The 72,089-nt window shown below is 40.7% G+C and overlaps 1 protein-coding gene and 1 long non-coding RNA gene across 4 annotated transcripts; both read left to right on the plus strand.

Annotated features, from left to right (window-relative positions):
* The first annotated feature begins 22,734 nt into the window (after nt 1-22,734).
* On the plus strand, nt 22,735-47,068 carry LOC120106988. The gene is made up of 3 exons (XR_005508988.1): nt 22,735-22,755; nt 22,881-23,031; nt 46,999-47,068. It is a non-coding gene; the product is annotated as an uncharacterized LOC120106988 (long non-coding RNA).
* A 5,205-nt stretch (nt 47,069-52,273) lies between these two features.
* On the plus strand, nt 52,274-65,570 carry LOC103722903 (biotin carboxyl carrier protein of acetyl-CoA carboxylase-like). 3 transcript variants are annotated; one of them, XM_008813629.4, is made up of 9 exons: nt 52,274-52,342; nt 54,524-54,757; nt 57,671-57,750; nt 58,305-58,364; nt 58,482-58,706; nt 58,882-58,944; nt 64,776-64,844; nt 64,946-64,991; nt 65,077-65,570. In XM_008813629.4, exons 1-9 carry the CDS (start codon nt 52,333-52,335, stop codon nt 65,145-65,147), a joined length of 858 nt encoding a protein of 285 aa, XP_008811851.2. In that variant the 5' UTR covers nt 52,274-52,332; the 3' UTR covers nt 65,148-65,570. The 3 variants fall into 3 exon arrangements, with proteins under 3 accessions (XP_008811851.2, XP_008811852.2, XP_008811853.2); XM_008813630.4 differs by having other exon boundaries at nt 57,674-57,750; XM_008813631.4 differs by having other exon boundaries at nt 57,677-57,750.
* Nucleotides 65,571-72,089: the final 6,519 nt, after the last annotated feature.

A 72,089-nucleotide genomic window follows, 5' to 3' on the forward strand; every position in this document is an offset into this window, starting at 1 on the left:
CTCAAAGAATTGAGGGATGACATTTTGAGAGAACTTAGGAGTACTACAAGCACACCCTCTACTGATCTGACCCCCTCCACTGCAGTTGTTTCTATGATGATTGCTGAAGTGAAGGAGGAGTTATCTAGTCTGAGAAGTTTTATTCAGGGTCAATACATGAGATTCTCAGACATTCAGGAAGCTACAAAGCAGATGCAAGATTCAGTCATCCGAGCTGCTGAGCCTAAATCAAGGAGCTGAAAGGGTAGCAAACGCTGTCATAGATAAGCTTGATGCAATCATCGACAGCGTAACCCAACTGACCCAAACCCAAGCTAGGACTACTTCAGAAATTATTGCGCAATTGGAAAATATCTCTGAGGAAGTTCGTCTGCTTATGGAGTGTTAGCGCAGAAATATTGGAGCTTCGTCTTCCTCTAGACGTCCACCTTCCTAGACTTGTATTTTCTTGAAAATCATATGAAGTCCTTTGGACTTTCAATACTATACTCATTTTTGTAATACTTACAATAAATTGAAAAGTCTTATCTTTATTTAAGAATTTGTGTATGCTTTCTGTGTTTTGAGTACTATGTACTTCTTTGTCTCATCTTGTATGTTTTGACTCTTTGATACTTCACCTTTTTGCTATGATGACAAAAAGGAGGAGAATATATGATATATTGTAAATAAAGGAAATCACTAAACAAGAAAATCTTTAAGCAAAATGTATTTTGTTCTTAGTGAATTCGATACCTCGAGGCTAATTATCCCTCTGTTGGAGCTCCTCAAGGAGTAATCTCCAGAATCTATTTAGGGAATATTCAGAGATTAGTTGAATCATATTCAAGAATAAATCGTCAGATTTTTCCTTCTATAATTAAGAACTTAAGCTCAAGTTTAAAACATTAAAAGAAAATTCAGAAAACTTGAACAAAATACAAACAAAATTGAATGCACATGCTGGGGAGAATTTGAAATTCTAAGAAAGCAAATTCATTAAAGATATTTAAGCCAAACAATTGATTGCATGATTTGAAGGCTTATATAATTCCAAATGAAAGGGGGAGCTTTAATTTCAGAGTTTACTGACTCATACCTTTCAATTTTGGATACACTAAATGGCTAGACATTTGAATTCATTCAAAACTTTACTATGAATTCTTCTTGAATGAGCAATTCACTTTACAAATACTCAATATTTTGTCATCATCAAAAAGGGGAGATTGTGGAGTGATGAGTATTCCCTAATTGATTTTGATGAGCTCAAAGCATTGGAGTATGTCTTATGTTATTCTAATGAATTCAATCTAGTGTTTCAGGTAAATCTTTATGAATTTCTGTCTAAGTGTCTTGAGCTTTGGTTCAAAATAGTTTGGTTAAGTATTGAACTCTATTTGAACCAAAGTCTGCATCACGAGTCGACTTCTGGAGTATGTCTTATGTTATTCTAATGAATTCAATCTAGTGTTTCAGGTAAATCTTTATGAATTTCTGTCTAAATGTCTTGAGCTTTGGTTCAAAATAGTTTGGTTAAGTATTGAACTCTATTTGAACCAAAGTCTGCATCACGAGTCGACTCCTGAACCTTGCGAGTCGACTCCTGCACACTTCAAGTTTCTGGTTCAAGCTCGAGTCGACTCCGATGTTGGGAATTGTATCCTAAGAGTCAATTGTCAGTGCACTGATGATTAAATTTTGTAAATGAATTGACAAATTAATAAAATGTTATTTGGCATTGTTCATCATTTCATTGTACATCTTCAAATGAACTCTTATATGATGAAGTCCATAGGACTTGTTTTATGATAAAGGAGAATTTATCTTCAAGTCCTTAAAACTGTTCGCGATCAAATGATATGCTGTTACTAGGATGACAGCATTATCGAGATTAGGTCGTTGTGTGACATATACGTTGGTTGTCCTCTTAACCAAGGAGTGTGGAGACACTGATATGTCACACAGGTGAAGTGTAAGAGTACATTTCACTGAACATGACCAATTCCGGAACGCTCTACTGTAAGAGATGTTCCGAGTGGATATGGATATAAGTTTGGCCCTCTGACCTGAGACCGCGACCTATGACTAGCAAGCAACTTACTGTACTTTGGTACCGGACTATGAATTTCTAATTCAGTGACGGAAGATCACTGGGTATAGTCAAGTACTTGCATAGTCAGTTGTGAGTCAAGATGGAATTGATCCCTCCTGAAAATAGGAGATAATGCCTTGTGTTCAATTTAGCAAAACCTTGGCCAGGGTAATCCTTGTGAGAAGTCACAGGATTTCTAAAGTTGAATCACATCATGGATGCACTTATTATAGAGTTGACAGAACTCTGAAGTCATCCTGGTATTTAGGAGTCATAGGATAAATTATATGGTAACCATAGTCCAAGGGTTCTTGAATGTTGCTTTGCGATCATTCGTCCTATCCGGACGTCGGGTACTATTGCTAGATGGTCATTTCGATTAGTACAAAAGTTGTTCTTGTGCTGCCGGCTTAGGTTCGAACCTATGGGGTCACACGTATAGAAGTTTCTAGATTGATCAAATAGCTGATTAATGATTAAGAATCATTCAGGTAATTTGGTCAATTCGATTGACAAAATTATCCTAAGCAAAAGTTGCATTAAAATAATTATTGAATTATTGGAGGGTTAATTAGTAATTAGATTACTAATAAATTCAATTTGATTGAATTATTGGACTTTAATTAAGCCAAATTGAATTAGATTCAATTTGGGCTAAATTAGGGTTTGACTTAATTCGATCGGGTTCGACCCGAGCCGATTGGGCATAACCTAATTGATCGGACTTGATCCAATTGGATTGGGATTGACTCTAGTCAATTAAGAGTCATTATTATGAAGAATTAAGTGGAATTAATTGCAATTGGATTGCAATTGGGCTGATTTAATGAGCCAAATTAAATTAGGTTCGATCCAAATTAATTTGGGTTCATGATTGGGTCAATTTGATTAAACCAAGATTTGTGCGGATTTTAAAGACCACATGTCGTCGTAGGATGAATATGACTTAAGTCATGTTCACACTATGCGGACTTTAAAGTCCACATGGCGTCGTAGGATGCATGCTCCCAAATCAATTAATTCTCCTAATGAGATTAGGAATCCTAATGTGATTAGAAAATTAATCAATTAATTAAGTGGACACATGTCATGCATCTATGAGCACAAAGATTGGACACTTGGCATTAATCCAAGGGTGGGTTATAGTCCATACTCCTAATAAGATTAGGAGAAGCCCTAAACCCAATCTATAAAAGGGTAGCAAGAGAGACATTACGAATCAATTCTCTCCTCTTCCTCTCCACACCAAGGGTTAACAAGGATTGCTGATTTTCTAATTCTATGATTAATCATGCTTATAGTTATTTTTACATAAATAGTTTAAATGTTCCTGTAATTTATTTTTGAGATATGATCTCCCTTGCATGCTTGGAATTAAAGAGTTTAATTCTATCTTTCCGCATTTTTCTGAAAATTTTTAAAATTACATGCATGCAAAATCGGCTTTTTTCTTTCATCCGGAACTCTCCGAGTCGACTCCGACTGGTAACAGACAGAAAGACAGAATGATGAATTTTAGATCCTGTTAGCGAGTCGACTCCAAAAGACTTCGAGTCGACTCCGATGCTTGGAGTCGACTTAGATGGTCCCGAGTCGACTCCAAAGGGTAACAGACAGAAAGACAGAATGATGGTTATAAAGACGCATGAAGAAGAGAAGAGGGAAGGAGGAGGAAGAAGAAGAAGAACAAGAAGGAGGCTAGGGTTTTTTCATTCAATTATCAATTACCTCATACATAAGAGGGGTGGTCTTAATATAAACCTTACATCTTGACCAAATCAAGTAATCAATTGATCAAATCAATCAATTGATATCGATTAAATTTGGATCCTTACATCAACTAATCCCTTACCAAAATTGGTCCACTAAATTACCCAATATTAACCCAATTGACTAGCCTAATAAAACAACTGACCAAATTGACTTGACTAAGACAAAAGCAAATAATGCAATAAAAGAAAATGACTTGGACTCAAATAAACCCAATCCGCATTTGACTCAATCCGGGGGCTCAGGATCATCTGAATGAAGGGCTTTGATGTCCCCATCAACTCTCCCAGGTGAGAAAAATTCGACCCCGTCGAGTACAGGTTTGCCCGGCTATCGTACTGCTCCAGAAGATCGAGGTCAAGGCACTGCAACTTAGCTCTGAAATCCACGTCATGTCAGACTTTGGTCGACCTTTCCACCGAACAAGGTAATGTTGGTAACCACCGTTCCTGGTTGAAATAACCTCTCATCCAATATATGTTCTATTTGTTCTCTGCGTGCATGAAATTTGGGAGGTGGTGGCTCAACAGCAGGTAATAGTTCAGGGTGTTCAACATGGGCAGGTATATCAATAAAGGGGTCAAAAGGCATGAATGTTATTTTTTTGTATGGGACTAAATCTTCAATATTAAATATCGCACTAATCGCATAGTCATCCGGAAGATCCACAATATATGTATTCGAACTGATTTTTTTTAAAACTTTGAATGGTTCCGCACTACAAGCTTGCAATTTTTTGAACGTTTCCGAAGAAAGTCGTTCAAGTTTAATTCTTATCATGACGTAACCTCTTTACTTAACTTTTTATAACGTCTGTGTAAATCAGCAAGAATTCATATTTTAAGTTATTAAAGTGACTAAAATTGCTATTTTTTGATGCAATGAATGTGGATGTGATGCAAATGATGTGCAGACTAAAGACTCTATTACTGATGAGACATGAAAAATAGGTCTATAGATTGTCTAGGTTTGTAATCATGTACTACTTCGAATGGACTCATGCCTATGGACTTGTTAACCGAACTATTATATGCAGACTCAACTGTCGGTATAACATTAAATTTTAGGTCCTAGCATATGCATTCGGTCAGAGCCTATGATGTGGAAGGTTGGACAGAGATGCTCCGGAAACTAGATCAATTGCGTGTTGGATATCATGCATTGGAGAAAGTGCATACGGAAGGTCATCAAGGACTATAGAATGAAACTCCTCTAGAAAGGGAACTACTACAGAAAAATGTTCAAGGTTGGACTCCGCATTAGTATCTTTAGCCATAAGTGCCAACTAGGTGACTGACTCTCAATATCTTTCACTACTTCTTCCATAGTAGTGATGTGAAGTGGCTTGGTTGTACTTAGATCAATAGTCTCCTTTGGAAATTATTTTGGACAAAGTCTAATTCTGTGGGTTCATCTTCAAAGTCTTCTTCATAGTCTTATATATTTGGTTCATAGACTTCTTCGACATATATTCGATCTCTTGGCTCCTAATTTCTGGTTCAGTAATCAGGTAGGTCTTAATGGAACATTGGGATGCTATGTGGCCGAATTGTTGACACCTAGAGCATTGGTTTGGTGCTAGAAAAATGGGGAAGGATTATAGGTGGTGCGATCAAACTGATTTTAGTTGGCTATAATAGGGGTTGCGGTTTACGGATCCTAGAATTTTGCATGAGCTTACAGATCTCTTGTTTGAATTCCTCGTGTCTAGCCCGCATGGCGTCGAGCTGTTCTATGAGAGATCTATAAACGTCGGAATTCATGGTAGCTACAGAGGTTTTAGGTTGATTAAAATAGTACTTTCTATCACTATGGGTTGGCATGCAATGACGACACTAGGTGATGGTGTGAAATGCAGTGTCACTACTGAGACCCTAATAAATATGATGTGAAATGCAGGACAATCTACTAATGCAATCTATTATGATTTTAGAGATCAGCAAGTTTTCACAAGAATAACTTAAAGTTTAAATGTTGCTGATTTTTACTTCGGTTATTCAGAATTAAGGATTAAGATTATTCAATTTAAGAAATTAGATTGCAATCAAGTAGTATAGTTGTTCTGATCCTAAATTAATATGATCGAAGAATGTTGAGAAACGTCCAGTTGCTAGAGTGTGCTAATTTAATATCTAGATTTTAAAAGGGCGAATAGGATGGGTTTAAAAGTAGGGTTTCTATATTCTGAATTTTGACAGCAAAAGTTTGTTTCAAAAAGATAGCTATCATGCAAGAGAACTATAATATAATTAAATGAACAAGCCAGAAAAAGTAGAAACCTATCATCTGTCATGAAGTAGTCGACCAGAATGGTACGCTTGAGGGCTGGAGCGACGATCAGGAGCAAGGTGCAGCTGATGGGCTTGCAAAGGAAGGAGGGAGGGGTGGTGTGCCCCCTGGAGAAGAAAAGGCCCACTGAAAGGGGCTCTGCAGTGGCGCGGCCTGCTGATTTGGGCTCGTGAGAGAGAGTCGGGGCGGGCTCTTGCTGTGTGGGCCTGGGGTCGGCTCGTGTGGGCTTTAGAAGGAGGGGGGGAGGCGCGTGGGATCGGCCCGATAGGAAGGGGGTTTAAGGGTGCTATGTGGTGTGGGCTGTGAAGTCAAGGGGGAAAGAGGGAGGTGGCGAGCTGTGATTGAGGGTCGGTGGTGAACGGCGGAGGGGCGCGGCGGTGGTGCGACATGGCGATGGCGCGAAAGTAGTGGAGCGGCACTGCGTCAGGTGGAGCGACAGTGGCGAGAATGGCGAAAATGGCGGCGTTGGTGAACGAAGCTCGGTGGAGGCGGAGCCCGGCGGAGGCGATGCTAAGGTGGTGGAGCGGTGCTGCGGTCGGCCGCGGAGAAGGAGGCGCACGGCTTGGCGGCACTGCGGCGACGGAGGGGTGGCGGGGACGGCTGGCCGGTGTGGCGGCGCTGCTCGTCAGGTGGGCGGTGATTGGGCAGCTGCGACGTGGTGATGATGCAGCTCTACAATGGTGGCGACACGGTTCACGGCACGGGCGGAGGTTGAAGATGAATAGTTATAGAGGTAAGGGTTTTTTTTCCTTTTCTTTTTTTTGTCTTTTTTTTCCACATGCAAGGCACGTGCTACTCTTTTCTTTTCTTTTCTTTTCTTTTTTGGTTGGAGCCGGACTCGGGCTAGCAGGTAACGGGTTAATGGGTTTGACTCTTACTCGTTAATGCTGGTCTTCAACCTCTCGACGGATTCGGAAGGGCGTGCCTTCCTCGGTGGTGCTTGCCGGCAGAGTGGAGATCCCGGCTGCAGCTCTACCGGTGACGGGGGCGGTCGACCTCGGGCAAGCGGTCATGGGCACGGACGGCAACTGGTCATGGGCAAGGGCCGCAATCTCCTATGAATATCAGGCACGATGGAGCTTTCGGGGGTTGCGGCGACGACTCGGGTGCAGAGGACAGCAATGTGGAGTGCGGCGGAGGGAGTCGTCATATGGGAGCTGATTAGCCGAACCTTTCTGGGTTCGTGATAGAGAGGAGAAGCGGTGGCGGGATGCGGTGGAGGAGGACCTCGGAGGTCGAGGCGCATGGCGGCGGCGTGAGGAGGAGGCAGGGGTGGGTGAGAGCACAGTGACAGGGAAGGGCAAATCATGAAGGGGCTATTCCTTTTTTTTTTTGTCTTGGTGTTCCTTCCTGTGAGGTCTGAAATCCAACGGCACAGGGAGGCACGGGAAGGGGTCTCTTTCCGACCCACGGCAGCCCAGAAAAGAGAAAGGTTTGGCAACAGAGGCAAAACTAGAAGCTCTGATACCAAGATGATGTAGCACAACTACAGAGAAAGAGGAGAAGGAGGAAGAAGAAGGAAGGAAGAAGGAAGAAGAGGTTATAGAGATGCAGGAAGAAGAGAAAAGAGAAAGGACGAAGAAAAAGAAGAACAAGAAGGAGTTAGGATTTTTTCATTCAATCATCAATTGCCTCATACATGAGAGAGGTGGTCTTTATATAGACCTTACATCTTGACCAAATCAAGTAATCAATTGATCAAATCAATCAATTGACACCGATTAAATTTGGACCCTTACATCAGTTAATCCCTTACCAAAATTGGTCCACTAAATTAACCCAATTGACTAGTTAATAACAAAACAACTGACCAAATTGATTTGACTAAGAGAAAAGCAAATAATGCAATAAAAAAAAATGACTTGGACTCAAATGAAACCCAATCTGAGTCTGACTCAATCCGGAGGCTCAGGATAATCTGATTGAAGGGCTCTGATGTCCCCATCAATTTTATGGGAGGAGGCCTCTACTGTTGTTTCCCGAGGGGCCCCTACTCTGTTAGCCGGAGACTTCAACTGTATTGTGGGGCAGGCTGAGAAGGGGGGGTAGTGAGTATACTGATAAGGTGGAGAGGAGGAGTTCAAGAAATTTTCGTCTAGAAATGGTTTGGTGGATCTTGGCTTCACGGGGGCATAGTTCACTTGGTGTAACAACAGGGATGGCCACGCTAGGATGTGGGAGAGGATCGACAGAGTCATTGCTTCGCCTTGCTAGATTCAACATTTTCCAACCTTCTAGGTGCACCATCTAGCTCGGATTGCTTCTGATCATTCCCAGTTAACCAGTTACACCATTGCCCGTCCTTTCGGTTTGAGAGACTGTGGCTGGAGTACCCACACTCCTGGGAGGTAGTGCGACAGGCTTGGGCTATGCTAGTTCGGGGTGATGCCATGCAACGGGTTTTCCGTAGGTTTGAGCTCACGAGGCACAGACTATGTAGATGGAACCGAGAGATGGTGGGGGATATTTTTCGGAGACTGGAGGAGGTGGAGGCTTCTATTTTGGAGTTACAGAGGAGGGAGGACAGTTTGGGGAGATTTATCGGATGCCGAGATGGGCTCTCTTCGGCAGAGGCTTGCGGAGCATCAGTCTCTTTTGAGGCAGAAGTCCAGGGTCTAGTGGCATCAGGAGGAGGACAGAAACATTCGCTTCTTCCACAGGTCTACTATTATCAGGCGGCAGAGGAGCACGATCAGGATCCCTGCAGGATGATTCAGGGTTTCGGGTGGAGGAGGAGGGCTCGATCTGACGCCTCCTATTCGATTTCTTCCATTCGAGATGGTTCGAGTTGGAGGAGGTAGATAGCGGAGTTGCCTTACCGCGCTCGGATACTGTGGTGGGGCCGTCGGAGAATGCTATGCTGGTGGAGGGGGTGTCGAACACAGAGATCAGAAGGGCTGTATGGGCCTTGGGGAGGACAAAGCCCCTGGGCCTGATGGGTTTTCCTCTTTTTCTTCAGGAGATACTGGGGGCATTGTTGAAAGAGCAATGGTGGAGGCAGTCTAGCTCTTCTTTAGCTCAGCAGTCATGGCAGAAGACTGGAAGGCCACCTTTGTCTCCCTGATTCCGAAGCGATGCGATGCGCCTGAGCTCAGCCACTACAGACCCATCAGTCTTTGCACCACCCTTTACAAGGTGGTGGCAAAGATTTTGGTAGGAAGGATGCAGCCTCTTCTCCCCGTCTGGTTTGCCCGAAGTAGGGGAAGTTTATCGTGGTCGGAACATTATCGACAATATCATGATATCCCAAAAGATAATGTAAAATTTGCAGCGTGCTCCACGGCGACGGTGCTACATGGTAGTGAAGCTCGACCTGGAGCGAGCTTACGACAGAGTCTGATGGTCTTTCTTGCGCAGTGCGTTGGTGAGTTTTGGATTCCATGAGACTTGGATCTTCTGGGTCTTGGGGTGTGTGCTGGGGCTGTCCTTCTCCATTTTAGTCAACGACACGCCATTGCTTTTCTTCTAGTCGTCCGTCAGGCTGTGCCAGGGTTGTCCCTTATCTTCGTATCTTTTTATTATCTACGCTAATGTCATGTCTCATGCCCTACGACAGGCGTGTGGGGAGTAGGTGCTGGAGGCTTATGTTCCGACACCTGGTGCCCCACCGATCACCCATCTCTTTTTTGTAGATGATTGCCTTCTCCTGGCTAGGCCAGACCCAGGGATTCCATTGTTCTTCGGAGGGTCCTGGAGGATTACTGTTGAGCTTCGGGTTAGAAGGTGAATCTGCTGAAATCTACCATTACCTTTAGCCCGAAGACTGAGCTGCGGGTGCGACAGGAGATTAGAGGTTTTCTTGGCACGCGAGACTAGGTTGGATCATGGAGCTATTTGGGTGTCCCTATCACTGGGAGGAGGTTACGGATCTCGGACTATTAGAATGTGGTGCACCGAGTGCAGCAGAGGTTGGGGCTAGAGGGTGACTTCGCTCTCCATGATAGGTAGAGTCACCCTTGTAAGGTCTGTTCTCTGTTCTATGGCTGTCTACCTGATGTCGAACATCGCTATCCCCAAGGCAGTGTTGACGAGAATTGAGAGGTTGGCTTAGGACTTTATCTGGGGATCACAGGGTGGTAGAGGGGGGGATACATCTGTTAGGATTTCATGCATGTCGCAGAAAAATCAAAAAAATTTCAGATCGCAGCGGAAGGCATGCGCGAATCCCGTTTATCGTATGAACGTATTTTTAAAACTTCGTTTGTAGATAGATTAGGGTTAATTCTTTTAAACTATTTTAAATCATTATGAAGATCATATCTTCACCTTGTGCGGGTAGATAGTCTCCTCAAATCTAATATTCGTGGATTTGTTGAAGGTTCGATGGAAGCCGCACACGTGTCCGGCCTCTACGGGTATCCACACGAAGTAGTGAACCGATCGAAGCTTTCGTATCTCCCCGGGGTGCTAGCTCCCTTACAGAGATAACTTTGATGGCTGATATCCTATCTTTTGAATCAACTCTTGATTGCCTTGAGAAGAGGAAGAAGGAAGTGCCTAGGAAGAAGATCTAAAGGCCCTTTCACAGCCTTTTCTTTTTTCCTTGCGTTGGAATCAAATGGAGGGAAGAAGGAGGCCACGCCAAGCTTCCTTTTCTCCTTGTTTGCTTGCGGCTCAAAGGAGGAAGAGGGGAGGAGGGGTTCATGGCTGAAAAGGGAGGAAAATCATCTATATTTTGCAGCCCCTTGAAGCCCTCCTTTTTGATGGCAAGTGGATAGAGATGAGCTCCTAAATTTTAGGAGCTCATCTCTATCTCCTTTTAATTCAAAATAGGAGGGGCATACGCCCTCCTTCTTTCCTCACGCCATCAGCCAAGGGAGGGGCGTACGCCCTCCCTCTTATCCCCTTTGGTTGGCCCCACTTAATCAAATTAAGTGGGGATTGGGTTAGGACTAGTTCTAGGTCCAATCCTATTCAAAATAGGATTAAGTGCGCCCATTTCAATTTCCTCCAAATCCTAATCTAATTAGGATTCAATTGAACCATGACTCTATTGAACTCTTCAATCCTAATCCAATTAGGAGTCATTGGATTAATTAGATTAAAATTAATTAGGACTTAAAAACTCCTAATCTAATTAGGACTTATTAAATTTCAGCCCTAAACCAATTAGGACTTTAGAAATCCTACTCCAAGTAGGATTCTAATTTAGTTTGAAATCCTAATCCAATTAGGACTCTAAGAATCCTACTCCAAGTAGGACTCGTGATCAAGTCCAATTAATTGAATCCAATTAATTAAATTAAATTGCAATCCAATTGCAATTGTTCCTTCTTCAACTCACTAACTCTTAGCGGGTTAACCAATTATCAATCAAATTAATTATTTGTGATTCCTAATCATAATTCAACCATCGGATCGGTCATACCTCTAATGTATGTGATCCCATAGATTCTATTCTGTCTGGTAGTGAGATATTTGCGATCCTATCACAATATCATTGAAAACTCCTTTCAATGGGTTGAAACAATTCTAACTCAACTCACTAGGGATCATCGCCATCAAGATGGTCCCTGTGGGTCTCACCATCCACTAGTGATACCTAGCAGCATGTAGTGGCTACCTAGCAGAATGGAAATGATGAACCTCTAGGTGCAGTTTTCGTATGATACAGTTCTTCTATCATGGATCCCTACAGAACGGAGGTCATGGATAACTCGTCAAACCCCCCCGTCGTCGTCCTAGATTTACTCGATTGAGTTCGAGAGTGGAAAACTCTTCTCTACTGTATATACTGCCCTAGCCAAAGTCTTAGAACTCAGTCTTATAAATCACATAGGATCACTCCTCATCTATCAAGGTCGATAGATTCCATGTAAGTGCATACCCTACTCCTACAGTGAACTACTGCAGCCAATCTACACTACAAGGACCCATATGACTAGAGACCATGTATATGTACAGTCAAACTACAATAATCTCACTGTGAGTAGCCGAAGCATTGCAGGTTAAAGGACCAGTCATACTATTGCAACATCAAGCAAGTCACTGATGAGTGGATAGACATCCAAGTGACTTCTTGTCTTGGTCACGCTCAGTACCCTTGTTCTCTAACAAGCACCTGCACTATCACTTCAGTGTCTCTACACTGTGGACTCGAGTCTCGTCCATCCATAAGAAAAGCGATCTATGCACTGATCTCATCGGATCGATCACCGTCCTTGTGATGATCCATTGATCAGAAGCATTTAGAAATTAATCACCAATGATACATGGCTCAAATTTTCAACTCTTGAGAATATGTATCATCATCTTATTAATTTCTTGGACGATTCATAGACACATAAACAATATGAATGAAAAATGCCCATTTATTATTCAATAATAATAAAGTCAAGTACAAAATTATGTTCCGAATTAATAATATGTCAGCCAGATTGACTTCTAGGGCATACATCTAACAATCTCCCATTTGCACTAAAGCCAATAAGTCATATATCTAAGTTCATCTTCTCAAGGTGGGCTTCAGTCTTCTGCTGACTTAGCTGCTTAGTGAGCGGAGTCTACTCTCTGCACCTCGACATATTTCTTCTCGAGGTAATCGCGTATGAGGTGAAAGCGCGGCTATATATGCTTGGACTTCTGATAAGACCTTGGCTCCTTAGCGAGAGCTATGGCGCCATTATTACGCAATAGAGTATTATGGCATCTGATGGCATTACATCTAGCTCTGCAATGAATTTCTTGAACCGGAAAGCTTCCTTTGCAGCTTCAGAGGCGGCGATATACTCAGCTTCCATGGTAGAATCAGCATATCGGTTGTTTGGAACTCTTCCAATTTACCGTACCACCATTGTACAAGAACATAATCCAGATGTAGACTTTCTATCATCAATATCAATCATAAAGTTGAATCTGTGTATCCTTCTACCTTTAACTCTGATGCTCCTCCAAAGACCAAGAACAAATCTTTAGTTCTTCTCAAGTACTTAAGAATGTTCTTCACAGCTGTCCAGTACTCTTCGCCTGGATTCGACTGATATCTGCTAGTGACACTCACAGCAAGGGCTATATCAGGTCGTGTACACAGCATGGTATACATGAGGCTCCTTATTGCAGAAGCATAAGGGATCCTGCTCATGCGTTGAATCTCTTCAGATGTGTTGGAGCACATCTTCTTGGAGAGATAATTCCATGCCTAAGGGGTAACATACCCCTTTTTGAGTTTTCCATGCTGAACCTCTTCAGTACCTCCTCTATGTACATCTTCTGTGAAAGGCCAAGCATCCTCTTAGATCTATCTCTATAGACCTTAATCTCCAAATATAGGATGCTTCCCCAAGGTCTTTCATGGAGAACTCTTTTGACAACCAGACCTTGACCGAGGTTAGCATGGGAATATCATTCCCAATTAAGAGGATGTCGTCCATGTACAATACGAGGAACATGACAGCACTCCCACTAACCTTCTTATAAACACACGGTTCCTCTTTTTTTGATGAAATCAAACGATTTGATAGCATCATTGAAACGAATGTTCCAACTCTGAGATGCTTGCTTTAGTCCATAGATGGACCTTTGCAGCTTGCAGACCTTTGATCTCCATCACTGGAAGTGAAATCCAACGGCTGCTCCATATAGATATCTTCATCAAGACATCCATTCAGAAAAGCAGTTTTCACATCCATTTGCCATATTTCATAATCATGAAATGCTGCAATGGCAAGCAATGTTCGAATGGATTTTAGTATGGCTACAGGTGAAAAGTCTCCTGATAATCAATGCCTTCGTGCTACTATACCCTTTCGCCACTAGCCTTGCTTTATAGGTCTTTACCTTTCCATCCGAACCTATCTTCTTTTGTAGATCCATTTACATCCAATAGGTACAATACCTTCCGGTGGATCCACTAAGGTCCAGACTTGGTTGGAATACATGGAGTCTATCTCTGACTTTATGGCTTCCGGTCATTTCTCGGAATCGATATCTGATATCGCCTTGTTGTAGGTATTGGGATCCTGTACGTGTTCCCTATCTTCCATGAGGAACATTTTCTCAGTATCCTCTATAAGCATACCTAAGTATCTATCGGAGGATGGGAGACCCTACTAGATCTACGAGGTGGAGGAGAAACTTCATGTACTGGCTCTATGTGAATAGGTTCTGTAGGTTTCATGACTCGTTGCTCTTCAGAGACTCTCTCTTCAAGCTCAATTTTTCTCCTACTGCCTCTATCAAGGATAAACTATTTTTCCAAGAGGGCGTATCGGCTCACAAACACATTGTGATCCTCTGAGACGTAAAAATTATATCCTAATGACTCTTTAGGATATCCAATAAACGAGCACTTATGGTCCTAGCCTCTAACTTGTCCGCCTGTAGTCGCTTAACGTGGGCCGGACACCCCAAATCTTGAGATGATCAAGACTCGGCTTCTTAATGCCATATCTCATACGGTATGGTAGGAATAGATTTAGAGGGAACTCTATTCAATAAGTAAACTGCGGTAAGTAAGGCATCTCCCCAAAGAAACATAGGTAAATCAGTGAAGCTCATCATGGATCAATATATCCAATAGAGTCCGATTCCTCCTCTCTGACACCCCGTTGAGTTGAGGTGTACCCGGAGGCGTCCATTGTGAGACTATGCCATTTTCCTTGAGATAGTCCCGGTATTTTTCACTAAGGTATTCTCCTCCTCGATCTGATCGAAGAGCCTTAAGAGGTTTTTCAGTTTGTTTTTCTACTTCATTTCTGAACTCTTTGAACTTTTCAAAAAATTCATATTTGTGTCTCATAAGATACACATACCCATATCATGAATATCATTCGTAAAGATAATGAAGTACGAATAACAGCCCCTGGCTAGCACATCGAATGGGCCACACACATTAGTGTGAACCAGGGTAAGTATTTCAGTGGTCCTCTCCCCATGTCCTACAAAGGGTAGTCTAGCCATCTTTCCTTAAGACAGGACTCGCAAACTGGATATGACTCGGAAGTCAATGAGCTGAGAAGCCCATCTTTTCATTTTGTTCATTCTGTCCTCTCCAATATGGCCAAACCTGAGGTGTCACAAATACTTTGGTTTATCTCATCTCTGGATCTTTTGGATCCTATGGCACTCACTACTTGCTCAGACACATTCACAGACACATCGAATGTAAGTGATAGAGACTGTCAATCATGAAACCACGTGCAACTAATTTATTTCTGAAATAAATAGAACAACAGTCTTTGTCAAATGTAAAAATATGACCATCCTGTGCTAAACTCGAAACAGAAATCAAATTTCTGCTAGCAGCAGGGACATAATAACATTTCTAAGCAATAAACTAAAACAGACGGTAGTCGCAGAGGATAGGTGCCCCTTCAGAAGCAACTCTTGCCCCGTTGCCAACCCGAAGGTTACTGCACCTTCCACCAGCCTCCTACTTCCTTTTAGACCCTGCATAGTAGTGCACAAATGAGCACTAGAACCAAAATCTATAATCCAACTAGAAGTAGAAGAAACCGTAAGGTTAGTTTCAATTACGAGCAAGTCTAACATACCTTCTGAAGGTGTCTGCCTTTTTGTTCTTCAGGCTCTCGAGGTATGAAGGGCAGTTCCTTTTCCAGTGGCCATCGACATTGCAGTGGAAACATTTTTCTTTATCATTAGCCTTTTTCTTTTCAACTTCCTTCTTGGCTTTTGTTTTCTTCTGCTTCTTTGCAGGCTTCTTTTTCTTCCAAGTAGACTTTCTCTTGGAACCAGAAGTCATCTCAGCAGTAAGAATAGAGCCCCTTGAACCTTTCAAGGCCCCCAGCAGTTACCAACATGTTCAACAATTCAGTCTTAGTGCATTCAATCTTATTCATATGATAGTTTACTATAAACTGCCCAAATAAATCAGAAAGGGATTGCAGGATCAGATCTATTTGCAATTTCTTGTGCATGGTCATATCGAGCTTCTCAAGCTCTTCTAGGTCCTTGATCATAATCAGACCGTGATCATGGACAGATTGCCCCTCGCGCATCTTTGCCTTGAAGAGCCTCTTGGACACTTCAAAGCGTGATGTGCGGCTCTGCTCACCATACAACTCTTGCAGGTGTGCCAGTATCTCCCTAGCAATCTTTATTCTCATGCTGGCATTGGAGTTCATTAGTCATGGATGCCATGATATAGCACTTGATCCTAATGTCATCATCCGTCCATTTTCATGCGTCTCACGCTGATCATCGGTCGGACGTGATGGTAACCTAGGGATATCATTCTTGAGTACATATCCTATTTTCTCGCAACTCAGAATAATTTTGAGATTTCTAAGCCAGTCTTTGTAATTGGTTCCGGTCAGTCGGTTGGTCTCAAGTATACGGATCAAAGGATTCGAAGCTGACATTGTGATCTGTAGAGAGTAAAGATTCTAGTTAGACTTTGTACTGATCTTAATTTGTTCTAGGAACTTTTAAAACAAATGTGCTCCCACTATTTTTCGAATCCCTCATACTCCCCTGATGGAGAAACGAAAACCCTATGCGACTAGGTTTCTAGTGGGTACTGCGGTCTCACCGATTTACATGCCGCCTCACCTAACAGTTATTGGTGACATATAAATGGATGAGTGTACAACTCTTGTACAATGCTTCTCAAGCAAATTGCAGTAGTACTTGGTCTCTAAGTCGTGAAGATCTCACCTAACAGTTATTGGCCCATTACTTAGTTAAGTCAGACCCACGTATAACCGCAGAAATAAAGTCGTCATTGGTCCTCACCTAACAGTTATTGGCGCCCAACCCCATCTTTACCCAACATCTCATGTCTAATAGAAAGGTCCAGTCCCCGATGCAACTTGCCCACTGTGTCCAGCCGAGACAAATCAACATCGGAAAGACCTTAGCAACTCTACTACGGTGGAAGACTATGGACTTAATATTGCATAATCATATCTTAGTGTTTGCAACCTTGAGCTCTTCATAAGAGGTAATCAAGCAATTGGCCAGGTAAGCAGGTGGAGGCTCCCCTTACTCGGAGAGTAAGGTTCTAATTAAGTAATACCTTTTAGGCTTGCCGAGACACCAATTAGATCAATTAATCTAATATGACTAGCTCATATTGGTTCACTCTCGACTGATTAAGGAGGTTTGTATTTAGGTCTCTCTCGATCGACTATTCACATCTCATGCAAATATTTATCTACCCGCATAGACATAAGCATAAACATCCAGGCATAATATCAACAAATAAATATAACTGGTGATGATCATGGATCCAGGATGGGGTCATTTTACAAGCACATGCATGTCAATTGGTTAGATCGTCTTCGACTCTTGACTCGATCTTAATGATCCCTAGGTCCAATTGTGATCAACTCCTTGATCCATCTTCAATCAACCTTTGATCTCGATCTGCGCATGTTGAGCTTGTTGATGTACGTATCGATCAACCATCGACATGCAACATACATCACAGATTACATCCCAGATTGCTTTAAAAAATTAAATAAAATAAAATAAATTACTACCCTTTTTCATGAGACACGTAGGTCTCTAATACATGAATTTAAGATGCATGCAGGCATCTAAAATTAAAATTACATGCCATCACATAGCATCACAGAATATTTCAGCACATTCAAGGGTCCATCCATGATCATCACCATACGCATCTCATGCATAAATATTATTTTCAGATCTGTAATTTAACTGATTATTTCATCTCATGACTTGCTGATCATGCAAGATATGATTTAAACATTTGTATTCAGATTATCAAAGCAATAGAATCATTAATCTAAGCATCCAAAATCAGCATGCAGAAAAATAAGCAAGCTGAAAATTCTGCATGCAGAAAATTTAAGCAAGCATAATCCTTTAAATTTCAGATCTAAATTGCCTTTAATGATTAATCCTAATCTTAATCTACATAACCATGGCTCTGATACCACTGTTAGGATCCCATGCATGTCGCAGAAAAATCAAAAAATTTCAGATCGCAGCGGAAGGCATGCGCGAGATCCGTTATCGTATAAATGTATTTTTAAAACTTCATTTGTAGATAGATTAGGATTAATTCTTTTAAACATTTTTAAATCATTATGAAGATCAGATCTTCACCTTGTGTGGGTAGATGGTCTCCGCAAATCTGATATTCATGGATTTGTTGAAGGTTTGATGGAAGCCGCACATGTGTCCGGCCTCCACGGGTATCCACACGAAGTAGTAACCGATCGAAGCTTTCGTATCTCCCCGGGGTGCTAGCTTCCTTGCAGAGATGACTTTTGATGGCTGATATCCTCTCCTTTGAATCAACTCTTGATTGCCTTGAGAAGAGGAAGAAGAAGGAAGAGCCTAGGAAGAAGATTTAAAGGCCCTTCCGTAGCCTTTTCTTTTTTCCTTGCGTTGGAATCAAATGAAGGAAGAAGGAGGCCACGCCAAGCTTCCTTTTCTCCTTGTTTGCTTGCGGCTCAAAGGAGGAAGTGGGGAGGAGGGGTTCACGGCTAAAAGGGGAGAAAAATCATCTATATTTCGCAGCCCCTTGAAGCCCTCCTTTTTTATGGCGTGTGGATAGAGATGAGCTCCTAAATTTTAGGAATTTAGGAGCTCATCTTTATCTCCTTTTAATTCAAAATAGGAGGGGCGTACCCTCACGCCATCAGCCAAGGAAGGGGCATACTTTATCCCATTTGGTTGGCCCCACTTAATCAAATTAAGTGGGGATTGGGTTAGGACTAGTTCTAGGTCCAATCCTATTCAAAATAGAATTAAGTGCACCCATTTCAATTTCTCCAAATTCTAATCCAATTAGGATTCAATTGAACCATGATCTATTGAACTCTTCAATCCTAATCTAATTAGGAGTCATTGGATTAATTAGATTAAAATTAATTAGGACTTAAGAACTTCTAATCTAATTAGGACTTATTAAATTTTAGCCCTAAACCAATTAGGACTTTAGAAATCCTACTCCAAGTAGGACTCTAATTTAATTTGAAATCCTAATCCAATTAGAACTCCAAGAATCCTACTCCAAGTAGGATTCATGATCAAGTCCAATTAATTAAATTAAATTGCAATCCAATTACAATTATTCCTTCTTCAACTCACTAACTCTTAGCGGATTAACCAATTATTAATCAAATTGATTATTTGTGATTTCTAATCACAATTCAACTATCGGATCGTCAATACCTCTAATATGTGTGACCCAATAGGTTCTATTCTGTCCGGTAGTAAGATATATTGCGATTCTATCATAATATCATTGAAAGCTCATTTCAATGGGTTGAAATAATTCCAACTCAACTCACTAGGGATCATCGACCATCAAGATGGTCCCTGTGAGTTTCACCATCCACCAGTGACATCTAGCAGCATGTAGTGGCTACCCAGCAGAATGGAATGATGAACCTCTAGGTGCAGTTATCGTATGATACAGTCCTTCTATCATGGATCCCTACAGAATGGAGGTCATGGATAACTCGTCAAATTCCGTCGTCTGTCATATATCTAGATTTACTCGACTTGAGTTCGAGAGTGGAAAACTCTTTCTCCAGTGTATATACTGCTCTGGCCAAGGTCTTAGAACTCAGTCTTATAAATCACATAGGATCACTCATCATCTATCAAGATCGATAGATTCCATATAAATGCATACCCTACTCCTACAGTGAACCTACTACAGCCAATCTACACTACAAGGATCCATATGACTAGAGACCATGTATATGTGCAGTCAAAGTATAATAACCTCACTGTGAGTAGCTGAAGCACTGCAGGTCAAAGGACCAGTCACACTATTGCAACATCAAGCAAGTCACTGACGAGTGGATAGACATCCAAGTGACTTCTTATCTTGGTCACGCTCAGTACCCTTCTTCTCTGGCAAGCACCTGCACTATCACTTTAGTGTCTCTACACTGTGGACTCGAGTCTCATCCATCCATAAGAAAAGCGATCTGTGCACTGATCTCATCGGATCGATCACCATCCTTGTGATGATCCATTGGTCAGAGCATTTAGAAATTAATCACCAATGATACATTGCTTAAATTCTCAACTCTTGAGAATATGTATCATAATCTTATTAATTCCTTGGACGATTCATAGACACATAAACAATATGAATGAAAAAGATGCCCATTTATTATTCAATAATAATAAAGTCATGTACAAAATTTTGTTCCAGAATTAATAATGTGTCAGCTAGATTAGCTTCTAGGGCATACATCTAACAACATCTGTTGGACTGGGAGTTGGTTTGCCTTCCGACTAGGGCGGGGGAGGTGTTGATCGCCTGGCATGCAGCCAGAGTTCTTCTAGAGCCTCAGTCTCTGTGGAGTCGGTTGATTGTTGCCCAATATGGTCCTTTTGGGTGTGGTGTGACCCCGTCTAGGGATCGGAGTGCTTCACCTATGTGGTGTGAGATCAGTAGGTTTGTGCTTTGGTCCTCTCGAGATGCAGATGGTTGATTGGTGATGGCTAAATGGTGGACTTGGCAGAGGATGCTTGGGTAGATAACTCCCTTTGCGGCAATGGCTAACCCTTGTTAGTGCTGAGGCTGGGATGGACTCTGGGTTTGTGACCTTCTCCTTTCTGGAGGTAGGGGTGGGACACTCTCCGGATTGATCAGTTGTCGGAAGCCATTTGTGGAACGGATTCGGTCGCTCCCAGTTCTAGGGCACCCTTGCCCGGATGTCCGGGTATGGAGTACTTCCTGCAGGTCCAGAGTCAGTGTGGCCGATGTTTGCTGTGTTATTCAGGATGGAAGGCAGTTGGAGGTGGATTTTGGCTGGATTTGGCGATTTGATTTGCACCCTGGAGTAGCTTTATTTCTCTAGAAGGTTGCTTGGGGCAGACTACCAACGAGACTCCTACTGCATGGGCGGGGCATGGGTATCCACCCTAGTGCCTAGAGTGTTAGAGTGATGATCTTTAGACCACACTATCTTTTAGTGCCACTGAGCTAGGAGGGTCTAGAGGTGGGTGGGGTTCCCTACGATGCTCCGGACCCATGCAGTGTCCTTCCTTTAGATTCTTCGATGTTTGGCCAGGGCCTTGCAGTCCAGACCGGGGGCAGTTCGAGCAACCTATACTGCTTACCAGATCTGGCTCACAACGAACGCATGGACATTTGGGGGAGCTGCCCCTCTCCGGAGGTGGTGGTGGAGAGGGCACGATTGCTGTCGGTGGAGGCCTCACAGGCGATCCGGCCGGATAGACCTTTGACAGCTCGAGATATCAGGGGCTCCTCATTTACTTGTGGAGCATTTTGCTTGGTGTTTTTCACTAGGAGCCCCCACCCTCGAGTATTCTCAAGATCAATTTTGATGGATGTATCCTAGAGGGAGGTAGGAGGGGTGGTGTGGGCTTTATCATTAGGGCCTCAAACTCCAGGGTGATTGTTGCCGAGGGCTGCCACTTGTTTGATACTTTGGTGCCTGGGGCGGAGCTGCGAGCGGCCTAAAAGGTTTGTGCTATGTTCGACGTGCCTGACGTGAGGAGAGATCTTGCTAGAGGGCAACTCTACGATAGTATTGGATAGGATCCAGCAGATGCTCGAGGGGTCGGAGATTACCACCCGTTGCTAAAAGATATTCAGGCTATGGTTTCTGATGGGTTGGTGCTTCAGGCGAAGCACGTATTTAGAGAGGCCAACGGGCCACAGATTGGGTGGTCTCTTTTGTTGCCAACCATTCGGAAGACCACCTATGGGTGGGGGAGGCGGAGTTGCCCCGTGCACTCTGTGATGTACTGCTTTTTGATTTTTTTGGCTGTATTCATACACGCTATGTATGATACTTCCACTTTCAGCAAAAAAAAAAGAAAAAATGAGAGATTTTTTGATGCGGGATGAATGCGAGGGATTTGAACATAAGGGTTATCAGTAAGTTATGTTGCTTAACTAGCCTAATTGCACCAAAAAATTAAGTCACATATGATCTAAGAAAGCATTATCATGAGCATAGTAATTTTAGGACTAGTTACCCGCATGTACTAATTCATTTAGGACTTAGAGTAATGGACCGTTGTGGTTGAGAAACCACTAGATTAGGACACTTTTTTCAGTAAATCAGACCTAGAGTTGAGGCTTACCAAACATTGAACTTCTGGAATTCTTCTGGAGGAGGATCCTTGATCTCACTCTCGAGGGTTGATGATTGGATAACCAAGCTTCATCTTCCGTTGCAACAGGGCCCCCTTGCTATTGGTTTGGAAGGATAATAGACTCAATGACATGGAGTACTTTAAGGACCTGCAAAGAAATAGAGATTAGAGGTTTGGCGTGAGAGAGGAATGAAAATCACAAAAGAAAAGGGAGGCGAGAGAAAATAGGGCTGCGGTGGATGTGGAAGTGGCTTTAGGGCCTCACGCCCAACTTGGAACAAGGACCTCACGCCCAACCTTCTATCAAGGTGACAAAGCAAGATTGCTAAGGAAGAAAGAAGCTCTTTTTATTCATTCATCAACTGCCATTACAAGATGTCATGAGGAGGTATTTATAGACTTTCCTCATGATTTGAAATTTAAATACATAATGAATGGCGCCCCACATTTGAAGGCTTGATTGCTAGAGAAAAGGAAGAAAAGTTGGTCGGCTTTAAGGGGAGGTTTGAAGAGTTGTTGGCTCCCTTTTGAAATTTTCTTGCATTTGAATTGTGGCCGACCTCTTGGATTTTGAATTTGGATGACGTGTCAACTTGTATGAGGTGGCATGGTGATTGGTTCTTTTGATTTTGATTCTTCCATTTGGCATTATCCTCTTGGTTGAGATGATTGCTGATATGGTGTTGAGGTGGCGTCTGGTTGAGATGATTGCTGATGTGGTGTTGAGGTGGCGTCCCAATAGGTGGCACATAGCATGTTGCATAGGGATTGGTTCTTCTGATGAGGTGGTATGACGTTGCATTGGTTCCTTTGATGAGATGGCATGATGTGGTCGGCTCCTTATGCTTGACTTCATCCTGGTTGGCGTGCTTCCATTGGTTGGAGTGGTGGTGAGGTGGCTAGTTGATGTTGATGTGGATGCCGAGGTGGTGCTCCAAGGGTGTGCAAAAGGTGGTGGTAGAAACCTGACATGGCTTGCTTTCTGACTCAATGATTTTATTTACAGGACTTGATCAAATTTAAGTTAGCCACAGTGACCTTGAGTTAATTGATTGGAGTTTTTCCGGATTCTGGTGCCCGCACCAATTCTTTCGGGGTGGAAAGAATTCGACTCTGTCGAACAGGGGTCAGTTTGGCTGTGGTACTTTTCTAGTAGATCTGGGTTGAGTCTCTGTAGGTCCTCTCGAGTAATCCATGAATTATCATATTCTGGTCAACCCTCCCAGTGAACCAAATAGCGTTGGTACCCTTTGTTCCGGATGGTGATAGCTTGATCATCCAAGACATGTTCAACCCTATCTCTCGATTCTGGAAATGTGGCTGGAGGGCACTCAGGTGTGGGTTCACTCTCCATGGGAACATGATCAAAAGGCTCACTAGGTATCAATGTTGGTCCGTTATACTCTATAAGGTCTGAGATGTTGAAGGTCAAGCTAATACCAAAATCAAGGGGTAAGTCAACCATATAAGCGTTAGGTTCAATTTTCTTTAATATCCTAAATGGACCTGCACTGCGGGCATGCAATTTTTTCATAGTTCCCGGGGAAAACCTTTCAGGTTTAGTCTAATCATTACATAGTCTCCTTCAATGAATTCTTTAGCCCGTTTGTGACGATTAGCTGCTTGCGCATAAGCTTTGTTACTCATGTCAATTTTCTTACTAAGTTTCTTATGTAAATTCCTGACATGTTGTGCATATGATTTTGCTGTCTCTGAGACTCGTGAATGTGAGGGTAATGGAATAAGATCTACAGGTTTCCTAGGTTTATATCCATGGAGAATCTCAAAGGGACTCTTTCCTGTGGATCTATTGACTGAGCTATTATAAGCGAATTCAGCGCGTGATAATAAGAGATCCCAGTTTCCTAGGTTGTCACTGACAAGGCATCTCAATAAGTTTCCTAGACTCCGATTAACGACTTCGGTCTGATCATCAGTTTGAGGGTGGTAGGCAGTGAAGAATTTGAGTTTGGTTCCTAGCATAAGCCAAAGGGTCTTACAGAAATAGCTAGTGAACTTAACGTCTCTATCTGATACGATGGTCTTGGGTAAACCATGTAGCCTAACCACTTCATCTAGAAAAAGTTTAGCTATTTTTGAGGCATCATAAGTCTGGGAACAAGGTATGAAGTGTGCCATTTTGGAGAATCGGTCTACCACGACATATACTGAATCATGTTTTCTCAGGATTTTGGGTAATCCTAACACAAAGTCCATGCTAATATCTTGCCAAGGGCATTCGGGACTGGTAGGGAAGTGTATAGACCGGTGTTTTGTTGTTGTTGCTTTGCTATGGTGCAGGTTCGACATCGGGCTACTATTTGGGCAACATTTTTTTTTAAGACCTGGCCAAAAGAACTGGTCTTCGACTTCTAAGATGGTTTTGTTCCTACCAAAGTGACCAGCTAGGCCTCCTGCGTGGATTTCCCAAACTAGAAAGTCTCGGATGGAGGTGCGGGGAATGCACAACTTATTTTCTTTGAAGAGGAATCTGTCGTGAATGGTAAAATCGTGGAATTGGCTCAAGGGTCCTTGACGGATTGATTGGTGGATTTTCTTAAAGTCGGGGCAATGTTCATACTCCTTAAGCCTTTCAAAACCTATGACTTCGGTACTAACAGAAGTGAGGAGCATAGATCGTCTACTAAGGACGTCGGCAACACGGTTTTCTTTTCCAGCCTTATGTTTCAGGGTGAAGGTATAGGTCTGGATGTACTCTACCCATTTCGCATATCTAGGGTTCAACTTTTTCTGAGAGTTGAGAAAACGTAGGGCTTCATGATCGGAGTATAGGACAAACTCTAGTGGCAGAAGGTAGTGTCTCCAATACCTTAGGGCTTGGACCACTGCATACAACTCTCTATCGTAGGTAGAATACTTTAGCTTGGCGTCGTTTAATTTCTCACTAAAGAATGCTACTGGGTGGTTTTCTAGACTTAGAAGCCTCCAATCCCGACTCCTGATGCGTCACAGGCAACTCGAAAACTTTGGAAAAGTCGGATAATCTCAATATAGGTGCTTGTGTCATCTTGTCCTTAATCTCTGATGACCCAAAGATTGATTCATAGATTGATTTTGATGATCACAACACCTTGAAGTATAGATACTAATGTTTATGTTGCAAGGAGAAAGATATTTATTTTGCAAGGAACATAGCAAGTTGGAAGAACACAAGAAGGCCTCCAAAAGCACTCAAGAAAAGTTAGAAGAAAGCTACAATTCATTGGCCCAACTTAAAGTTCAAAAGATTCAAATTGGAGGAGCAAATTCAAAGGAAAATTCAAAAGAATAGTCTTCGAGTCGACTCCTGAGGAATTCGAGTCGACTCCAATGGTTGCCGGGTCGACTCCAAAGAAAGCGAGAGTCGACTCTCAGTGGTACACAAGGAAAAACTCAGAGAAGCAGTTTTTGGACACTGAGATTCGAGTCGACTCTCACAAAGTCCGAGTCGACTCCAAAGACAGCGCAACCCAAGACAGAAGACGGTATTTTCGTCTCTGAGAGGCGAGTCGACTCCAAGACAAGTCGAGTCGACTCCAAGGCAGCGCGGCTCCAAAATACAGAGGATCAGTTTTCCGACTCTGAGATTCGAGTCGACTCCCAGACAGCTCGAGTCGACTCCAAGGCAGCGCTACACTAAGATGGCAGAAGACCAACTTTCGGAAACTGAGAGCCGAGTCGACTCCAAGGAAGTTCGAGTCGACTCCAAGACTGGATGAGCCAAAAGACAGAGGATCGGAAGTTCGGGCTCTGAGATTCGAGTCGACTCCCAGGACAGTCGAGTCGACTCGAGTGGATCAAATTCAAAATTGGATCCACGGACTTCAGTGGATGAGCCGACTCCGAAATTGCCAAGTCAGCTCCAGAAGTTGGCGAGTCGACTCCAGGTTAAGACGAGTCGACTCCCAGTCGAGGCAAGCACATTAATTCAAATTTGGAACAGTGGCCGAGTCGTCTCCGGTAAAACACGAGCCGACTCCTGCAACAGGCGAGTCGACTCCTGATCGCGCGAGTCGACTCCGATCCAACGGTCATATTGTCAGGAGGTGCAGACTGGTTCCAACGGCTCTATTTTGTCTCTAACGGCTATATTCTTGTTTCCACGCCATCTAAAGCTATAAAAAGCAAGAAGAGAGCTTGGGGAGAACTTATGGAAGTGGGAGAGATCATCTAGGAAAGAGATCTCAAAGAGATTACAAAGGAAATCTCCCATAAGCACAAAAGGGCCATCCAAAGCGAAATAGAGAGAAGAAGAGCATCCAAGAGAATCCCAAAGCTTCCTCTCCATCCGTGTGCTGCCTCAGTGATCCTCTACCTCGTGCCAAATCAGAAGAGGGTCAAGTAAAGAAGAAGCCGAGCTCCTCCATCTTCAAAACTCGTTTGAGGGCTTCTCTTTACTCTATTTGTTTATATTGTTATATTTGCTTGCTTAAGAAGCTTTGATTTGTTTTTATTCTTTGTTTTAATATCTTGTAACTTGATTCAATCAAGGGATTGAATCAAGGGGTTAAAGGTTTGTTGGTGAGCCAAAGGGAAAACCAACGGTGTAAGGTTTGTTGGTGAGCCAAAGGGAAAACCAACGGGGTTTAGGTTTGTTGGTGAGCCGAGGGTAAAACCAACGTGTAAGGGTTCGATTGTGATCCCGGGAAAACAATCGGGGGTGGTTCTAGTCGGTGAGCCTGGGAAAACCGACCGAGTTCGTTGTTATCTCGCAAAACAACAAGTTGGGTTGTGAGCTTGTAAAACACCGGCTGTAATCTGTAGGATTATAGTGGAATTCCCAAGAGGTCTTGGGGAGTGGATGTAGGTGCTGGGGTGCACCGAACCACTATATGTTTATTGTGTTTGTGATGCTTTTTGTCATTGTCTAACTTGCTTACTTAGATATATTGCTTGCTTAACTCGTATCTACGCATCCCTTAGTTGCAAGCATACTCAATTTACTTAATCAAGTCCCATTTAATAAATCATACTGTTGCTAAGTTTAAATTCCACTGTGCATCTATATAACTTAGCATAGTTAATCAAAAAGTCTTAGAAGTAGTTTAAAAGTTTTAAAAGACCCAATTCACCCCCCCTCTTGGGTTGTATCTACTGGGCAACAAGTGGTATCAGAGCAGGTGCTCAATATATTATTTGTAGTCTTAACCGACTAGAGCCAAAGATCATGACAACTCAAATAGATAGTTTTCTAGGAGAAGGACAATCAATTGATACACCTCCACTGTTTAATGGTATAAACTACCCACATTGGAAAATACGCATGCGCATTTTCATTCAATCACAAAACTATTATCTATGGAAAATCATAATAAATGACCTTCACACACTCTCTCATATTAATGAGAAGGACTTAGCACAATTAAATGCTAATGCTATGAACATATTATATTGTGCTATTCCAAGAAACAAAGTTTAATGAAATTTCTGCATGCTTATCTGCTAAGGAGATCTGGGATACTTTAGAAAATATTTATGATAAATCTCAGATTAGCTCTCATATGCTTCAATTATATACTAACAATGAGACTGCAGAAAAGGGTGATGAATCTCCCTCAGTCGAGTCGACTCCAAGAAGCTCAGAGTCGACTCCCAAGTTAGTCGAGTCGACTCCAATAAGGTCCGAGTCGACTCCGAGGCAAATCAGCTTCCTAAAGACAAAGAAGAAGAGGAAGCAAGAAGAAAGGAAGAAAGAGGTAAAGCGCAAGAAAGCCTTGACCAAGAGAAAGTCAGACAAGGAATTGAAAGTTAGGAGCAACAATGAACTACAAGAGGTAACTAACTTATGTCTTATGGTACAAGAAGATAAAGTAGAATCTGAATCTAATCTTACACCAAATGACTTTCATGAAAAATATTCTTATGATGAACTTTTAAATGCTTTTCATGATTTGTATAGTGAATGTAGAAAATTAGCTAGGAAAAATAAAAATCTTAAAAAGCTAAATTTGGAAATTTCAAAAGAAAGAAATTCTATTACTGAAATACAAGACAAACTAAATTCTGAAAATAAAAGTTTAAGGTCATTTTCAGAAGAATTGATTCAGAAAAATCATAGCTTAATTAAAGAAAATCAAAACTTAAGTAAAGAAATTAATCAATTAAAATCTTTTATTAACAAATTCACCGTAAGTTCAGAACGATTAAAAATGATGTTTGAAAGCCAATATGTTGCTTGTGATAAATCAAAACTTGGCTTGATTCCTTTACTTAACAATAAATCTCTAGAGAAAAAGGTTATCAATTCATCAAGCAAACCATTAAATAAGATAAGTTATTTCAAAAATGAAAAGGATGGGAATAACAACTTTACCTATCGTTCTAGTATAATTAAATCAAATGGTAAAGTTATTACTATTAAACAGATATGGGTTCCAAAAGGAACCATATGTCCTAACTCTCAAGGACTCAAGCAAGCTTGGGTACCCAAAATGAGAAAATGAGGATGTACACATAGGTGTACCAAGATACCCATGGAACAAAAGAAACTTAAAATATACTTATGAAAAGTTATTAACAAAAATCAGTAATCCTTGCATCTCATCATTATTTTTGCTTAGTATTTGATATGAATTGCTAATAGTGATCAATTTTGTGATATAGAAAATACTTTTGGAAATATGATCAAATCACTTCATAGTGTACTTTACTCACTATTGGATAAGTTGCAAAATGATTAATTTATTAAGAATAATTCTATGAATTCTCTATATGCTTGATTGAGAGTTTTTATCCATGGCATTATTGTTTATTGATCATAGATATGATAATGTGTACTTGGTATGTTTTTAAATATATGCACTATGAATACCAAGATTAAAGAAACCATCTTTAGCATACAAAATCAACTCATGCTAGTATATACTTAATCTCAAAAGACCTTGCCATTGGCTTACTTAAATTATCTTCTTAAAGGTCAAAGTTTTGCTATGCATGCTAACTAAGGAAACAACCAAAAATCATTTCTAAATCTAAAGATGTTGTTTCCATCTCTAAGTTTTCAAAAGCTTACATTGGATTTGTTCTTGGAAAATAAACTTGAAAATATTTTCTGTATTTGCTGAATCTTGTAAAAGTGTTTCAAATGATAAAGGTTTCCTAACTGTGAAGATAAAGAGTATCATGGCACAGTGTTGAAAACCAAAATCCTGATAAAGTTTATGCAGAAATTAACTATTTCAGCACCAAGGACATCTTAAGTAAAATAGGGGTAATAGAATTCTTGAAGAAATGAAAAAGACAACTGTGTATGATAGTCATCTACTTAAATGATTTTTAAAAAGCTATCATCACTGCTTGTCATACATATGATTTCTATTAGATCTATTTTTGATGAAAACTCCTTTTGATCTTCTGAAAAATGGAAAATGAACCATTGCATATCTTTCATATTTTTCAGTCGTACATGTTATGCTTGATATGTTCTTATGAAAAATAATGCCAAATCTGATAGAGATATGTCTATCCTTGGATATCATTCATCAAGCAATGTATATAGAATATTCAATGAAAAGATTTTAGTTGCAAAAATATCAAGTCGTCTTATTCTCTATGAGACTAATGATTTACTGTCAAGATACTAAGATCAAATTATATATGGTTAATCTTTTACATATAACAATCTGAAAACTTGTTAATAATTATAACAAAATTGAGTTTTTCAGAAATGCACTTAATGAAGAAAAATTGATAACTACTAAAAGACTGAATCAAGAAAAGATGAAATAGATCTTGATTCTTGCATGATTAAAAGTAAAGATCACCACTATCATTTGCTTGACTCATGAGCTTTATATTCTGTCAAATGAATGTGTAGAATTCACTCCTATGTGGTTATTTCATTAAAAAGTAGATCTATGTTAAATAACCACCATATTTAAAAATTACACATTACATATATGATAAAGCAATATGTGATTTAAAACAAGCATCAAAAGCTTGATATATAAAAGCTTAGGTAACCTTGTTGATAGAAAGTAATAGTGATAAATCTATGCATCAAAAAGAAGAATCTATGATATCTTGCTTGCTCATAGCACACATTGATGACATCATTTTTGGTTCTACTAATGAAGAGTTATATTGCAAAGTGAGTTTGAAATATGATGAATGAATTAACATCTTCTCTCAAACTCCAAATTAAGACAAACAAGAAAGGGGATCTTCATTGACCAACGTTAGTCCATAAGAAAACTCTTATAGAAGATTGGCGTGAAGAAGGTATATCTATGACCCCATCTTGTAGAAATTGTAAAGGATGAGCAAAGTAGATCTATTGTTTAAAGCTGTATTGAAGCATGATAGAATAATTATTTTATCATACAGCTAGTAGACCAGATTGTATGCTCATTATGTGACCTTGTGCAAGACTTCAATCTAACTTTAATTAATCATATTTTATTGATAACAAATACGTCATAATCTGAATTTTGATAGAAACAAACGTTTAAGATAAGTTGATTAAAACTTAGTTAACACATCTTATTGATAATTATCTTAAGCAAATAGAATCTAAACTAAATTGATTTGACCTTGATAAATCTGTCTATTGCCTCACATGCTTGTCCTTGAACTATCTTGGTTAATGAATCTATCTCTTTAGTTCAAGTGATATGTGCTTGCTTATATTTAGGCAATCTCTTGAATAAAGTGACTCAACATGCAACTATTGTCATATCTCATATTGAGTCATCTAATTAAAAAATATATATATATTGGATGAATGCTTTGTATCTTAAAGAAACTAATGACCTTCCTTCAAGAAAGAAAAATGAGAAATTTCAACTTGAAGGATATCTTCATGTAAGATACACTAAACATTCACATGCAAACAAGAGAGAGGATCTTCTTCAGCCAAAAGTTCACACATAAGAAATCTAATTTGGCTTGAAGACATATAATGAATAGGTAATTTTAGATACCTTTCTCACAAATTAATTGAGCAAAGTCAATAACTTAAATCCTATTATGGCATGATTAAATTCTTTAATTATTAATTTTTGATATCATGTCTATATGTGTATTGACTGACTTATACTTTTAGAAATTGTTTCATGGTTTGCTCAATCTAAAATATTCTTGGCTGTATCATAACCATGAAATACACAAGTATATGATTAAAACTCTGATTTAGAATGACTTGTGAGAAGCTACGAATTCTTGGGCATAATGAAAATAGTGTTTGCATGATACTCTATACGATACACATTATTTCTTTATTCTGCTCTTTCATGTAGATTACTTGAGAATAACAAAAAGAGAGAGAGATAAAGAAAAGAAAATGGATATTATTCAAGAGAAGTAAAATCCAAGTAGAGGCAAACACTTCAACCTTAAGGAAAAGCAAAACAACTTAATATATTCGCACATTTGGAAGGGATAAAATCCATAATTAATTACACTTAAACAGGGATTTTGAAGTAAACATTTTAACCTTTCTATATTGCTCATCATAGGGATGGTGCCAATGGGGAGGCTAGTGGTAGTACCCGGCACTATTTGACCCAACTATTCGGTGTAGGGCATATTAGGGACGGCACAAGAGGGAGGCTAGTGGTAGTACCTCGTGCCCCTTCCCAACTCCACCGGATAGGGAGCAAATAGAGTATAGAGCATAAGAAAGTTATAAATGAAAACAAAGTAAATGAAAGTAGAATTAAGTCAAATTTTTAATCACTTGAAAACACACTTTAAGGATGAAATCATTGCAAGATTATATTTAAATAGGGGGAGTTTATTTGAAAAGAATTGATTTTGATCCTTGACATTCTTGTTCTTAGTATTTTAATGCATGACTTAACACATGGTATATTTTGCATATGGTATGATGTCTTGATTTATGGATTCTCAATATTTTGTAATGTTTCATACTTGGACAATTTGATTGAATGTTTGAATTGCTACATAACATCTTTTGTTTAGTTTTATTGAAAAGAAATTTCAGATTTGTCATTCACAATCATTGTTAAAATCTGAAAGCTAAATAAAATTGTAGAAAGGAGAAGAGAAGAACATCTCTATTTAGGAAAATAAATTGATATTGATCTATCTTTCTACTTGCCTAACTTTGATACATAATGTCCTAATACTTGTTAAAATATCCTTTATTTTGTATCGAAACTCAAAATTAAACACAAAGATTCTGAAAGTGCTTTAATGTTATTGAAATATGTATTTTTCAATCGTAACAATTTAAGATGAGCTACATTGTGAAAGATACATATCTCATATTATGACTTAGAAAGCTTCTATTGAAAATCCTATGTAATTCAGAATCCGATTTTGTATAAAAGTTTAAACTCCATATGATTACTAAATAAAATGTTAATGTAAGAAAAACAGAATTTATTTTGATTGCTCCGATACGCATCCGAAACATATCATTTCTTATCTTCAAAGTATACTAATTTTGATTCAAATGATGTGTCTTACGATGATCTTGATTGCAAGTAAATATTTTTAAATATATGACTTTATTTTAATATTTAAAAAATTTATTGAGCTTCATGTATACATTGCTGAAAACTGTGATTAAGAAATTGAGTTCTATAAATACACATACCTCAATGATCATCTATATGTTTTTCTCTCCTACATTCTTAGAAACTATCATCAGAATATATATATATAGAGTGAATACTATAAATTTTGAATAATTCTAGATCACTCTACATTCTCGATAACATAGAATTTCAGTTTTATTCACGTTTATTATTAAATTCTGAAATTCAACCAAAGAAAAGAATGATTAAAGAAGAATGCATCTTTTGAGGGGGAGCTTTAGATATTCAGTATCTTATCCTAAAGAAACTTTAATTTGATGCATACCTTGAATTTTATGGATTGATTTTGATGAACCTCCTTATATTGCAAGACATGCTTTAATTACCTTGAGATGAGTTCTATAAAGGCTGTCTTATCTCAAACCTTGAGTCTTATGAAAATAAGCTGAAACTTATAGAAAATATATTTTTGAGATTGACAATTTTATTGAACATTATCTTAGATTCTAAACTCTTAAATGGAATGATCAATAGAGGGGGAGAAAGAAAATTTCAGAAGGAGAGGTCTACGGAACTTAATTACATAAATCTATATAAAGGAGAGAGAAAGAATACTAAATGAAAAGTGATCCTAATACTCTCCAATATGTATCATCTGAAATTTAAATCTGAAAATCTTTATGATACACCTTGAGGCATGTTATTTGGTTAATATATCTTCTGCATCAAATCATGAACCAAATTGCAATCTTAAGAGCCTCTAATTTAATGAAAAAGGGGAGAATAACGTGTTAAATTTTCTTGAGTATCTCGTAGAAAATCTATTTTGGAATTCACTAATGAGTCCTAATTGGCTTGCTCTTTAGAACTTCAATATTGTGCCAATTCATTTTTATATATGTATCAAATCGTGCTTATTTTCTAAAGGAATAAAAGAAAGTCTTAAAAGAGCTCTAAGATTATCATAAATTGCATGAATTCATATTTTGGTATTTGTGCCCCAATGCTCTTATTATCATAAAAAGAACTTTGAAGTCATGATCCAACATGATGATATGTTTTTCAAGTATATAAGTTTTGATCTTTTACTCTGAAAATCAATTAAATTGCTCTCATGTTGATAAAATACTTAATAGATTGGGCAAACGTTCTTCAATGAACAAGCTTTCATACTTATTATTAAAGAGAGGTTAGATTTCCACTCATGTTTTCCTTGAATATCATTTGTGGTACTTCTTGAATTAACCTAAGGAAGATTCCACCTACACTTGATTAGAAAACTATCTGTGGTATCAAATTAGAAAACTTCTTGAAATCACATTCAATGTGTTCTGCTCTGAAATTATCTTAATTGGCTCTGATCTGTGCTCACTAATCTGATTCCAATATTATTGCCTTGAGTTAAATGATTCATATCCTGGCAATAATATAACATTCAAACCAGAGTACAGTAAGGGAAAGAAATATTTGAGTGTTCTGATCTTTGTGCTTAATGTTTCACTATCTTTTTGATGCTGTCAAAAAGGGGGAGAAATATCTAAGTATATGCTTATAATGCTTTGTGATAATCAGCTTGAACTGAAATATATTGATTGTGTTAAGCTGATTAAATCTAAAGCATTATCATGAAGTATGTTTTGTTTTAAATATACATGTTGTCTACTTCATGCAACTTTGCTATGTAGTGATAATCAGCTTGAACTGAAATATATTGATTGTGTTAAGCTGATTAAATCTAAAGCATTATCATGAAGTATGTTTTGTTTTAAATATACATGTTGTCTACTTCATGCAACTTTGCTATGTATTACTTCTAGAAAACAATATCTTTTATATTGCATATACTCCAAGTTTTGTCATCATCAAAAAGGGGAGATTGATGACCCAAAGATTGATTCATAGATTGATTTTGATGATCACAACACCTTGAAGTATAGATACTAATGTTTATGTTGCAAGGAGAAAGATATTTATTTTGCAAGGAACATAGCAAGTTGGAAGAACACAAGGCCTCCAAAGCACTCAAGAAAAGTTAGAAGAAAGCTACAATTCATTGGCCCAACTTTAAAGTTCAAAAGATTCAAATTGGAGGAGCAAATTCAAAGGAAAATTCAAAAGAATAGTCTTCGAGTCGACTCCTGAGGAATTCGAGTCGACTCCAATGGTTGCCGGGTCGACTCCAAAGAAAGCGAGAGTCGACTCTCAGTGGTACACAAGGAAAAACTCAGAGAAGCAGTTTTTTGGACACTGAGATTCGAGTCGACTCTCACAAAGTCCGAGTCGACTCCAAAGACAGCGCAACCCCAAGACAGAAGACGGTATTTTCGTCTCTGAGAGGCGAGTCGACTCCAAGACAAGTCGAGTCGACTCCAAGGCAGCGGCTCCAAAATACAGAGGATCAGTTTTCCGACTCTGAGATTCGAGTCGACTCCCAGACAGCTCGAGTCGACTCCAAGGCAGCGCTACACTAAGATGGCAGAAGACCAACTTTCGAAAACTGAGAGCCGAGTCGACTCCAAGGAAGTTCGAGTCGACTCCAAGACTGGATGAGCCAAAAGACAGAGGATCGGGAGTTCGGGCTCTGAGATTCGAGTCGACTCCCAGGACAGTCGAGTCGACTCGAGTGGATCAAATTCAAAATTGGATCCACGACTTCAGTGGATGAGCCGACTCCGAAATTGCCAAGTCAGCTCCAGAAGTTGGCGAGTCGACTCCAGGTTAAGACGAGTCGACTCCCAGTCGAGGCAAGCACATTAATTCAAATTTGGAACAGTGGCCGAGTCGTCTCCGGTAAAACACGAGCCGACTCCTGCAACAGGCGAGTCGACTCCTGATCGCGCGAGTCGACTCCGATCCCAACGGTCATATTGTCAGGAGGTGCAGACTGGTTCCAACGGCTCTATTTTTGTCTCTAACGGCTATATTCTTGTTTCCACGCCATCTAAAGCTATAAAAAGCAAGAAGAGAGCTTGGGGAGAACTTATGGAAGTGGGAGAGATCATCTAGGAAAGAGATCTCAAAGAGATTACAAAGGAAATCTCCCATAAGCACAAAAGGGCCATCCAAAGCGAAATAGAGAGAAGAAGAGCATCCAAGAGAATCCCAAAGCTTCCTCTCCATCCGTGTGCTGCCTCAGTGATCCTCTACCTCGTGCCAAATCAAAGAGGGTCAAGTAAAGAAGAAGCCGAGCTCCTCCATCTTCAAAACTCGTTTGAGGGCTTCTCTTTACTCTATTTGTTTATATTGTTATATTTGCTTGCTTAAGAAGCTTTGATTTGTTTTTATTCTTTGTTTTAATATCTTGTAACTTGATTCAATCAAGGGATTGAATCAAGGGGTTAAAGGTGTTGTGAGCCGAAGGGAAAACCAACGGTGTAAGGTTTGTTGGTGAGCCAAAGGGAAAACCAACGGGGGTTTTGTTGGTGAGCCGAGGGTAAACCAACGTGTAAGGGTTCGATTGTGATCCCGGGAAAACAATCGGGGGTGGTTCTAGTCGGTGAGCCTGGGAAAACCGACCGAGTTCGTTGTTATCTCGCAAAAACAACAAGTTGGGTTGTGAGCTTGTAAAACAACGGCTGTAATCTGTAGGATTATATGGAATTCCCAAGAGGTCTTGGGGAGTGGATGTAGGTGCTGGGGTGCACCGAACCACTATATGTTTATTGTGTTTGTGATGCTTTTTGTCATTGTCTAACTTGCTTACTTAGATATATTGCTTGCTTAACTCGTATCTACGCATCCCTTAGTTGCAAGCATACTCAATTTACTTAATCAAGTCCCATTTAATAAATCATACTGTTGCTAAGTTTAAATTCCACTGTGCATCTATATAACTTAGCATAGTTAATCAAAAAGTCTTAGAAGTAGTTTAAAAGTTTTAAAAGACCAATTCACCCCCCCCTCTTGGGTTGTATCTACTGGCAACAATCTCTCTAAAGGCTTTTTCAGCTGCCTTGGTCCACTCAAAATTTCCTTTCTTAAGGCAATCAGTAATGGGGGCAACAATTGTGCTGAATCCTCTAATGATTCTCCTGTAGAATGTGGCTAGACCATGAAAGCTATGAACGTCATGAATATTTTTGGGTACTGGCCACTCAATTATGGACTTGACTTTTCGGGATCGGCAGATACTCCTTCAGTGGTCACGACAAATCCTAAAAAAATAGTCCTATGTATCATGAATTCACATTTTTTTCGATTAGCATAGAGGCTATCTTGTCTAAGTGATTGACAAACTTGTCTAAGGTGATTCAAGTGGTCATCTTTTGTTTTGCTATATATGAGAATGTCATCGAAATAGATCACTACAAACTTTCCAATGAATGTCCTTAAAACTTGGGTCATGATCCTCATAAAGGTACTAGGTGCGTTGGATAAACCGAAAGGCATCACTACCCATTCAAATAAGCCGTCCTTAGTCTTAAAGGCGGTTTTCCATTCATCCTCCGGCCTAATTCTTACTTGATGATAGCCACTCTTAAGATCGATTTTGGAGAATACCGTGGCTCCGACCATCATATCTAACATGTCGTCTAGATGGAGAATAGAAAAACGGTATTTGACGGTAATCTTATTGATGGCACGACTATCTACACACATTCTCCAAGTGCCATCTTTTTTAGGGGTCAGAAGGGCAGGTACTGCATAAGGACTTAAACTCTTCCTAATGAACCCTTTCCTAAGTAACTCGCCAACTTGCTTTTGCAATTCTTGGTGCTCTGAAGGATTCATCCTATAATGGGGTAGATTGGGCAAGTGGCTCCTGGAACTAGGTCTATGGCATGCTAAATGTCCCTTAAAAGTGGTAGGTTGTCAGGAAGATCTTTAGGAAATATATCTTTGAACTCCTCTAAGATTTCAACCACTTCTTGAGGGTGTGCTACTAGGATTTGGTCCTGGGTCTCCTTAACAGTCAACATCCAAATGGGTGAACCTTCATTGATCTCTTGCTCTAATTTTTAGCATTCATTTGGTTCAATCCAGGTTTCTTTTCCTTCAGACTACTACTAGCTCCCCTCTTAACGTTGTCCTTAGGTGGGGTAAGGTGAACTACAATTTTCTTTCCATTATGATTGAAGGAACATGAATTTGATCGTCCAAACAGGGTAGCATCATGATCGTATAGCCATGGCCTGCCTAGGATAATGCTACTTACTCCCATAGGAAGGACATCACACCATACCTTCTCCTGATAGGATTGGAATTGTATCTGGACTTGGCATCTAAGTTTAATGGGTATTGAGGTCGAATTTATCCAAGATAACTTATAGGGATTGGGATGGGGCACGGTAGGCAACCCTAAACTCTTGACGGTGTTGGTTGATATGGCGTTGACACAGCTTCCACTATCTAAGATGATTTTGCAGGCTTTTTCTCCTATTTTGATAAAGTTTTGTAGGATGTTGGTCCTACGCCAATCTTCTTGTTCTTTAGCCTGGGTCAATATACATCTCACAACTTCTAGAAATTCAGACATCTTAATGAATTCTTCCTCTTCTTCATATTCATCTACCAAATTGGTCTCTGCTTCGTAGACTTCTTCTCCATAATTCTCTAGGGTCTCAGGATCTTCTTCTTCTACTTCTCCTATGTGTAACGCTCTAGTGGGACATTGGATTGCATAATGTCCTATTTTATGACACCTAAAATAAAGGACATTGTTTTTCTTTCTACCTTCAGGGGCCTTTCCTTTGTCGTCCCTACGAGCCTGTAGAGTGATAGGATTGGGTCTGTGTGATGGGTTTGGACTTGGGTTTGGCCTGCTTCTAGGGTTGCTAATCCTATTGGGTTCAGGTCGTCGAAAAATGGGTCCCCTCTGGAATCTTTCGCAGTCTCTGGCAATCTGGTAGGCTTGGTCTAAATCATGAATTTTTCTTAAGAACGATTTCCTTTGAATGTCCTCCTTAAGACCAGCTGTAAACCTAGATAGGGTTACGGCTTCTGACTCGATTATGTTGCACCTCATAGCGAACTCATCAAATTTGGCAATGTACTCAGATACAGTTTTTCCCTCCTTGATTTAATCTTTGCCATTGATCTAGTAACCTCTGTTCGTAGGATAATGGGACGTATTTCTCTCTTAGCTTAATTTTCATCTGTCTCCATGTATTGATAGGTACTTCTTCTCTTTGCCTAGTGATCCTCTCAATATTTTTTCCAGTATAATCTTGCATGTCGTGTCAACCTAAGCTTGGCAAATTTGAATTTTCTTTCTTCCGACATTTCATACCACTCAAATATTGATCCATGTCATTTTTCCAATCAATGTATACCTTAGGGTCTAGACTTCCTTCGAAGGAGGGTGCATCAAGGTCTGATACTCCTAAGGGCTCGTTCATCCTGGTCTACATGATCCTGATGTGGTCGTCGCTGATTATGTTCAGGAGTGAAAAAGTGGCGATGGGGTTGGGGTGTCAATTCAGGTAGTTCAGGTCCCACGTGGGTCTGTTGATTTTTCCTCTAGGGTTCCTAGCCTTTCCTCAACTTGATCAAACCTATTGTTCAATTGTTTGAACTGCTCAGTCATAGTCCTTAGGATGGTCTCAAGATTGGGGTCCATGGCTTTAATGGGTTGTGTATGTGATGGGTTGTAGAGTGTTCCTGATCTAGTTGTCATACAAGGCTCAAGACAAAACAAAATGACTAACCTATGCTAGGGTTTGCTAAATCTAAATCAAAGACTTATCTAATCAAAATTGGTTCACCACTTGTCCAGGCCAGTTGGACCAAGAGTTCGTGTAATCGCCATTAACCATACTTAGCTGACACTAACCGCTTAACAGGGGCTGGGCAGATAAGATGGTAGCCACGACCCTGATCGAAACTTTTCTAGACAGCAAGGAATTAGCCAAATTCAATTAGCCAAATTCAATTAGCCTAAAGACTCGTTGTAGTTTCTAAGTTAAGTTGGCTAGTTGAGTTTTAAATTAGGCTTGGGTTCTAGATTTATGAGGGTGGTTGTTTTGGGCTAAGGAAAGGTGATGAAATCCTTCCCTTATGTTGTAATTAGAGTGCCCTTAATATGATTTATGATGGATGCAACTATTTTAAAGGTCCACACAAGTTGAGATTTAAAATTTCAAATTTCAAATTACGAATTTAAACTTTTGAATTTTGAATTTCAGATTTGAATTTTAGTTTTCAGCTTTTGAATTTCAAATTTCAAATTTCAAGTTTAAATATCAAATTTAAATTTTGGAATCTCAGATTTTTTTTTTTTTGGTTTCAATTTAAGTCCCCACTTTTAATTTCAAATTTTGAATCTCAAATTTGGATTTCAGATCTGATGTTTCAAAATTTCAAGTTTTGAAATTCGGATTCACAAGTCAGATTGGAAATTTCAGATTTGGAGCCCAAATTTAGTTTTTCAAATTTAACTTTGAAATTGTTAACTTCAAATTCTAAATTTGTGGAGATCAGATCTCAACTTTAATAACTAAAATTTGGAATTAAAATTCAAAATATTCAGATTTAATTCATAAACTTAATAAGGCATGCAAACTAGGATTTTAGCATCAATGGATTTCAGCAAAGGGCTGAAATTTCAGCAAGTGTAGAATTTCAGCATAATCAATGTGCGTGTCCTAATTAGCCTGCTCTGATACCAAAAATAATGCGGGATGAATGCGAGGGATTTGAGCATAAGGCTTATCAGTAAGTTATGTTGATTAACTAGCCTAATTGTAATTAGAAATTCAGTCACATATGAGCTAAGAAAGCATTATCATGAGCATAGTAATTTCAGGACTAGTTACCCGCATGTACTAATTCATTTAGGACTTAGAGTAATGGACTGTTGTGGTTGAGAAACCACTAGATTAGGACACTTTTTTCAATAAATCAGACCTAGAGTTGAGGCTTACCAAACATTGAACTTCTGAAATTCTTCTGGATGAGGATCCTTGATCTCACTCTCGAGGGTTGATGATTGGATAACCAAGCTTCATCTTCCGTTGCAACAGGGCCCCCTTGCTATTGGTTTGGAAGGATAATAAACCCAATGACATGGAGTACATTAAGAACCTGCAAAGAAACAGGGATTAGAGGTTTGGCGTGAGAGAGGAATGGAAATCACAAAAGAAAAGGGAGGCGAGAGGAGATAGGGCTGCGGTGGATGTGGAAGTGGCTTTAGGGCCTCACGCCCAACTTGAAACAAGGACCTCACGCCCAACCTTCTCTCAAGGTGACAAAGCAAGATTGCTAAGGAAGAAAGAATCTCTTTTTATTCATTCATCAACTGCCATTACAAGATGTCATGAGGAGGTATTTATAGACTTTCCTCATGATTTAAAATTTAAACACATAATGAATGGCGCCCCCACATTTGAAGGCTTGATTGCTAGAGAAAAGGAAAAAAAGTTGGCCGGCTTTAAGGGGGAGGTTTGAAGAGTTGTTGGCTCCCATTTGAAATTTTCTTGCATTTGAATTGTGGCCGACTCTTGGACTTTGAATTTGGGTACGTGTCAACTTGTATGAGGTGGCATGGTGATTGGTTCTTTTGATTTTGATCATTCCATTTGGCATTATCCTCTTGGTTGAGATGATTGTTGATGTGGTGTTGAGGTGGCGTCTGGTTGTGATGATTGCTGATGTGGTGTTGAGGTGGCATCCCGATAGGTGGCACAATAGCATGTTGCATAGGGATTGGTTCTTCTGATGAGGTGGCATGACGTTGCATTGGTTCCTTTGATGAGATGGTATGATGTGGTGTTAGGGATTCAACCCTACGATTGCGGAATATAAGAAATAGTAGGAGAAAAAGGACACGGCAAGAAACAATAACAACGCACAAGACACCCAAGTTTATGTGGTTCGGAGTCCCTTGCTCCTACGTCCACAGCCGCACAGATCAATACTTCACTAATATAATCAAGAAAGTTACAGAGATTCAAGAGAAGAGAACAAAACTCTCTTTCTTACAGCAAAACAATCTCTCTCAAGACGAGCAACGCGTCGTCTTCCTGATGCACACAAAGGATCTCCTTTTGAAAACTTCTCGTTGATGAGTTCTAGGGTTTCTCAAGGTTGCCACACACCTCTCGTGTCCCACAAGAAGTCTATATATACCTCCCAATCTCTTACTTTGATTAGGACTTAAAAAAACCTTGGCTTGAACCCAGTTCATAACTCAGCCTCGCGTGAAAATCGTGCTCGAGTCGACTCCCGCAATTCTGCGAGTCGACTCGGCCACAGTCCATAGAAAAAGCCTCTTTGTCTGCCTGTGGGAGTCGACTCCTGGAGTTCTCGAGTCGACTCCAACACTGGGGAGTCGACTCCTATGGATCTGGAGTCGACTCCAAGACTGTGCCAAGTCTGCCTGCGTGCCAGAGTCGACTCCAAGTCTGCTGGAGTCGACTCCGAACCTTGCTGAAATTTTTTTTTCTTTGCTGATTCAACTCTGAATCTTTTCGAACTCTTTCCGGCTTGTCTTCCCTTGATCCTCCACCACCATAGTGCACATAGGGGTCTTGAAAAAAAAAGGGAATGGATCAGGCTCCACAACCCAACAACTCTCCCACTTGGAGACTGATACATCCAATTGTGCATCTATCTGAAAAATAAACAAACTTCTATATCTTGATCTGTATTCTCTGTGCAGCACCTCCATTCAACTAGCTTTGGAGGCCAATTGAGGCCATGCATAGCCTCAATTTCTCTGTAGTGACTGTCTTAGTCAACATATCCGCTGAATTCTTTGCTCCTTGAATCTTCTCAAGTAACAAACTGCCATCTTCTAGCAACTTCCTGATGAAGTGATATCTCAGCTGTATGTGCTTCGTTCTCGCATGAAACATTGGGTTCTTAGCTAAGTGAATAGCACTCTGACTGTCGCAGAATAGTACACTACAGTTCTGTTCTCTGCCCAGCTCTTTCAGAAGGTTTTGTAGCCAAATCATCTCCTTACTGGCTTCTGTAATGGCAACATATTCTGCCTCTGTTGTCGAAAGAGCAACGATCTTTTGCAATTGTGAGAACCAGCTCACTGCTGTTCCGCCTATGGTATAAACATACCCTGTGGTGCTTCTTCTAGTGTCAGTATCACCTCCCAGGTCTGCATCCACAAAACCTTGTAGTGTTTGACTGCCTTTTCTATAACACAAGCCTACATTTCTGGTACCTTTCAAATATCTTAGGATCCACTTGACAGCCTCCCAATGTTTGTCTACCCGGATTGGCCATGTATCTGCTCACAGCTCCCACTGCATGTGCAATGTCGGGTCTCGTGCATATCATAGCATACATCAAGCTGCCTACAGCTGAAGCATATGGTACCCTTGACATCTTCTTCAGCTCCTCATCATCCTTGGGTGATTGCTCTTTTGAAAGTTTGAAATGGCTCGCTAAAGGTGTCTTCACAGAATCTGCATCTGTCATATTGAATCTATTCAACACCTTATCAATGTTGTTAGCTTGAGAAAGCTTCAGTGTTCCAGCCACCTTATCCCTTTCAATCCTCAGCCCAAGCATCTGTTTTGCTGCACCCATGTCTTTCATTGCAAACTTCCTTGATAGCTCTTTCTTCCATCTTTCAATCTCTTGTAGGTTCGGTCCGGCTATCAACATGTCGTCAACATACAAAAGTAAGATGATAAAACTGCCATCAAGTACCTTAAGATAACAGCAATGATCTTCTTGACATCTTACAAAACCATTGTTGATCATGAATCCATCGAACTTTTTGTACCACAACCTCGGGGCCTGTTTCAAACCATACAAACTTCTCTTCAGCTTGCATACAAGGTTCTCCTTGCTAGGGACTGCAAAGCCGATAGGTTGCTGCATGTAGATGTCTTCATCAATCTCTTCATGGAGAAATGCAGTCGTAACATCCAACTGCTTCAAATATAGATTTTCTGCTGCCACAATACTCAGAATCACTCTGATTGTTGAATATTTGACTACCGGAGAGAAAATCTCAGTGTAGTCAATACCTTCCTTCTGTTGGAAGCCTTTCACAACCAACCTTGCTTTGTACCTTTTGCTGCCATCATGTTCCTCTTTAACTTTGTAGACCCACTTGTTCTGTAAAGCCTTCTTGCCTTCTGGTAGTGAACTGAGTTCCCAAGTTTGATTTCTATCCAAGGACTTCATCTCGTCCTTCATGGCTAACTCCCACTTCACCGAATCTTCACTTTCCATGGCTTCTTCATAACACTCGGGTTCACCTCCATCTGTCAATAGCAGATAATGTAAAGAGGATGAATATCTATCCGGTTGTCTCGAGATTCTTGTTGATCTTCTCAGCTGTGGTATACTTGGTTGAGGTTGTGCCACAACAGTTTCTGAATTTTCAGGATTTTTCTGAAAACTTTTGGCAACATCTTCTTCTGTAATCTCTTGCAGCTCAACTTGCTGTTTTTCCTTGCTTTGCTCCCCTGCACTCTCAAGATCTGAAGTATTCTTGTCCTTATAGAGAACTCGCTCATTGAATATCACATCCTTGCTTCTGATGACCTTCTGGTTCTGTGCATCCCAGAACTTGTAACCAAATCATCTGTACCATATCCAATGAAGAAACACTTTCTGGACTTTGCATCTAGCTTGTCCCTTTTCTCTGCATTAATGTGCACAAAGGAGACACACCCAAAGACCCTCAAGTGTGACAAATTTACTATTTTTCCTGTCCACTCTTCTTCAGGCAATTTGCAATCTAGGGGAACCGACGGGCCCTCTGTTTATTAGATACGCTGCGGTGTTGACTGCCTCAGCCCAAAACATCTTGGGCAAACCAGCATGGATTCTCATACTATTGGCTCTCTCGTTCAGGGTTCTGTTCATTCGCTCAGCCACCCATTTTGCTGCGGTGTGCTCCGTATTGTCTTCTCCATTCGGATTCCATTCACTGCGCAGAATTCCTTGAACTCACTGCTGTCATACTCACCGCCATTGTCAGACCTTAGTTGTTTTATCTTTGCACCAGATTCATTCTCCACCAGACTTTTCCACTTTTTGAAGGTGACAAATACCTCTGATTTGTGCTTCATGAAATAAATCCAAACCTTTCTGGTAGAGTCGTCAATGAACGTGACATAATAGTGTGAGCCTCCAAGAGATGCAACCGGTGAAGGCCCCCACACATCTGTGTGTACAAGCTCTAGCTTTTCTGTCTTCGGTGTTCTTCTACCCTTTGAGAAACTAACCTTTTTCTGCTTCCCAAATATGCAGTCTTCACAGAGACCTACATCAACAGTTTTCAGATCTGCTAGCTTGTTCTTCTTCACCATCATCTTCATACCTTTCTCACTCATATGTCCAAGTCTGCGATGCCAAAGACAACTATCTGCACCTGTTTCTGTTAATGCCACCGTATCCTTGGTGTCATTGGTCATGTAGAGAGTCCCCAACTTGTTCCCACGTGCTATCACCATAGCTCCTTTGGTGATTTTCCATGAACCACCTACGAAGGTAGTAACATACCCTTCGCTGTCAAGCTGCCCAACAGAAATCAAGTTTCTCTTCAAGCCTGGGATATGCCTCACATTCTTCAGTTTCCACACTGACTGATTCATCATCCTGATATGAACTTCACCTGTCCCCACAATATCTAAAGGCTCATCATCAGCGAGATAAACCTTTCCGAAGTCTCATGCAGTGTAGTTTAGCATACCACTGCTTCCGTGAGGTGGAATGAAACGAAGCTCCAGAGTCTAGTATCCACGATTCCATAGGGCTGTCCACGCTGAGAATCAAAGCATCGTTGGCTTCATCTGTGGTTGCATTCACGGACACCTCGTTCTGCCCCTTGCTTGGATTCTTCTTTCTAAGCCAACAATTCTTCCTCGTGTGGCCCATCTTGCCACAATGCCAGCAGCCATCGCCTTTCGATCTAGACTTGCTCCTCCTCTTAGACTTCGATCTGCCACGGTTTTCACTGCGTTGCACAGTTCTTCCTCTGCCTTCAGATGTGTTCAAAATCGAACCAGATTTCACACCAGACTCCCTCCTTCTGATATCTTCACTGAGTATCAGATTTCGGACCTCCTCAAACTTCAGTTTGTTTGAGCCGCAGGAACTGCTTACAGCTGTCACCGTTGCACCCCAACTTTCTGGCAAGGAGGATAGAAGAATTAGGGCACGAACTTCATCTTCAAAACTGATTTCCACCGAACTCAACTGGCTCGTAATCAGATTGAACTCATTGATGTGATCAGTAACAGAGGAACCTTCACTCATCTTCAGATTGAATAAACGGCGCATCAGGTACACCTTGTTGGAGGCCGAGGGTTTTTCATACATATTCGACAATGCTCTCAGCAAACCTGCTGTTGTCTTCTCTTCCAAAACGTTGAACGCAACGTTTCGAGCCAACGTCAAGCGAACAACTCCCAAAGCCTGACGATCCATTAAATCCCAGTCGGCCTGTGACATATCTGTCGGTTTCATACCTTCAAGAGGTAGATGAAGTTTCTTCTGATATAAATAATCTTCGATCTGCATCTTCCAGAAACCAAAGTCTTTGCCGTCAAATCTGTCAATCTTGACCTTGCCTTCTTCAGCCGCCATTGCTCCCACTTTTTCCTTTGAACCAGATGGCTCTGATACCAGTTGTTAGGGATTCAACCCTACGATTGCGGAATATAAGAAATAGTAGGAGAAAAGGACACGGCAAGAAACAATAACAAACGCACAAGACAATACTTCACTATATAATCAAAGAAAGTTACAGAGATTCAAGAGAAGAGAACAAACCTCTCTTTCTTACAGCAAAACAATCTCTCTCAAGACGAGCAACGCGTCGTCTTCCTGATGCACACAAAGGATCTCCTTTTGGAAACTTCTCGTTGATGAGTTCTAGGGTTTCTCAAGGTTGCCACACACCTCTCGTGTCCCACAAGAAGTCTATATATACCTCCCAATCTCTTACTTTGATTAGGGCTTAAAAAAACCTTGGCTTGAACCCGGTTCATAACTCAGCCTCGCGTGAAAATCGTGCTCGAGTCGACTCCCGCAATTCTGCGAGTCGACTCGGCCACAGTCCACAGAAAAAGCCTCTCTGTCTGCCTGTGGGAGTCGACTCCTGGAGTTCTCGAGTCGACTCCAACACTGGGGAGTCGACTCCTATGGATCTGGAGTCGACTCCAAGACTGTGCCAAGTCTGCCTGCGTGCCAGAGTCGACTCCAAGTCTGCTGGAGTCGACTCCGAACCTTGCTGAAATTTTTTTTTCTTTGCTGATTCAACTCTGAATCTTTTCGAACTCTTTCCGGCTTGTCTTCCCTTGATCCTCCACCACCATAGTGCACATAGGGGTCTTGAAAAAAAAAGGGAATGGATCAGGCTCCACAACCCAACATGTGGTCGGCTCTTTATGCTTGACTTCATCCTGGTTGGCATGCTTCCATTAGTTGGAGTGGTGGTGAGGTGGCTAGCTGATGTTGATGTGGATGCCGAGGTGGTGCTCCAAGGGTGTACAAAAGGTGGTGGTAGAAACCTGACTTGGCTTGCTTTCTGACTCAATGATTTTATTTACAGGACTCGATCAAATTTAAGTTAGCCACAGTGACTTTGAGTTAATTGATTGGAGTCTTTTCTGGAATCTGGTGCCCGCACCATTTTTTTCCCCCTGAAAGCTTGACATGACAAGTAGTGATTGGCCCCTTCTACAATTGGTCCTTTAGGATCTAATTTCTCTAATGCTAAGGCCTCACTCTAGACACCCAAGAAAAAGACTAATCAAAGCTGAACATTAGTTTGGATGGTAGAAAATCTTAATATGTAAACAAGTGGCAGGGGTTCAGAATATGGGAGGCATCAAACTAGGTTTTCGGCCTCATCTATTAGCCCTAGGCTCCTACCTAGGTTGGTTGAGCTAAGTAAAGAGATGGTTGGCTCTTAGCCTCTTCGAGCTCGAAAAAAAATGAAAGAAAGAAAATATGGGACTATGTTATCAAATAATAATAGCCTTCATCCTTTTTTTCATGGAGGTCAAGATTATCTAGGTAAAAAGGCTCAACCTCTCAACAGTAGGTTGCAAATAAATCATGTGGCCTTGGGTCATATTTGAGCTCAAAACTGTATTTGACTTTACCATCTTCAAAGGAGAAGACCCACAGTCGGGGCAAGGTTTTCAACAATAGCTCTCTTTTCCAATTGGCTCACATATAGGTCACACAATACTAAATATGACTTGATGAGACTCAGGAAGGCTGGATTTCAGTTTGCAACAATTAATTGAAAAATTCTAATATAGGCTGAAAAACATTGTGTTGACTAGATTTTAGGTAATGGGTTAGGCTGGGTTGCATCATCGAACCCAAGCCATTTTGGTATCCAGCCTGGCAAGCATGTTGGCCCGACCTATTTGAAATTGGTGGACCCTGTCATGACTTTTTTTTTTTGATACAACGGTTGCTCACGCTACTCTGACGTGGGTACAACCAGTAGAATCAAGAAAAGGACGATGACTCAACATTGCGGGAGCTACCTTCTGGTCTGTTCAAAGGACCTCTCCTGAGTGCTGGCCAGCATAGACAACGACCCAATTGCGGCCCCGTTCGCTTTCCGGTACATGTGCACGATCCGAAAAATGCTGCAGTCCTCCACCATCCGTCGGAGATCGTGGAGCAACGGGTTGCCATCCCCCTTCCTTCCCTCCTCCTGAATCCAATCAATCACCATTGCAGAATCTCCCTCAAGAAGGATACACTCCGCCCTCAGCACGCCCCTCGCATAGTAGATGCCTTACCAGGTTGCCCTGAGCTCCACCCCGGCCGCTGACAAGCCGATGGTGCTTTGCCTTCTGACAGCAATCAATCTGGAGTCATAGCTCCTGATAACAAAATCAATACTTGCACTATCTCCATCACCGGCTGCACTACCATCAAAATTCACTTTGAGATGGCCTGGAGGTGGGGGCTCCCAAGAGACAAGAGCTATCCTGGGCGCTGTAGCAGCATGAAGGGGGTTCCAAATGTCCTTGGCCCATCTAGAGAAAATTGACGTAGTGGCACTGGTGATCTCTGCTGCCTAAAGGAAAGCACGCTCTATAATACACCTCGAAGGCATCCACTTGCTTTCGAAGATCTGGGTGTTCCAATCCAGCCATATATGACATGCTACGTAGGCACATGCAACACCCCACGTAGTCGTCCTTGGGCTCCACATAGCCACCCTCATATGTCGTAGAAGGTCGTTGATAGAACAAACATCTCAGGCCGCTGGACCCGAGACCCGCCTCCATATATGTGTTGCCTGTAGGCAACTAATCAAGGCATGACTGATGGACTCCTCCATATCAGGGCACCTATCGCAGCTCAGAGTAATTCTGACACCCCTCCCTGCCAACAGACTCCTGGTCGGTAGGTATCCTCATGCAACCTTCCATAGGAATAAGGCCACTTGGGGATGAAGGCACATCCACTAGATTCATCTGCCTTCCATCTGCCGAGTAGTTCCCCCTCCTATCACCTCCTGTAAGTCCGCTACCCGAACTTTGGACATTCCTGTGGAAGCCCAAACCAATTTATCTAATATCTCCCCCAACGGTACCGGGATAGCCAGAATCCTGTCAACCAACTCCTCCCCAAAGGCATCTCTGATCAGTGCTCCATCCCACAACCCTCTCCCTGGACCAACAAATCACTAACCCTGCAACTCTTCAACCTCACTGCGTCAACTAAGGTCGGCACTCGACTCAACGGATGCTTAGACACCCAGCTATTCTTCATGACATTAATAGATCGACCATCCCCAACGGCCTATCTGATCGCCGGACACACCACCGAAGCATGTGAACATATCTCCGTCCAAATAAAGGAGCACCTCCGCCCTGCTTGGAAGTTTGCCGCCATCGTGCAAGCCCCATACTTGGCTCTCAAAAGTGTACTCCACAGGCTCTCAGGGTCCAGGATATATCTGGCCACATGCCATACCGCCAACACCTCCCGCCACTCCACTAAGGAATGGATCCCCAAGCCACCCTGTCTGACTGGTTGGCAGACCACTTCCTATGCCATCAAATGCATACCTCCCTGTCCTCCTTTCTCTCCAAGATGAAATCCCTGAAAAGCCTCTCCAAGGATCTCAAGAATATCACCGACACCACAGTGTTCGCCATCAAGTAAACTAAATCGAGATGAGAATTGATTGCACTAAGACCACCCCATCATGGACAGTGTACCCATCTGCCACCCCTCAAGTCTCCATCTAATGCTGATCTCCATATCAACATAGTCACTGCAGTGAAGTCGGCGGCCAATGATGGGGATCCCCAAATACTGCAAGGCACCCTCCTGCTCTTCAACTCCAAGTATCTCCTTGATAGACGCCTTCACCCGTAGCTTGATCTTCGGGCTGAAGCTGACCGTAGACTTAGTCAGGTTGACTCGCTGAACGAAAGCAGCACAATAATCCTCAAACCCTAGCCGTCTGCCTCATAGCTCGCGTTAGGAGCAGACAATCATCCGCAAAGAGAAGGTTCGATATCTAGACAGCTGTCGGCACCGGCCTGTATGCCTCCACTACCTAGGACTCCGTCGCCCGCCGAAGAGCTCTGGACAAGGCATCCGAAAACAAAATGAAGAGCAGTGGGGACAACAGGCACCCCTACCTCAGTCTGACAGAAGACTTGAAGAAGTAAGTTGGCGAACCATTTACTAGGATGGCAAAGGAAGGAGACCTGACACAACCCATAACCCGACCTATCCAGTCCTCATTCAAGCCAAAACTCTTCAACGAACATTGTAAGAAATCCCAACACATCTCGTCATAGGCTCTCTCCATGTCCTGCCTAATCCCATGAGGCTTCTCCAGCTCGAAGCACTCCAAAGATCGTGCATAAACTCTTGGGTGATGAGGATATTGTCGGAAATGCTCCGCCCTCCCATGAAGGCTCCCTACTTTGGGCTGATGAGCCTCGGCAAGATACTCCTCAGTCTGGCCACCAGTACCTTTGTCATAGCCTTGTACAAGGTGGTGCATAAGCTAATCGGGCGATAATGGCTTGACTCCGCGGCATCCTGTCTTTTCGGGAGAAGGGTGACAAAGGTCCTCTTCCAGTCTGCAGTCATCACGAATGTACTAAAAAACTGCTGAATGACCTCTACCATATCCTGTCTGATCACAGGCCAGTATCTCCTGAAGAAGACCGGAGGAAATCCATCTGAGTCGGAGGCTTTATCCTTAGCAAGGGACCATAATGCCTCTTAGATCTTCTCGGTAGACACAGGCCTGATCAGTGCTACTTCTTCTCTATCGAGACTTTTGTCGTTGGGCTTGCATGACCGACGAATCTTCATTTTTCATCTGCATTGTCCATCTGGTGCGAAAGAACTGCTCAAATATTCACCTAATAGTATTCAAATCCTTTGTGATATGCCCATCGTCGCTAGGGGTGGCTATCGGGTCGGGTCAGATGCAGATCGGGTCAGAAAATTGTAAACCTGAACCCGATCTGTTTATTAAACAGGTCAGAAAATTACAACCTGAACCCGACCTGTTTATTAAACGGATAATCCGATCCGATTCGTTTAACCCGTTTAATAAAAAGAAATTGGGGCAGCCGGCCCTAATCTCTTCCTCCCATTTAAAATTTTGCCCGTGAGAGCCCCAAATTTCAAATACCTCCACGATGGAGAACCGCCTATTCAAAATTTCACTTGCAGCCGGCCCTACTCTCTTCCTCCCATGATCCTATCCTTCCACAAACACCCACTCCCCATGGAAGAAGACGAAGAACTCGTACTTTCTCATCGCCGCTGCCGTCGATGCCGAAACCCTAACCTTAAGCCGTTAGGGTGTGCTCGGGGCCTTGAGGGCCGAAGAAGGGGAACAGAGAGAGGGGAGGGCCCGAAACCCTAAGGAGGAGGAGATCTTCCACTGCTTGCGGCGGAGGTGGGGCTCAGAGGGGGTAGAAATCTTCCACCATGAAGATGGAGCTTCGGGCCCTCCAGCAAACAGGAACAAAAAAAAAGAGTTAAACGAAAGACAAAAAGGAAAGGAACTATGGTTTGTTATATTAGCTCTTCTTCCTTGACGCTCGTGAATTTTTGAGAACGAGGAGGGAGGGAGGGAGGGAGGGGGAGAAGAGTTGTGGGAGTGAGGGTGAGGGGATTGGGTAAAGGATTTTTCAAGGAGGGGAGAGAGAGAGAGAGAGAGAGAGAGACTCAGAGGTGTCCGTAAAGTCGGGGAAAATATAACTAAATGAATAAAAATCAGGAAAAGAGAAAAAGCAAAAATAATCACGCTCCATCTCCCTGCTGTGACTTTGTGGTCCACTGGGCTGCGGGCTGCCCGATTGTCCAAGTCTTCCAGACTTCCAGCAAACAAAAAAAAAAAAATCTATGGGCATCAAATTATAAACGGGTTAAAAAGGTCAGACATCTAAAATCCGTATCCGATCCAATTAATAAATAGGTTAAATGGGTCAACCTATTTTCGATCCAAAATTGTTCAGGCTAAATTTAAATCTATTTATAACGTATCGAATATGGATCGAATTAGCGGGTTGGATCATATTCTGTCATCCCTAATTGTTGCTCCTTACAGATCGAGCTGTTTCTCTGCCGCCTAACGACTGTCGGTAGACGGAAACTTAGACTCGCACACAATATGGCCTCCTCCGTTTCTGTCCTTTTCGGTGCCACTATAAATACCATCAAAGAAAGAAGAGGGGGCTTAAAAAAAAAGGAAGCACGGAACCGAGAGAGGGGAAGAACCGAGAGAGGGGAAGAAGAAGGGTCATGGCTACATGTAAGTCCCACGTCGGCCATTCTGTCTCTCGAACGAAGTCTTCCCATTCTTCTTTTTGTCTATCGACGATCTTGTTCGATGGGTTTTTGTTTTTCATTCGAAAACCTAATCGTAAATGGTTTCTTGTTCCGAATGCCGTCAAGGGATTTATTTTTTTCTTTTCCATTTCTCTTGACGAATTCTTCAGCGTTCGGTTTCTGGATTGCACGACGGGTCTTTCAAAACTGAATCCTGGGCGGTTTATAGTTGAAAGCTATCAAAGATTCTAGTTTGCTATGGCATTTTTTCTTTCTCTTTGTTTTTCTTCTCTCGCGTGTTCTTCTTGCTCTTTTTGTGTGATGCCGCGGCATTGCATGCCCCTTTGAACGCGCTTATCGATATGTTGAAACTTCCGCTTCTTGTTTTTCCCCTTTTCCCCTTTTTTCCCCTCCCCACAATGTTCCTTGATATTGATATTAGTTTCCTTGCTGAGAATTTGTGAGTGATTGAAATCTTGTAACCGATCTGGTTTCTTGAATTTTGAAACTTATAATAGTTCTTCTTCTTGATTTCATATGTGAATTCTTGTTCTTGTTCTTCTTCTTCCTCCTCTTTCTTTCCTTGAACGGGATTCGGGCTTCATCTGTGAGACAGCATTGCAAATCCAAATATTCGATCTTCTTTACTTATAATTTTTTTTATGATTGCACGGATTAAACTTTTTGATTTTCTTGTGGATATTTTTGCAAACCCTAAAAACAAGAAAAGCCATATTAGTTTCTGTGTGCCGATGGATATTATCAGAAACAAAACGTTCGCATGCTTGGTACCCGCCATCTTTCTTCTCCGTTCACTTTCACCATCAGTATGAACAACAGTGACTTGAATAGACTCAGAGATAGCACTAAATAGGAATGAATGTTTATTGAGGATTCTTGTAATGTGTCTTCATTAGTTGGCAAAGGGATTGACGATGATTATGGGATGTACTTAGCCCATTCTTTTCAGCACTCGCTTTGGTACTTCGCTATCTGACTTGTTTTCTTCCTGATATAACTTAACACCTTGAATCTAGGTGAAGCACATTGGTATTCCTCTTCCTACCATGCTGCACCTCACAAGCAGATGTGGGAAAGAGTTTAGACCCCAATGTCTCTATGTTGTGTTCAAAATCAGTTTCCATCATCTGGAAAAGTATGATATTTATTTGTTGCATTGGGACGAGGAACCCAGCAACTCTCTCCTCTGAATTTAAGTAATACTTTCTATATACAGCTTGAGTAACTTTTCTTGAATTTTTAAAGAGATTATATTGCTGGTAAATATCCTTTTTTCACATTTTAAGTTGTCCTGTATTTTTTGCAGTCATGATGAAAGATGTCTTGCGTTCAATCAATTTTTTATATATTTCACTACATAACTTTCCTGAATTTCTGCACTGAGAATCTTCAGCTTCTTTCCCTGGTAAGAATATGTTCACAAACTTGCTTGGAAAGGAAAGCTGTTAAGCAGGACATCAACAACCTCAGAAGAAACCAGCAATATGTAGGTTCGGAATAATGGCTCATTATTATAAACATATTATTGGGACTTCACGAACATAGAATTGTTTGATTAAAGAAAAAGTAAAGCAAATCATCTGGCCATGTCGTACTTCAGTCAAACGAAAGTTGTGATAAATTTGACATCTATCTGGACCTTTAAATCTTATGAAACAATAGATTTTTGAGGGGGAAAAATATGCCATCATGAAAGAAAATATCCAAGGCGCCCTTACCAGGATGCAGATTTGAAAATGTGGCATGGGAGACAATTTGCCAATGTATGCTTGGTCAAAAGTCCTTATCTTTTTCAATTCAAGTGGTTCTTAAAGATCAAGCAGGAGAGATGATGCTTCACTCTTGTTGCAGCAATGTATGGTCAATAGTGCTGGTGTACCTTAACACCCTAGATAAATCCTTGGTATAGTTTGTCATTGAAATAATCAGTGCTGCAGGTTTTGTTTCAAATTTGGTTTATTATGCAATTCAGTCACATGCTCATGCAAAGCCATAGTTTGTACACTGACCAAAACATTAGTGCTAGTGTAGCTTGCCATGCTTGTGCATTGATGAATCTCCTATCTGTTTATATGGGTCATTCAGTTGCATGAGTTATCTCGAAACTGGTAAGCATCTTTTATAGTCTGACACTTTGTTTCAGGCAGTCAAGGAAGTACCTCTAATATCACACTGTTCAATTTTCATCCGGAGTTCAAAAAGCTCAGGTGCACTGCATTGTTTACTCCTCGTAGGACAAAAAGTGGCAGATTAGAAGCACTGAATGGCTCTAAAGGAACTCAGATATGGCAGGAACCAGTGCATGCTGCAGGATTTGATAAGCAGGCTCAGAGACTCACAAACTCATTGGCTGCAAGATGTTGCTTATCTTCTGGAAGTATGTGCCTTTTCAATGTAACATTTTTTTTACTAATTTGTAACTTATCTGTGTAAATCTCAAATATTGGTTTTAGGTTTGTCATATCGATAACTGCAATTTGTCAGACAAATCATTGCAATTTGCTTGGATAATTTTTCTCGTAATAGGGGGTAAATTTCATCATTATAGATGAAAAACTTAAATAAAGCTTGAGGTCTTATATGTTATACCGCATTCGCAATGGGGCATGCCAATGCACATTTGCGCGGGAAAAAAAAGGAAAAGATAAAATCTTAAGTTATACCATACCAACTATATAAATATTTATCAATAACATAATACTTTTTTTCAAAAAGCTGGCATCAATAAATAGGATTTGATTTGGGGTTGCCCATTTCCACATTTTTATCATATTAGGTTTTCAAAAACAATCCAAAATCCTTACATATTTTTATGAGATCATTCTTTTTTTTCAAATTAGTTTGGAAAACAAATATCCACAAATATGGTTTGATCTGGAAGAATTCTTTATGTTCTTTCACTAGATTGGTTTTTAAAAAGCAATCCAAAATCTTCCAGATTTTTTTACTGTTTGTTTTGGATTTGGATCTTCTCCAGCTAGGGTTTCGATTGGACAGGTCCAATCTCCAATCATGGGTCACTATGTTTGCATGTCAGCTCATGATGTAGTGGGCTCCATTCCTTACATGGATGGTGTGTTGCTCTATGTGTGGGGACTTGCTGCATCACAGGCCATTATGCCTATCACAAGCTATCTCTTGACCTGTTTTACCTGTACACGAGTGTCGAGCTCCTAGAGTCCTTGTCGGATATATATCCAAATTGGGTACCTATCAGAGGTGCATGGATACTTATCAAATTTTTCTATCTACAACTTTTAGACGCTGATAGAGAATTTGAAGATAAAAATTATTTTATCTAAAATTCTCATGCTTATTGTGAAATTTGAAGATAAAAATGTATATTGGAAGAATTATATATTTAATATTTATTTTATCAACATTTTAATAATAGTTTTTAATTAAAATTATTCTTTTTTGTGTCTCTCATATTTTCGTTTTCTCTTCTTGTTGAGTCAAACACTTGGACATGTTTCTTAATCTGATTCTTGTGTCCATGCCCATGCAACACTATCCTTGATTGGAGAGGATTTGAGTCCTTTTCTTTTTGATAGTTATATTTCTTTTTCCTTTTTTAACATCTGGAATTAATGTGGGGGGATAGGTTATATACTATAGAAAAAGTGGGAAGGCATATTCTGTGTAAAAATGATAGACATAATTTAGAGAGAATAATTCCTACCTTTGGAACTGTCTTTTTAATGAAGTATAGCTTATAATGCATCAACCTTCCCTCTATGAGACACCCCGAATTTTCCCCTCATTTTTTTGTAATTTTTCTGTTACTACTTACCAAGACAGGTTAACCTAAACAAGCATTGGAAATGTTTAGCAGTTATATTTTATGAATTATTAAGCATATAAACCAGAAAATAGTCATAGGATATTATTTGATAAGAATTTCTTTTTGTAAAATATATACACATAATATGAAGAAGTCTCACAAGCTTTTTCTGCTTACTAGGCATTTTTAAACAACTTGATGTAATCCTGATGGGATATTCAGGGGCTATTCACAATGATGCTAGGATATGTGACAAGGGTGTGAAGTGTCCAGGAGAATCCAACATGGGAATCTTCTAAAAGTTAGGCATGAGGACACATCTATATCTTACATACATACGTACGTACATCACACACACACACACACACAATGTATTACATATTATATAGTGATATATGCATATGATCAATAATGAGCTAGACCTATGTTCTAAGGTTATATAAATTTGATGAAATGGCTGTTTATTATATTAGAGTTAAGAACTTTGATATTGAAGTGCTAGAAGTAGGTACATAAAGATGATGGCATCATAATTTGATGGTATGATATGTTATAGAGGGTCATGAAGTAGCCAAATGTTTAGGTGTTTGCCACATCATAAAATCCAAAATTCGGAGTGTCTAGGTAACACTGGTTACTTGTGTAGACTAGAACAGATTTTCCTCAGATCTGATTTTGACCTTGATAACCAGCAATAATGTGCTCTTTACTACCATCCCTTATCACAGTGAAGAGAAGAATTGAAGCAAAGATCAAAGAGGCGGAAAGAGTAGAATTAGAGAGGAACGAGATGAAACACAAAGGGTTGGGGAAGAGGTTATGCAGATAGATGAAAACTTGCGTTGAAATGGTTTAATGATATTCACAAGCATTTTCCCCATTCAGTGGATCAGGCTGTGTAATAGAACCTGTTACAAAGTAGGATCCTTAAAGGAAAAGATCGATATAGATGTTATGAGGCTAGTGATTTTTTATTATGTTTGTGTAACCAGAACGTGCTCAGACATGTTTAGACCATTTTTTTGAAATATGAAATGAAGAGTTGGAGCACATTTATGATTCCCTTCTGCAAAGTTGTTGCTGCATTTGCTTGCCTTTGTTCTGTTTTTCTCAGCATACAGTTTCAGTCATACTTATACACTGAATCATTAAATTATTTGCATTAATTGTATGCATAAATTGCAGAATTTCTATTATAATATTTTAAGGAGAAAATAAAATGGCTGATTTTTTTAAATAAGTTTCTTGGAGAATATCTGCGTCAATATTGCATGAATATAGTTGTTTCAGACCACTAAAAAAAATTCCTTTATATTGTTCTTCCGCTTCTAGCCATCTTTGGTATCTAAGATTCAAACTATTATTTGACCATGCATTGAAATTCATACTTGCATGCATGAAGGTGAGAGTCATATGAGCATTTACTTTTAATTGGTTGAAGAGTCTCTGTTGTCTGATGTTAACTGTCTCCATGAATTTATGCTAACATGTCTCAATTTATCTAAGTAGCAGAGAACGATTCAGATGCCATCATGCTCGAAGAAAATAAATCTAAAGTAGACCAAATTATCCCAGTTTCACTAGAAGTGAGTACCTCATTCTGATTTGGTTGATAATTGTAGCTTTAAACATGAAGACTGCATAAGTGTCCTGCTGCATGTTCTCTCATAAAACCGTGGAAATGCAAGTGGATTTCATGTTTGAGGTCTGAAAATTTGTTAAAACTTTAAGTGATGTTCTGAAAAAAATATTTTAATTTGGTAAGAGGAAAACGATTAACTTGATTCTCCTATCCCAAGTCCTTATTTTTACTAAATTTGCTTCTTAACATATAAATTATCTAAATTTGCATGTCAATAATATAGTGTTACGCCCATGCAGAAATATAAAATGCATTGTCTGGTATTGACGTAATGACCAAAAGAATAATCCTTAGTAACAAAATCAAGCTCCATTATCTATTGTCATGTAAATAATTTCACAAAAAACATTGATTAATTTTTTTTCCTTAAGAGTTAAGTCACAAACCATAATGGCAACAATTTGGGAATAAACTGATTACAGGGGATTGTATATCATTCCATATTTGCTGGAAAGTTTATTAGTCTGCCCAGTGATTTTTCGTCTTCAATTTTCACAGGTGGAGCCTTTGCTCACAGCCATCTGTGATACATCTTCTATCTCAGAGTTTAAACTGGATGTAAGGCATTTCAAATTGTAAACATTATGGAAGTGTAGCCATTGTTATTTGATTTTCTGAAAAATGTAATAAATAAATACTATTTTATTTATCTATGTGTTTTATCATTATGATTAGCTTGCAGGCTTTCATCTCTATGTCAAAAGGGACTTGGTTGAGGAAAATGTACCCCCACCTGTTCCAATTCTCCCTCCAGCCCAAACCAATACTACAAACCAAACTGCTGATTCAAATGGGTCTGCTGCTACAGCTTCCCTAGCCATCTCCAAACCAAAACCATCTACAGGTGGCATCCAGAGAACAGCTTCAGATGAGGGATTAGTGATGCTTCCATCACCAAATGTGAGGAACTTACCTCTCTCTCTCCCCCCCCCCCCCCCCCCCCCCCCTCCCCCCCTTCCCACCTCTCTCCTCGCGAATTAGGCCAGGGCTCATTCCAATTTGTTCAACCATAAAGTACACTTCTTTTTCTTTCCTTTTGTGAATGGTCTTTGCATTGATGTTACGTGTTAAGCAGGTTGGGTTCTTTAGGACATCCCGCACCATCAAAGGAAAGCGAGCACCTCCATTATGTAAAGAGGTAACTCTTTTATTAAGGCATGCCTTTAAGATTTTCAATATTGGAGCTAACTGACCTGAAGTAGTTGAGCAGAGATTTATATTGGGGCTTCATCTGTTCTATTTTGGCAATCTGGAAAATAGCTAATTAAATTTTAGTCGTTGGCACCTATATCCTCATACTGTTCTGCTTCAAACTGAAATTTCTGTGTACTTTTTTAAAATACAGTTTGTATGTTTTTGGTTTTTATCAACTTATAGATCTTTTAAATGATTGAGCAATGAGGTCACAGAATTAGAACCGATAAGTGGTCTGGAACAGGATGAAAAGATGCTCTGCGGGTTCACTTGGTGGTCTAGCTCTAAAATTGCCTATTGCCTAAAATAGAAGTAGCTCATATTTTCCTCTGAAAAGTTAGCATTAGCTAAAAGCGTTTTCTGGATGGGTATGATTTCAATAGACAAGCACATATACACCAAGTTTAGTTTATCAATTGGAAGTAGATCTAATATAGTTACTGATCAATGAGTTTTGAGCTAGACTTTACCGTACCAGCAAATAGTTAGAAGCCAAACACTGAAGGAGATGGTTTCTTACCATTTACCAACTTGTCTACACCTGTTGTTCTTTCTTCTCATAAATACTGCACCTTGTATCTCTTAAATATCACCTCCCACTCCTTTTATTGATGCAATCTCGCTACTCCAGAAAAAGGTTTATATTTTCCCCACCAAGACCTAAACCCATTCGCAAGTCCAAGCTAATGTAATTTCTAGTTTATAGATCCTTGTTTCTCTTGAATCTTTTCATTTGTCTATTGCTGGCATAATTTAAGAGAATCTTTCTCTCTATGGCCTAACTTGATTGTCTTTGCAAATTGAATCTAATGCAATATATACTTCTATCCTTATTTTTCATGATCTCTTCCCCCATTTATGAACATAGAAAATATTTGTCAATGAGCTATCAATGGTCTGTCTATGTTTTCTTTAAGATTTGATCATGTTGGCTTTTCAAGGTTATTGGGTGCCAGGGTTGCAAAGAAGGTGCATCATTGGATTTTTTCCCCATATTCCTAGTTGTTATAATATTCACTATTGACAGACTTTGAAAGAAGTGCATTTGATGCCGTAGGCACAATCACTAGTTTGCTTACTTTAGAATCTCATAAGATGGAAACATGTTGGGGCTCAGTTTTATTTTCCAATTTTATCAGCTTAATGGGATGTAATCCAAAATCTTGTGGCAGTCATCAGATAGTCATTATATAATATTAGAATCCAATAAGATGGAAACATGTTGGGGCTCAGTTTTATTTTCAAGTTTTATCAGCTTAATGGGATGTAATCGAAAATCTTGTGGCAGTCATCAGATAGTCATTATATAATATTTAATGGTGTGCCGCTTGTAAAGCTTCTTTTCAAGTATTTTCTGATTATTTAGTTAGCTAAGACACCCTAGGCAATCATGCTCAAGGTGATGACACAAGGTTGAATGCAGGGGTGTGAATGAGCCAAACATGAGAGAGCCAAGCCTGCCTCTAGCTTGGCTTGTTTTACAATCGAGCTGAGCTTGAGCCAGCACACTTAAATTCCAAGCTGAGCTCGAGCCTCACGAACAGCTCATTTAAAAGATTTGGTGAGAGCTCAAGATCTTTCTATGCTTTCATTCATATAGTTTAGACTCACCTTTTCATTATATTTTAATATTATAATTAAAATATATTCCACTCTTCATAAATTGTATTAATTTACAATAAATAAATATAAAATAAATTTTATATTGATAATAATAATTAAAAATATATAACATATATATATACTTACATATTGATATTTTGAGCTAAAATGAGCCAAGCTCGAGCAAGCTAATCGTGGCTCTAGCTCGGCTCGCTTGCTAACTGAGTAAGCGAAACTCAAGTGAAATTTCGAGCCAAACGCTACCTAGCTTAAGAACAGCTTGCATGTTTGCCAGCCCTGGTTGAATGCCATGCTGTCTCAAGATGTTTCTGTTGAGACTATGAGAGTTAAAAGTAGCCAAGCCATGCACAAGAACAAAATGACAAGCATTGATTACAAAGTTAAGTTGACCAGGCTTGATTGGGGCTTTCTTTTTCTGTAATAAAATCAAATGGGTCTTGGAGATTTGTGGTCAATATTGGTTTGTAAAGCATTTCTCACCTTTTACTTCTTTGTGATAGTGTCTTGTTTGACTTCTTTCAGAATTCTAGACAACTTCATGCTTCCTTTTTTGCCTTTAGATGCAAGTTGTGGATGTAGAAAAGATGTGTTCTTTACTCTTTATTCTCATGGAATAGTTGCGGATTTATCAAATAAGGTTCTGTAAATATGAGAGAAATGAATGGGAGGCACACTATAAATTTAATAACAAAGAGCTGACTAGGTGATAGAATAATCTTGATAAAAGTAGTCTTAGATGATCAGTCCATTAATATCATTAGCACTTATGCTCCTCAAGCGGGATTGGATGATGCTACAAAGCAACACTTCTGGAGGAACATAAATAAGACTAATTTAAGAGAGTAGAGAAAGGATATCCATCGGAGGATATTTGAATGGCCATGCAAGGAAATATAATATAAGTTTTGAAAAGGTGCATGGATGTTATAATTTTGGAGATAGAAATAAAGAGGGAAGTACCAATTTGGAGTTTGCGACGGCATATGACTTAGTATTAGCTAACACTTGCTTTAAGAAGAAAGATTCTCACTTGATAACTTTTAAAAGTGTGTATGATAATAATCAAATAGATTTATTCCTTACTAGAAAGATCGATTGATTTTTGTATAAAATTTGTAAGGTTATACTAGGTAAGAATTGAACAATCCAACATAGATTGGTCGTTTTGGATGTATGTATTAGGAAATGAAAGAGAAGGATTAAAAAAATAGAAATATGAGAACTAGGTGTTGGAATTTGTGAGAAGAGAAAAAAGGGCTTTTAAGGATAAAATGTTGAAGGAAAAAAAAATTGTCTAGATAGGAAAGTCAATATCATGTGGGAAGAGATAGCTAATAATATTAAGAAAGTGGCTATGGAGGTATTAGGAGAATCAAATGAAAAAGGACTATTCAACAAGGAAACTTGGTGGTGGAATGAAAAAGTTCAGTTGACTGGTAAGGCTAAAAGAGAGCATTGTAGAAGGCTACATAAATGTAGGAATAGAGAAGTGTATGAAAGCTATAAGCTAGCTAAGAAGAAAGTTAAGAAGGCGACACGAGAGGCTAGATTTAAAGTGTATGAAAAGTTATATTGCAAGTTAGAAACTAAGGATGGGAGGAAAATATGTATAAGATTACATGACTAAGAGAAAGGAAAACTGGAGACTTAGATTACGCACCAAATCTGAAAATAAAAAATTTTTGGTTAAGGAGAATAAAATCAAATAAATATGAAGTTATTTTGATGGGCTATTCCATCAAAGTTTTGTAAATAGTTTAGGATGCCTTACTAGTTCATTAAGAATAGAAATGTTAAGTGTACACGTAGAATTACAGTATCTGAAGTAAAGGAGGCTATGAAAAAAATAAATAGGAAAAATGGTTGGACCTGATGGAATCTTATGAGGTTTAGAAGTGTTTAGATGGAAGTAACTTTGTTGACTAATTTGTTTAATATGATTTTAAAAGCTGAGAAGGTACCTAATGAATGAAGGAAGAGTACTATAGTACCAATTTATAAGAATAAAGGTGACATTCAAAATTGTTCTAACTATTGTGGTAACAAACTTTTGAGCCGTATTATGAGACTTTGAGATAGGGTGAATGAGTATAAATTGGTATATGATATGAAAATATCATAGAACCAATTTGGTTTTATGCCCGGAAGGTTGATTATGAAAGTTATTTTTCTCTTTTGAAGGTTAATAGAAAAATACAAAGAAAGATTCAAGATCATTTTATGGTTTATCTTGATTTAGAGAAAGTATATGATACAGTTCCTAGAAAAGTTTTATAATGGTGTTAGAAAAGAAATGAGTTTCTTTTGATATATTAATATGATTAAGACCATGTACAATGGAATGGTTACTAGTGTGAGAAATACTAGCAGTAATGCTAGTGAATTTTTAATTATAATAGGTCTACACTAAAGATCTGTTATATGTCTTGACCTTTTTGTGCTAGTTATGGATTAGGTTACTGGGCAAATTTAGGACGATATTCCATGGTATATGCTGTTTGCAGATGACATATTTTAAGCCGATGAAGTTAAAGTTGGAGTTAATCATAAGTGAGAATTACGAAGGAGTGTGTTAGATCTAAGTATTTTAAGTTAAGTACTACTAAGATGAAATACATGGAATGTGGTTTTAATTAGAAATAGAGATAGAGATGGAGTGAAAATTGAGGATCTTATATAAGAGTGAACATTTTCAGTATTTAGGATTGATTATTCGTAAGGAAGGGTAGATTAAAAAGGATGTTATCCTTGGGGTTAAAGCAAGTTGGATAAAATGGAGAAATGCAACCGGGATATTACATGATAATAAGTACCTGCCAAGTTGAAGGAAAAACTTTATAGGATAGCCATACTACCGATTATGCTTTATAGTACAGAATATCGGGCAGTTAAAAAACGTGTACAAGATGAGGGAGGCCGAAATGAGAATATTGAAATGGATATATGGTAATACAAATAAAAATAGAATGATAAATGAAGTCATTCATAAAAAAGGTGGAGGTGGCACCAATTAAAGACCAATTGAGAGAGTGACTTAGTTTAGATATGTACAACATAGGCTGAGGGATGATGGAGTAAGGGCGCTTCTCACCTCCTACAAATACTCCGGCAAAAAACAGTTTCTAAGTGGGGTAAAAGAACTTGGGATCGTCGATCTCTTCCTTAAAGATTGAGATGAATCGATGTCATTTGATGGTGTGAAAACACTTAATGATGTCGAATTCTAAAAACCAGCAAGAGGTTCCCCACTCTTCTTTGATCCGTCGTAGGGCCGAGTAGCAGCCTCGACCTGAGTGGAAGTGCGATATATCTGGAAACTCAGAATTGTAGGATTCGGGTACCATTCTGATCGCCTCTTTCATGATCTTTTCTATAGGTAGAACAACTGTGAGCGAACCCTTCTCTCTTTCTTCATTTTCAAAAAGGGAAGCAGAGCCAGTTTTTTTATGGAGTGATTTGATACATATAGAAGGAAAGAAGGGTAGAGGTAGACCAAAATTCATGGGATGATGTAGTAAGGAAGGACTTAATATCACTAAATATTTCAGAAAAAAAAAGAGTGGAATGGAGGAAAAGGATTTATGTAGCTGACTCCAATTAGTTTTGGGATTAAGGCTTAGCTAAGTTGAGCTGAGTTGATTATATCCCAAATGCAAATTTTTTAACAATATCTGATTTTTCCAAATCACTTCAATTGACTTGAGAATTCACAAATTGCTATTTGCAGCTCTTGATCAATACTGCAAACTTGCAAGGTTCTCTGAGACCGAAATTTTATTTTTGCTTGTCTGCTCAATGGCCTTCATGTTTTCAGAACTGTACTTTTGTCCTTAATGAGACAATTTACAAAAAGAGGGACTGTCTTGTGCATATTACCTTTGGATATTTTGTGTTTCTGTTCCAGAAAGATAATATGTCTAGTCAGGTTGTAGTAATCCAAATTAACATGACAACAGACAAATGGCTCTGGCTTGGTCAATTACATGACTCGTTGCTTCCTTTTATGTCTTTTATTTTTCAGTTACTTCTGTTGCTTCTTTTGCTCAGCCAACCCCACAATCGTTCTTTGTAGTAAAAATAATAAATCCCGGTCTACGTTATTGTTCTTACTTTGTAGGCCCTATCTAATTTTTTGTAATGTACTCTTGGCAGAAGCAAGAAGTCAAGGAAGGCCAGATTCTCTGTTGCATCGAACAGCTTGGTGGAGAGATTCCTGTAGAGGTACTAGCTTGTATCCATTTGTAGAACCCCTCGCATTGAAGCCAATATGGCACGCATAATATTTTTATTTTAGTTCATTTTTCTTTTATCACTTGTTTCAGTCTGATGTTTCCGGAGAGATAGTAAAGATACTAAGGAAAGATGGTGGTAAGGATGCCAAACTGTTGTGTTTATGTTATGGCTGTTATGTGATGCTCATCGACATAATCCTTGTTGATGCTATGCTTTGCAGAACCAGTAGGATATGGTGATGCTCTTATTGCAATTCTCCCTTCATTTCCTGGGATTAAGAAACTTCAGTAGGCAGGTTGTTTCCATAATTTACTAAGGTTATTGACCGGATTAGGGTCTCGGCAGGAGTTTTTGGTAGCATAGCTTATAAATACATATACTGTCATTGAGCCTCGTGGCTGGTCGAAATGGGCTGTGTTATTTGACGTTTCTTCAGAGATGGTCTCAAATATGGTATGGACTTTGGATGCCGGAAATTTTCACATGATGCTTGGATAATTTCAATCTGTGGTCAGCAATGCTATATCATACATACCTAATCACCATTCGACTAATTGCCATCTAAAGTTTTGCTTGAAGCACCAACCAGGAAGCAAGTGGTGGCTTAACTGTAATTGTTGGAGGCAGCTTTGTCTTTAAATCTGGTCTGAGTTCCGATGACAATGTTAATGAACATATTTTTCCGATATTTATCATCCCAGCTGTTATAGTGTTCTTGCTTGTGTAGTAATATCCATATTTCTAGTTCGTGGTATATAAAGTTGGAAATTGTCCGGGTCATCAGGCGGATTTTAACTTTTTGTCCATTTCATTTATAAAACAGATTTGAAGGCCGCACATCAGATTTGGTCCTCCTGAGCATTAACAAAAAATAATGCCATGACCCGATGGCCTCATCTTCTTGCTTTGCATGGTCGCTGGCCGTAAGCAGAGGAGCTCCTTTTTTTTTTTTTTTTTTTTGGTTGAAAAATGGTATTCATATAGCTCTTAAATGGTATAGCCTGCCAAGTTAAAAGAAATAAAATGATACAAGAAAGATGGATTCTCAATGGCGCTAGTTCAAATAACCACTCGTAGGAGATAATTCAGTCTGTAGATCTGTTTGTCTTCCGATATACATGTGCTGCTTGGAAGGAACTTATTCTCTTGATCAGTCTGCGAGTCTTCCGAATCAGTGGGGGGCTGTTTTCGTATCGATCCACTTTTCATATCCAATCGATAACCGTAAAGGAGTTTCTCTTGAGGTATACTCTATTTGCATCAAGTACCCTTCTTGCATAAGAGATGCCCTCTCATACTGTTCAAAGTTTTGCCTTAATGACAACAAGCTGGGGGTGCGCCGACCTTCCGCCACGATTAGTCTGCCATGGTGGTTTCTGATCACAAATTTCACTCCTCCATATGCTCCCTTCACTGACATGCTGCCATCGAAGTTAATTTTGAGATGACCAAGGGATGGGGGTATTTAAGAAAAAAGGGCAAACCTGGATACTATAACAACGGAACTGGTGTCCCAGATGTCCCTGGCCATCCCAAAGGAACTTGCAGCGGCCGTTGTGGTGATCTCCACAGCATGACGAAAAGCCCTATCCACCACCACCCTCGGAGCTGACCCACTGCCCTCAAAGAGGCAGGCATTCTTATCCAACCATATATAATAGGTTAGATATGCCCTCCTAACCCCCTCCTCGACTATAGCCGGTCTCCTCATGGACTCTCTCAGATAGTGTAGCAGGTTCTCTACTGACTCCAATGCCTATGGAAAGGGGACGAAAGACCCCTCCCAGATCTGTACTACTCTGGGACATCTAAGGATGACATGGTCGATGGTCTCCTCGGTGTCCAGGCAGGTCTCACAATATGTAGTGATCCAAACACCTCGCCCTGCTAACATCCTCCTAGTTGGTAGGCAATCCTAAACTACGTTCCATATGAATAGGGCCACTGAGTTGACTCATTCTGACTCTTGCTCCACCCGCAGCACCTCCTGAGTCCGCCTTCACCGACGACCTTCACCGGGCCACTTTGGATAGCTTTTGCCAGCCGTCCAGATCCGGCAAGGAGATGGGTGATCTTGGCCCCCCTTCCACAGAGCTCGGGCCCGAGTCAAGGGGCGCCGACACCGAGCCAGGTCTGGATGCGGCCCCGGTCGTCTTCATCGTCCAGCTTCCCTCCTTGGAAACCTTCGAGAGCCTGATGCGACTTGTGGTTAACCAGGGGCCATATAGTAGCTGCTCATCCTTCTCAGGTTCCTTCTCCCCGGCCCGCCCAGTAGACTCCAACGGGGCCTTCGCTGCTGCCAAGCGCCCTTCTCCGAAGTCCACCTCTATCTCTGTCCCCTCCATCGCTGGAGAAGAAAAACACAGGCCGCCTTCCCATGGCCTATACGCTCGCACCTAAAACAATAGGCCGACAGGTTTTCATAGACGAAAACCTGCCAAATCTTCCTTTCGACACCCTCTCGAACGCCTTTCACAAATATCCCCGGCTTGTGGGGGGATCTGATGTCCAGCTCGATCTTCACCCTCGCAAATCCCTGTTTTTTCTCCTGATCGGTGACACCATCCAATGCCAGTGGTTATCCAGCCGTCATTGCAATTTGGAGTATGGTCTCCTTCTCTCAATAATCTAAGAGCAGTTGTGGGAGACAGCCACACCACCACCCTGTCGACCTCACGAGACCTAGTGATGAAGTTGAGCCTCCATCGTCCCATAGCAAGGAGCTGACCGGCCACTAACCAAGGACCATTCATCAGCGCAGCCTCTTGGTCTTTCTCGCATGCAAACCGATCTGCCAGGACCTCATCCGCCATTGTGAAACACTCAACATCATAATCCAGCTTTCCCACCCGGTGTATCTCTCTGGCAACCCAATCAACCAGTACCTTCTTTCCTACGTTTTGCATGAACACAGTTGTATCTTGCCAGGCCATCCTAGTCTTCGCCAGCCTCTCCTCCGACACCTCTAGTACCTCGGTAAATCGACTATGCAGCAGTCCTAGCTCTCGATTGGAAATCTAATGGCATGTCCATGTCACCTGCCTCGGCGGGCCCTTGGCTACTGCCGCCCATGATGGATCCTTCGCCGCTCCCCAGGGAGTTAGGTGCCTTGGCCCCTTAGGCCTCCCCAGTCCCGCCGACCTAGCCTTTTTCTCCTTTGCCCTGCTGTCGGCCATCGTCACGCCCAACACCTGTTCGAGAAAATCTCCGTATGATTGCATGAATGTTGTTGTCTCTCTCTCTCTCTAGTCAATAGCAACGTACGGGAATTTTTTTTTTTTTTTTTTTTTTTGGGCTAAGAGAGTACGGGACTCTTTTGAGGTCCGCATATCACACCCCCCCTATGTGTCATGGAGGGATGCTTGCTACCATCATGCACCGCCCAGTCTAGCACGTGTCACCAGGTCATGATCTAACATACTGATTTAAATATTCCTACATATTGATGACCGACTATTTTAAATCTGTCTTTGGGAGGGGAATTTTTTCTCTCCCCTGGGGTGCAAACCGATTTAAATAGGGCAGTTTTCATCTATACCATGTCAAGGACAGTGTTAGGGTCCTTAGGGTCTTTCAAATTTGTACAGGAAAATATATTTTCTTCACAAATAAAATAGTTTTGTAGATATTTGAATTTACGATGCAAATTGGCAATCTTTACTTGACTTTGTGATTTTATCACAAGTCTGCAAATTTGAAACATGATTAAAAGTGGGCCCAATCTTTTCCACAATGTAGCAATCTTTTATTTTCTTTATGGCTAATAATATATAATATGTTGGTTTTAATTACTTTTAGGATCTATTCTTTGGTGGATAAATATCATAGAAAAGTTTATCAACTTTTTTATTGACCAACTTATCCATATTTTTATGCTTTTCTATGTGGGTAAGTTATTTTTCCATAAGTAGCATTTACCTATGAAATGAGGAAGAAAGTCTTACCTACCGAAAAATAGATAAGTTATTTTTTCTCAGTCGGTAAAATATTTTTTCATTTTATTCATTAAATACCCTTAACTCTAATATTATGTTATTTTATTATATAGTATATTATAATATGATGTTATATAATATATATATATAATACAATATAAAGATTATTATGAAAAATATAGATAGATCTAATTAGCAATTTATCCATAATGCAAAAAAATATAGATAAACTATGTTTCTATAAAAATATTTATTTAAAAAAATATAAATTTTCAGATAAATATTTTTTCTTACCAAGAATAGATCCTTAGTCTAACTTATCTAAGGTACTATTATATTATTTTCTAAACTCTGCAGTGCTCTAGAAAATTGTTCTCTATTGCTACAACATGTCAAATCAGTGCTAGCCCTATTTTTGGCTGCCACAGGTTGACAAGCGATCTTGCTTTGTCCGAACTCCGCTCTCGTGCCGTCGGTAAAGCAGACGTGCAGTAAGCGATCCTTGACTTGGATCCCCCATCCGTTCTAAATTTTGTTAAATTTTGCTCCCACGGCACAGCAGTCAGCATGCATGCCTCGCCGCTTGTAGTTATGTATGAGGCATGTGCTTCTATCAAACAATACTGTTTCATAGTTTGTGAGAGCCCGTCATTTGGTCCGGCCTTAAAATGTAGTCGGCAAATAATTTATAAATTTTATCAAAAAAAATTCAACAAATAACTTGTTGACTTTATCTAAAAAAAATCGGTTGATATTTTACCTATTTTATCTCAAGAGAAGTTGGCAAATGAGTTACCAATTTTATTTAATTTTTTTTTAAAAAAAGGTTTCGAAATAGAGGATCGACCGTGGGCTAGTGAGGAACATTTGTAACAATCCATGCGGGTATATATTTAGTTCTACATCGGCTACGAATTGGATAGAATTTTTTATACTTATATAGGATAAAGAAATCGAAATACTACTATTTAGCTTATTTTTTTTAGATAAGATCTTGAATCGTTACAAATGGTATCAAAGCAACCAATCATATAGTCCATGTAGATGTAAATGGATTAAGACTCTTTTTTTTTTTTTTTGGTAAAAACCGGCTACTCATTCATATAGATCTAACATGAGTACAACCCGCCACGTCCGTAGAAAGAAAAGACAACAAAAGGGAAGGAGCGTCTAGAGCAGACGTCCACAAAACATCCACGGAATGCCGGGCCACAAAAGAGGCGATCCAGTCTGCAGCCCTGTTCGCCTCTCTAAATACATGACCAACCTGGAATCCGATCATCAGCTGAGCCATCCTCCGAGTCTCCCGAATAAGGGGGTGACCGTCACCGTACCTGTCCACCCCCTGAATCCAATCGATCACCACCGCAGAATCTTCCTCAAGGTACACTCGCTCGGCATCAAGAACCTGCCTGGCATAGGATAAACCCTTCCAAGCAGCCCGCAGCTCCGCTCCAACAACTGTAAGCCCAGATGTACGACGCCCTCCTGCGGCCAACAACCTACCACAGTGATCCCTGATCATAAAACCGACCCCTCCAATCAAACCATCTAGTGACCTACTGCCGTCGAAGTTTACTTTGAGATAGCCAAGGGGTGGGGGTACCCAAGAGACAAGAACGAAACGGGGCGCTGAAGCAGCGTGAGAAGTACCCCAAGTGTCCCTAGCCATCCCAGAAAAAAACTCAATGGCAGCCGCCATAACCTCCCTCGCATGTTGCGCCGCTCTGTCCACCACCATCCTCGGAAGCGCCCGCCTCCCCTCAAATATGCCTACGTTCCTATCCAACCAAATGTGATAGGACAGGTACGTCCTCAATATTCCCTCCGCTGCCAACCTGGGCCTACACATGGAGTCTCTCAACACCCGCAACAAATCCTGCGCCGAGACCACCGCCTCAAGCAAGGGAACCGAAGATCTCTGCCATATCTCTCGAGCCCTAGGGCACTGCAGAAGAACATGCTCGGTGGTCTCCACGATATCACCGCACGTCTCACAAAACTGAGATACCCGTATGCCACGCCGAACGAGCAGACTCCTGGTCGGGAGGCATCCCCGAGCCACCTTTCAGATGAAAAGTGCCACTCGGGGATGAATCTGTAATCTCCATATCCAGCCTCCTACGATCTGTCGAGCTGGCGCCCTGCTAAACAGTGCGAGAAGGTCCCTGGCCCGCACCCGCGACCGCCCCGTCGGAGTCCGAAGTAACCTATCCGACTCCCCTCCAGAGGGGGCTGGCAAGGCCAGAATCAACTCCGCCAGCTGCTCACCAAATGCCTCCCTGATCATCCCCACCCTCCAATGGCTCCCCTCTGAATCCAGCAGGTCGCTGATCCTGCACCCAGCTAATCTCGCAGAGTCCACCATGGTCGGCAGACGGCGGATCGGCCACTCGGTCACCCAGCTGTCCTCCAGCACATCTATCGAGCGGCCATCACCAATCGCCCATCTGATCTCCGGAAGCACCGCCATAGCTCTAGCACACATCACTCTCCAGACCGAAGAGTGGTGACGCTCCACCCGCCCCCCAGGCCACCAAGGCGCCATTCTTGGCCCTCATCAGTGAGGACCATATGCTCTCGGGCTCAAGCACAAATCTGACTGCATGCCTCGCCGCTAATACCTCCCATCTCGTCACCAAGGACTGCATCCCCAGACCCCCAGCACTGGTCGGCTGGCATATAACCTCCCAAGCCACCAAATGGATCCCACCTCTACCGCTGCTCCTCCCCCAGATAAACTCCCTGAAAAGCTGCTGAAAGGACCTCAAGACTGCCACCGAAATATCGACGTGGGATAGTAGGTAAATAGGGACAGATGAGAGTACAGAACGAACCAGGGTGATCCTCCCCATCATAGACAATGAGTGAGACTGCCAACCCTCTAACCTGCGTCTGACACTAGTCTCAAGGGACACGCTGTCCCTAATCCTCAGTCATCGGCCACATAATGGAACCCCCAGGTAAGACATCAAGCCCCCCTGTTCTCCCACTCCCAGAACCTCCAGTATAGAGAGCTTCAGTGCCTCGCGCGTCTTCGGCTAAAGATAACAGCTGATTTGGCCAAATTGACCTACTGACCTGACAGAGCACAGTAATCCTGAAGAATCTGACCTATAACTCGAGCCGACTGCCTAGAAGACCTAGCTAAAAGCAGGCAATCATCAGCGAATAACAGATGGGAGATCGCCACTGCTCCCTCCACCGGTCTATAAGCCTCCAGCTCCTGACTAGCCACTGCCTGCCGTAAGAATCTAGACAATGCATCCGCACAGATAATAAACAACAGTGGAGAGAG

This window comes from Phoenix dactylifera, unplaced genomic scaffold (genome assembly GCF_009389715.1).
Source record: "Phoenix dactylifera cultivar Barhee BC4 unplaced genomic scaffold, palm_55x_up_171113_PBpolish2nd_filt_p 000717F, whole genome shotgun sequence".
Classification (NCBI taxonomy): Eukaryota; Viridiplantae; Streptophyta; class Magnoliopsida; order Arecales; family Arecaceae; genus Phoenix; species Phoenix dactylifera.

Coding starts and splice junctions, on each gene's coding strand:
- LOC103722903 (XM_008813629.4), top strand. Junction 58,707..58,881: donor TGATGCTTCCATCACCAAAT/GTGAGGAACTTA, acceptor CGTGTTAAGCAG/GTTGGGTTCTTTAGGACATC. Junction 64,845..64,945: donor GTGGAGAGATTCCTGTAGAG/GTACTAGCTTGT, acceptor CACTTGTTTCAG/TCTGATGTTTCCGGAGAGAT.